General features: G+C 38.1%; 1 protein-coding gene and 1 non-coding gene across 2 annotated transcripts; both read right to left on the bottom strand.

The window, feature by feature from the left end:
• Window positions 1-6,495: 6,495 nt before the first annotated feature.
• DAW1 (dynein assembly factor with WD repeats 1) lies at window positions 6,496-41,550 on the bottom strand. The gene is made up of 12 exons (XM_063076478.1): window positions 41,483-41,550; window positions 32,572-32,716; window positions 27,866-27,924; window positions 25,513-25,635; window positions 21,441-21,540; window positions 19,067-19,174; window positions 17,215-17,321; window positions 16,226-16,328; window positions 15,285-15,399; window positions 11,000-11,076; window positions 9,053-9,215; window positions 6,496-6,530 (listed from the first exon to the last, which is right to left on the bottom strand). Exons 1-12 carry the CDS (start codon window positions 41,548-41,550, stop codon window positions 6,496-6,498), a joined length of 1,203 nt encoding a protein of 400 aa, XP_062932548.1.
• On the bottom strand, window positions 39,667-39,783 carry LOC134365756 (small nucleolar RNA SNORA25). The gene has a single exon (XR_010022167.1). It is a non-coding gene; the product is annotated as a small nucleolar RNA SNORA25 (small nucleolar RNA).
• Window positions 41,551-65,824: the final 24,274 nt, after the last annotated feature.

Raw genomic sequence — 65,824 nt, 5'->3', positions numbered from 1 at the left:
CTCTTTATACTCTTCGTTTGTAGTTGTAAGAAAAGAAGCAAGAACTTACCTGCTGAAAGATAAACACTGCCACCTGCTGAGATAAGAGAACAAACGAAAGTGTGCTAGCTTATACACTTCATCACACAGAAACACTTTCTAGTTTCCATTTGTGAGAGCATTAAAAAGTATGTTCTTTGTTGTTCAGTAACGTACTTGGGCATCTGACCCATGGTAGCAATGACCTGATTAAGATCCCACGGTCCCAAGAAAATAGTAACAAAGGCAACTTTGTTCAAAGCGATGCACCCAGCATTTCCCAAAAGATAAAACAAATAGCAGTTCCCACCTTCATGGTATTTACATCTTCCTTTTCTGGAATTCCCATCTCTTGCCTCCCCACGAATAGTCGTAAACCTATTTATAAGCTTCTAGGTAATACAACCTGAAACTTCAAACACACAGGAATTTAGGACTAGAAATAAACTAATGGTTCTGCCCTGATGAGCATAATTTGGGGAGTTCCCCCCACAACTTTATTACTTCCCCTCCATATTCTAAGTTAATATCCAATCTGGGAATTTCTTATAAAAACCAAAGTGTTCCAGAAGGAGAAAAAAGTGGAGGTGGGTAGTAGAAAGGGGTAAAAAATTCTAAGTTCTGCCAAATCCTAAATGTGTTATCAGCTCTAAGTTAGAGCTTTAATAATTCCTACTTCATGCCTCTTATTAAATTAACTGATTTATGCATAAGTCTTGTAAACAGTAAAATGTGCACATTTTGGAGTTTTTCTCTGTTTATTTTAGAAAGAAATAACCTGATAGGGCAGAAAGAAGCTAGGGTAATTAACTAGGAGATTGTTTCAGTTTGTAGTGCCAGGGTGATAATGAGATTATAGATTGCAGATTACAATGGCAGTAAGACTGGATAGCTAGGATTTATTTTTAATTGAGGAAAGTGATTATGATTTGGTGGATAAAGTAAAGGAAAAAAGTGAATAATGATTCATTGCTAGCACTGCTAAGACGCATCAAATGGAAGGAATAGGGTTAGGGTAGTAAGCAGTTCTCTTTTGGGCTTGAGATTAAAACAGGTGGCAAATAAAAGAGAGCTGTGTCGTCAACCTTGTAAATAAGAAGGGAATGCAGGAGGACAGAAGCCAGCATGCTAAGGATGGCCCAGTGGAAAGCCAGTGAACCCTGGGCCCTTGAGTCGTCATGCCCCTGGACAACCACAACTGTGACTGACATTCTTTTAACCATGTATTCTGTTACTTGCTGCCAAAACCATCCTAACCAGGGCAACAGAGAATTTGAATTAAGCAAAACATAAAGTAGTCTTCGTAAGATAACTAAAGTGATTGCAGATATTTTGAGTCAGTTTAAAATTCTTTGTGTTTGAGAAGGAATATGTCTACAAATACCTTAATAGTATTTTTTTTAACCTTGAATTTGGGGGACTCAAAATGATAAATTGTTTTAGAGGAACAGGAGTAGTAGAAGATAGAAGACAATAAATTCACTTGTAATTTAAATTAAAAGGTGATTTTTAATTAGCAACATAAGACATACATGCATAAAAAGCATTGCTAACTCCTGAGCTATTACAGCGTCAAAGTCAAATAAAAAGCATTCATTTTTAACTTTAAAATGGAAATTATGCTAAATCATGTGCTACTACAGTGTCAATGTCAAATAAAAATATAAAAAATCTCAAAACAAAATGTTTGATTTTGGAAAACACAATTGCAATTCAGAGCATACACACAAACCAGGGTGGTCTTTCTTTGATATGCCCAAAGAACAAAGAGAAGGTTAGGGTTTTATTAGGAGGAAAAAAAATAAATATATATATATACATAAAATGTATTATTCTGAAAGAAAACTCATTGACACTAGCAAAGTTTGGGGGAGTCAGCCAGCTCTGATTGATGAGTTACAGCAGTAGGCAAAACCAGTCTTAGGAGTCACAGAATTTTGTTTCAGCAGCTACTAGGAAAAACAGGTCCTAGAGTTATGGCAGGAGATTTTGACAGCTGCTTGCTATATAATCCCGGGGCAGGTGCTTTGTGCTCCGAGTGCTTTTTTTTTTTCTCCCTGGACTCTCAACTTCAATTCAGTTGGGTCTGACAAGATAACTCTAATTCACATAATCAGTTTTTACAACAGACTTAGATATAAGTTGTTAGAAAAGATATTTCATTTTTATAAGGATGATCCACTTTCATAAAATTTTATAAAAAATCTAAATATATGAAGAAGATGGATTAGATCATAATCATCTACACTGATGATTTCCGCACTTCTTGGCTCCTCTGTTCAACAGAGAAAAAGGACAATTACTCCAGGAACCTTAAATTTTAATTTGATTAATTAAAAATTTGATTGACACAATTCTCCCCCTAAGATGTCTGTAATACATTAAAGTGAGTTATACCTCAATTATGATTTCTGAGAAAATAATACTGGGTTCTTTCCTGAAACGTGTTTATATAAGATGACTACTAAGTTACTGATCATAAAAATATTTATTTAAAAGTAAATAACTATCCTAATACTTATAAGCAAATAACACTTATTGTCATAAGTAAATATTTATTACGTGCCAAGTATTCCTAATTCTCAACAAGAGAACTATTACCACTTTTCAAATGAGGAAACTGTGACAAAGAACGGTGAGGTAACTTGTCCAATGATTAAGAGTTGGAATCACAATACATATCCAAGTAATCTGACTCCAGACTCCACACATGCTTTATTACAACCCGACACTGCCATTTACTCCAAATAAAAACAAAGTGGGTATTTTATCACTTGTCTTATGATCCTAAGTATTTAAACATTTATTTTTAAGTGGCTTAGGATATCTGGAAATCTTCATAAATATCCTATTAAGATCCTTAGTACATAAAAACTAGGGGAAAAAGCCATTTTCTGGCCAAGGCCTTCTTAACACCTAAGTTGGTCAATAGGACATAAATCTCCATTACTATACACTAGCTGACTCTTTTGAATGATGTAACAAAAATAATATGATCACCTTCCCTAAAGCCATCAAAGAGTTAGATCAGCAAGAATTGGTGTCTGCTGCTTCTTTCAAGTTTTAAAAGTAGCCACAATGAGGAAAGGATAGTGTTCGATAAATGAAGAAAATGGGAAATGGGAAAACTGAATATTCACGTGCAAAAAAATGAAATGGTATCCTTCCCATACATAAGACTCAAGATGGATGGAAGATTAAGCATAAGACCTGAAACTAAAACTCCTTGTAGAAAACAGGGCAAAAGCTCCATAACATTGGTCTTCTCGGTGATTTGATGAATAGGACCCCAAAAGCACAGTCAGCAAAAGCAGAAATAAAAATATGAGACTACTTCAAACTAAAAAGTTTCTGACAGCAAAGGAAATAATCAATAGAAAGAAAAGGCAACCCACAGAATGAGAGAAAATATTTGCAAACCGTGTATCAGGAAAGCGGTTAATATTTACCAGAAGGAACTCATACCTCGATAGCAAAAACAAACAAACAAACAAAAAACCCACTTAAACAAACAAGCAAAGGATCTAAATAGACATTTTCACAGAAGAAATACAAATGGCAAACAAGTATATTAAAAGGTGCTCAACATTGCTAATGATCAGGGAAATGCAAATTAAAACCGCAATGAGATATCACCCCACACCTGTTAAGATGGTTATTATCAAAAAGTCAAAAGATAACAAGTGTTGGCAAGGATGTGGTGGTAATACAAGAATACTTCAAAAAATCCATGTAAAAATAGAATTAAAAGATAACACGCATCTTTCCACGAACTTTTCGAAGTACCCTTATATAAGGTGGAAGAGCCGTTATAGAAAATAGTGTGGAAGTTCCTCAAAGAGTTAAAAATAGAACTGTCATATGACCTAGAAATCCTATCTCCATGTATATATATAACCAAAGAAAATGAAATCACTACCTTGAAGAGATACCTGCATTCTAATGTTCATTGTAGCATTATCCACAATAGCCAAGATATGAAAACAATGTGATATATATGTATGTATATCACCTTTTTTTAATCCATATGTTCATTGATGGACACTTAGGTTGTTTCCATATCTCAGTTATTGTGAATAATGCTGCCATGAACGTGGGAGTTCAGACATGCAGATATATAGATATGTATATAATGAAATACTATTCAGTCTTGAAAAATAAAATCCTGTCATTTGTGACAACACAGATGAACCTGAAGGGTATTATGCTAAGTGAAATAGGCCAAAGAAAGACAAATACTGCATGATCTCACTTACGTGTGGACTCTAAAGCAGTCACACACAGAGAGTAGAGTGGTTACCAAGAGTCAGGAGGTGGGGGAATTGGGGAGATGTTGGTCAAAGAGCACGAACTTGCAGTTATAAGACAAATAAGTTCTGGAGACCTAATGTACAGTGTGGTGACTACAGATAATAATGTATATGTGAAATTTGCTAAGAGAGTAGATCTTAAGTGTTCTCTCCACAGGGCAGGGTGTGGGGGGTAACTATGCGAGGTGACAGATATATTAATTCCTTTGTGCCTTTGTGAAAATCATTTCCTAACATAAAGCTATATCAGAATATTACATTGTACACCTTGAATATATACAATTTCTATTTGTCAATTATACCTAAAGCTAAAAGTAATAATGATAATAATAATAATAATAATAATAATAATAATAATAATAATAATAATAATAATAATAATAATAATAATAATGGAATTTAAGTGACTTGCTTTTAAAAAAAAGTAGCCAAATATTGGCCCAGTTTTCTCTAATCCAAGCTCTTCTTGGCTTCACTGTCTCAGAACTGCATCCTTCCAACAGCCACGCCAAAGTTTTTATTTTGCTTTGTGTTTAAATTTTTCCTTCTTGAGGGTAAATATCCAAAGATGATCTATGAGGTAATCCTCACTTCAATCCATCTTACAGATAGTTCTGATACTTTCTCCCGTAATTAACTCATTTTTTGCTTAAGAACATAGTACAACGGAGCCACAATCCCTGGGTTCTAAAGCCAACTCCAACACTTAATATCTGGATCCTCTTAGTAAATTACTTAACTTCTCTGTGACTCACCTTTCTCCTTTGTTAAATCAGGGCTTTTACCTACTTTGTAAAGCTACTTTGTAGCAGTTGCTAAAAGGATTAAATGAGATGACCTACATAAAGTGGTTGGGCACTGTCTGGCACATAGTAAACACTCGATCATACTGGCTACTGCTTGTACTATGAAGAAAATGAGTTCTAGAATAAATTCTAGAGATCTGCTGTACAACACAGTATCTATAGTTAACAATGCAGGATTGTGCACTTTAAAATATGTTAAGAGAATAGAGCTCAGATTAAGTATTCTTACCACACACACACACACACACACACACACACACACACCCACACACACACACACACGGTACTCAGGACGGTGTTTAATCCTTTGCTCTCATGCTTCAATTTTTTTCACCCAGATTTTTTTAATTGGCTATGAATATTCATGAGATACAAAGCTGACTGTCACCCCTCATGCCTGTGATGTGGGGGCCAAATTCATACTGGCTGTATACCCATAACCACAAATTGCATTTGTACCCTGTGTCCCCCACCCAATTATCCCCAACCTCCCTCCCCCTCCCCCATTCCCCCCACTCCACTTTGTAGCCCATAGAATGTTCTCTCCCTCTGCAAGTCCAACACACTACTGTGGTCTTTCTTTCCTTCCTTCTTTCTCTCTTAGCTCCCACATCCAGAATTTTTTTTTTTTTAACATTTGATTTTTCTTTTTTCCTTTTGTTTTTTATTGAAACATAGCTGATTATACATATCTGTGGGGTACATGGTTGAATATCAATACCTGTGTGCAACATGTGATGCTCAAAGCAGGCTAATTAGTACATTCAACATTACACAATGTAATTGTTTTTCTCCACCCAGATTTTTAAATTCAGTACTCTGAATTCCTATTCTGTTCAACTTTTCCTTAGAGATAAACTTGCCTACATCTTTTTCAACCCACTATCAATCCAGAATGTATTTGCTATTAAATTAAATTCATTTTATTTTCCAATATCATGCTAAAAAAATACATCATAAATACACACGTACAATTCACAAAGAATTTTCTCCAGCAACTTTAGTCAACAGATACATAACAATAACTTCAAAGTAGAATCTAGGAGACACATTGTTAAATCACTCTGGTTTCATTTATCAGTATCATAATGTTGTTAAAAACTAAAACACAACCTAAATAACTAGTGGCATTTGCCAACCATTCTGTTTCCTGTCATCCCCATCAAATAATATCAAGAAACTATAGAACTTCATCAGTTTTAATGGTCATATCTGTGAAGTTAAAAACAGAGTGTATAAACAGTTGACCTGTAGAAAAAGAAAAAGTACATGAAATATCAAAATAGCTGAATACTCTTTTTGAAGCTCAAGTTCTTGATCACAATTGCTAGCAAGTTTGCTTGCCCATGGGCTTCCATCAGTCAACGCCATATCCTACAGGTATTATCCTTGCTGCCTAATAAAACAAATTTCACAGTTATTTTTTTTTTCTTTATTTTATTCACTTTACTCTCTCTTTTTACAAGTTGACATTTTGTGGGTCGCTGGTAGTTAGCAATGTACTCAATGCGCTAGACTCTCAGCACTTAGCTGCAGGACCCTTGAGAAGCTCAGGCATTTTTGAAGTAGTGTCTTTTGGGGGGTTTGGTTGTTGTTATTGCTGTCGTTTATTATACCAGCCAGTCTTAAATTGAGCACGTTCACATCCTGTCACACAAGCAAGATTCATGGCATCTTAGATTGGAGAAGACCACTGGGGAACTCAACCACTTCAGCTACCCCCTCTACACTCCCTCCTCGAACATCCCCACCAAGTAGAGACATGGTGGATTTAAATACCTCCAGGTATGGGTGATAGGCTTACGAGGAGGCAGGACATTCCATTGTGGAACATTTGAAAACGTGAACAGGTTTTTCTTATCAGCACTGGAGACTGCAGTTTCCCTCACTTTCGGGGACTAGGCACATAACATCAATATTTGTCAATTTACCATTTTAAAAATAAAAAGTTTTTTTTAAAAAAGTATGAGGACTATAGAAATTGGTAAAGCCTGTAAAAACTGCACATCCCACAAAAAGACACCTCACATTTTTAAAAATGCAAAGAGAATACTGGATACTTTTCTGCAAATCTGTGATTCTAAACCCAACCTCAGGCAGCCCACTAAAAAATGCATGCAGTTAATCACACTGGGATGCACCCAGAAGGTAGGGCAGGCAGATTCAACTGATGTGATTGTTCTGCTGGGGGTGTCAGAAGTGACATCCCATCATAATAAGCTCTGCCATCCATCGAGCCAGGATTTGGCACTTTGCAGCTTTGGGATTTACTAAATAGATCAATAATATCTCAAAAGACCTCAGGAATTTACGTGCATAATAAGCTCTGTCATCCATTGAGCCAGTATTTAGCACTTTGGTGATTGGGATACACTAAATAAATCAATAATATGTTAAAAGAGCTCAGGAATTTAAGTGCCAGAACTTAAATGAGACACAGATGCCTAATATTTCTTCTCTAAACTCTCCAGGGTCTTCTGTGAAAACTGGTTGAAGAAAGAGGTATTGCCTAGCCTGGGCCTCACGTGAAACACATGGACTGGGAAAGGCTGGCCCTGGACCTACCAGCCCGGCCCCCTTCTTCCTCATTGACAGCGGCTCCCTGTAGCAGCGTCCTGTGCCTCCATCACAAGCTCCCCCTACCCCCCGCATCATGGGAAAGGATTTGATAACAAGTTCATGATAAAACATGTGGCTTATTAGGGTAGTATTTCAGGAGTACCTACGTTTTAGTGACCACTCGAAGATTATGAGCCCAAAGAAAATAAGCTGTAATTTTAGAACTTATACATAATTAAGTAGAAAGGGGATGATTTTTAGGGAAAAAGGAGAAATGATTCTCACCACCCCTGAAGTTATATGACAAGGAAACCATCCTACCAACCAATACATAAAGCCAACCTTGAGTGTGCAATATTTAACTTACTGGACCAGTGTAGCAATTTTTAAATTTACTCAAAACGATGAGAATCACTGGGAATGAGGCAGATGAGGTCTGCTGTGCCTGCTTGGGGCACCCCTACCCACACTACCGCAGACCCCCACTCCCTGCCAAGGCCTCCCCCAGAGGCGCCTCACTGACATTAGACCATATTCTTGTCATTTTTTTTCCCTTTTCCACCATCTAAATTAATTTGTTCTTAATCTAGTTCATATAAAATGTTGCTAATATGATTAATTCACAATAAATAGCGAATGGTGGGAAAAATGCTCAATATATGTTCTTCCCCCCCAAATACTAGTACTTTAGCAGGCAGGAAATATCTGAAAGGAGACATCTAAAAATAAAACAACTTATTGGTTAGAGCAAGGCCTTGTAACACCAAGGTCAAGAGTTCAGTTCCCTATACCGGCCAGCCACTAAAATAAAAATAAAAATATTTGGGCTCAGCTGGTTAGAATATGGCCTTATAACACCAAAGTCAAGGGTTCAGCTCCCCTTACCAGCCAGCTACTGGGCTGCTGGGGGGTGGGGGGGGGGACAACTTAGCTCAAAGAATAAACCTCTAGTAGGCTATAAAACCAACTATGGAGAACTGTAGTCCTGGCTTGTTTTGGTTATAAATTCTTACAGACATCAAGTGAATGTTAACTATCAAGTAATATTATTATCAAGTGAGTATTAACCATTGGATCAAGGGACGAAACGTGGGAAAATGTAATAGCTAGTAAGGCAGACTACCAAATTGTTACCTTTCCTCGAGCAACAAAAACTCAAAATTCATGAAGACTTACATGCAGTGGCAGAGGCCACTACTGTGGGTCCTCATGCAACTAAAATTAAATGGTGGAAATAGAATGACATCCCAACAAAAGCCAGGAACCCCGGAAAAGGGCTTCTTTTTAGTCTTCAGCTTAGAAATTCTAATCGCCAATTCACAAGGAAACCCAAGTGTGCGGTATCTATGTCTCCCATACCTGTAATGACTATGTTGCCTTTATAGTTGAAAGCACATGAAAAGATTTCATCAGTGTGACCTTCAAGGACCTGGAGGCACTGGCCAGTCTGAGCATCCCAGATTCTAGCTGTTTTGTCAGAACTACCAGTCAGAAGACGGTTCCCTTGGGGGTTGAAAGAAATCTGCAAAAGAGAAAGAAAAAAAGAAAAATGATCACAGGTTTGTGTAATGGTCTCCAATATATTTTTCATCCACGAAAGGCAAGTTACTAAGCACCTATTACCTTCCCAGCCTGGTATTTATACACAGAACAAGTTTTTTTCATGATGGAAAAAATATTGCAGGGATCAATACATGAAAATTAAAATCTAGATGGAAAAAGTTTAATTGCCTATCCCGTCACCATTCTAAGGATAAAGACCAAAGCACCCTTATAATTTGAGTATTCCCCACCCAGCTTCTTTCCAAAGACTCGTAATACCCTTACCCTTGTGTGGAATGTAAACACAAGTCAGCCTCCTTCCTATCCAAATCCCAGTGTCATCTTTGTGATTGAGATCACAGAGATCCCCCTTCAATCCGTAACATGGAATCAGTGAACATCAGGGCCTACGAGAGAGGACTTTCTCCTCTACTGCTACCCAACATACAGCACCTTCCATAAGTATGATTGAGTGTCTGCCATGTGCAGGCGTTGTCAGTTATATCTAAGCAGCAGCCAAAGGACCCGTTAGTCCCCCCTTCCTTTGGGTGCCATGCTTACATCCCTCTCCAATCATCAGAAGACAACAATTTGAGCCACCTCATCCCTGAATGAAGGTTGCAGGAAGGCAGGGTCATGTCTAATTGTCCTCGCTGTGTCACCAGTACCTGCACAATGCCTAGCACAGTGGGAGCTCTCAAAAAATGTTTACTGAATGAATAAATGAATAAATAAATACCTTAGCTTTGCACTCCCTAAAAAGGCCATTACCAGATGGCAGTCAAATAAGTAATATATTCACCTAGCAAGCGTAAAATGTAATGAGACAGAGTTTGAGAACTCTTTATATTTACACATTCACAAAAACAGATGTGTACTTGCTAAGGGAACACACCAGACGTGCCAATAGCTACCTAGACAGACACTCAGAAACATGGCCCGGGTTCCCTCCTCAGCCTGCCTCCCAGCCTATGAAGGGGACGTGGGCTGCACTATCGCAAAGACCAGCACCGACTGCCAGAGGGCAACGGCCACCAGCAGCAGGTTCAGAGGCAGGAGGGGCGAGAGTACAGCACGGGGTGGTTTGGGGTCTAGATGGAGCCTTCAGAGAGCTGAAATCATCAAGTGGGTATTTTACAAGGAAAGAGTAAATCTAGTATCAGACACAAGACCAAGGAATTGTGCTGAGCTTGGGGGTGAGAGCCACCAAATCCTAGCCCACTCTGGGAATTTCTGATGACACATCTAAAGCTGACAGGGTGGCCCTGCTCTGAGAATAAGCTTTTGGGAGGAGTTTGTATATAATCTTAAGATACGGCTTTAAAGTTTCAAAATGAATGATTTTATATTCTAAGTGTTAAATATTTCCAGGAAATACTTCCTCGATCACATCTAATTCACAGAACGCTTGATACTTGCTGCAAGCATTTTTTTTTTTTTGCATAATATAAACTTGCATGTTTACTATAACCAGGAAAAGCACTTTATAAGTACCTGAAATTGCTGTCTTAAGTATTTTCAACTAAGTAAGTCTTTTGCTGATGGTTGAGAAGAATGCTGTTTTATACTTTTTAAAAGGTTTTAGAAATCATTATGCTGAGTTTGAGGATGCATTTAAAAATAGTCATAGTCTTTAGGTAACTGATAAAGAATGAGATAATTAAATAAACCTTAATACCTCCATTCCAACAGATCAATTTATACTAAGCATACTGTTTATTTTTTGGAAGTAAATAAACTGCTCCAAATGAGAAAGCAACTCACCTTTGAAATTTCACCTTCATGGCCTTCCAGTTTGGTAATGCATTTTCTTGTGACTGCACTGAAAACTCTTGCTGTTCCTTTTTGAGAGGGGTGGAGATATACATAAATTTATCTGAAATATAGAACTTTGGACCAAAAACCTTGAGTTATCCCAATATCCCTCTGACACACAGGCTCTGTGCTAAATTTGTTTCCTTGCCTGTGGTGACAGCCAGACACTTACTACTCTAAGTGCAAGCTGGTATCACCACAGAAGATGGTGAAAAGGTGTTCCTCTCTGGCCCTGAGCTTATTAGAAGAAATAACAGGTTCTAAAATAGAGAAGGGGGTGAAGAACAGGAATCAGAAGAAAAAATGGTTTTAAAGGTAAAAAGAGAATCAAAGCAAGTTTCAAGAAGCAGGAGATAAAGTAAGCAGCAAGATCAACATGCTACATCAGGTATGAGTCTGAGTTTAGGGGAGGTGCACAGGCCTTTCTAAGAAGAAGCATCAGCCACTACTCAGTGAGCAGACAACGGGCTCTAAGAACCCCTTTTCCACGGAAAGAGCTAACAGAATGTTTTGTTCCCTGCTGTGTTCTCAGCGCCCAGAAGTGCCAGATGCATAGTAGACACTCAATAAATACAGGTAGATGAACAGATTGAATGGATGGATAGATGGATGGATTGAATGGATGGATGGATGAAGTACTATATACTTGTCCTTAGAATTAAGAAATGGAGGAGTTAAATAAGCATACGAACATCAGTAATAAAATTTTTGTCAGGTGAAAAGTTACAATTTACCTGGCCAGATAAAGGATGCTTTCTTATCTCAAATTATAGCATTACGTAGAGGTAAAATATAGCAAGAGTAGGGAATTTAGGTACTTGATTTGCATCAAGAAAAAAGCAAAATATCTTAATAAAGTTTTTACCTTCCTGAAAATGTCCACTTTAGGAGGAAGTAGATAAAATGATTTTTTAAAATTGCTATTTTAGAATTAATGAGATTTTAAAAACATCATTTTCTGTTTCGTTGGACATTTCAAGTCTCAAAAATGACAAACTTGTTTTGAGAGTTTGTTAGTAATACTGCATATTCCAATACTCTAAATTTTACAAAACCATATTTTTAAACTTAAAAAACACAGAAGTAATATGGCCTGTAATTCTATATATTTTTTTAAAAGGTAGAAATAGAAATAAGAAAATCAAAAAAAGAAAAAAAAGTCAACCTTGAGAATAATTCCCATGAAGAAGAAAAAGGGGATGCACACATATGTAAAGAAAAAGGGGATGCACACATATGTAAAGAAAAAGGGGATGCACACATATGTAAAGAAAAAGGGGATGCACACATATGTAAAGAAAAAGGGGATGCACACATATGTAAAGAAAAAGGGGATGCACACATATGTAAAGAAAAAGATGCAGCTGCATGGGTAACTAACCATTGGGTGAGATCCAAATTTTAAAAAGGAAATTAGGAGCAAAGACCTGAGATAAATAAAAATGATTGCCCTAAACATCAAGACTTCTTAGGAAGCACAGAATGAGAGGAGATTTATAAAACATGCCAAAACAAAAACAAATTTTTAAGTAATGTTATATCAGACAAGGGAAGAATAGAATCACTGTCAGGGAAAATAGCAGAAGTAGAGAAAACAAAACTAGGAGAACTTGTATTTTATTCTCAGCCATCCCCCAGCATCCTGACCCTCCAACCCTCTTTCTCCCCCTGTACCACTCCAACTTCTAACATTCTATACAATTGAACATTCTATATAAAATACGTGTGTGGTATTATTTATTTTCTGCCTCTCCCTCCATAACATAACTCCACAAGGGCAGTGATTTCTATCTTTTCTGTTCACCGAACATGTTCCTAAAGCAATCCCAGGCATAAAGTAGTTACTTCAATACATATTGTGGAGTAAATTCTTCCCGTCAATGCGAATGATATTTCAAACATAAAGGGTGAATTAATTACAATTAAGGGATGATTTTTTTTAAAGCTAATATCCGTGAGAAGACAAAGTAAATAGTTACTTTAAAAACTAAAGTTCTGCAGGCTCAGGGTGTTTAAATTCTAGGATATGAAAACAACTTGCATGTATGACCATCTTTGAAAAGTCCTTGTGAGTAGGACAACAAGCTTGCAAACGTAATTTTGAAAAGGGAGATGACGATGAAATGAAGACTGTGTAATTAAAATAAGCCACCAGCAAAATTCTACAACTGATTATAACACAAAGGATATGTGACTTCTTAACAGTATGTTAGTCACAAGGAGCAAATGCAGGAAAACTGGGAACAAACCATGCCTGGAAAAAACATTCCATTTTGCTGGAACTTCTTAAGTAGCTATCAAGGAGTTTATGCACACATGATATAATCACGTGTGGTCAGCAGGGGAATCAGACTGACATATGTAGCATCATACATGCTTGTCAGAGACATGACTTAGACATAATGTAGGCTCATCATACATGGATTTCTAGGAAATGATTCAGACATGGAACAGTATCATACATGGTGATAAAGAACTGGATAAAGATATGGTACAGCATCATACATGATTATAAAGGGGATGACAAAGACAGTGTAAATTAAAACACATTAGTCAGGTATATAACAGACACAATATAGCATCATACGTGGTCATCAGAGGAATAATATAGGTATAGTGTAGCATCAAGTGTGTTCTTCATACTTTGTTATCAAGGTGATGACTCATAGGACAGTATCACATGTGATGACATAAACTTAGTGTAGCATCATGTAGGCTTGCCAAGATGATGCAGACTTACTATAGTACCACATGGTTATCAAGGGCATGCCGTAGACATAACGTAATGTCAAATAGGGAGCTGTCAAGGAGACAATGTAGAAATTGTGCAGTCACATATGTTTGTCAAGAATGTGACGCAAACATAGGGTAGCACCATACATACTTGTCAGGGAAATAGCACAGACATAATGAATCATCATATGTGGCTGTCAAAGAGATGACACATAGTATAACATCATATATGGTTGTCACGGGGATGACCCATTGTTTGGTATCATAAAAAGTTGTCCAGAATATGATGTACCCATAGTATAACAATACATACAAATGTCAGTGAGTTAATACACACTATATATAGCATTGCATGTGACTTTCAATGAGATGAAACAGACACAGGGTAGCATCGTACATATTTGTCAAGATAACTCACAGTCTTGCATCGCACATGTTTATCAAGGATATGATGCTGATATAGCATACATCATATGTGACAGCCAGAGATGATGCAGATACAATGTGTCATACGTGATTTTTAAGATGATGATGCAAGCATAGTAAATTATCACACATGGTCACCAACAAGATGATACAGCAGTGTCGTGTCTACTTGGTCATCGAAAAATGATGCATACAAACCTAGTATTGTCCTTGTTGATCAGGAGATGGCATTGACATAGTATAGTACAATGTGTTGTCATAAAAGAGATAACATAGACATTGCAGTGTCACTAGTATCCATCAAGGATGTGATGTAGATACAGTCTAGCATCAAACATAGTTTTAAAGGAGGAGATGAAAACATAGTGTAGCATAATACATGACTTTCAAGGAGATGATGTATATGCAATGTAGAATAATATATGGTCCTTGGGGGATGAGACAGACACAATATAATGTCACGCATGGTCAACCAGGAGATGATATTATATACAGATATAATGTAGTACCACATGTGGCCTTCATGGAATTGAGGCACCTGGTATAGCACCAAATATGGTTATCAATACGAAACACAGACATAATGTAGAATCATGAGTAGTAATCAAAAAGACGATGTATAGCATAGCATCATATAAGTTTATTACAAAGTTTAGCAGACATAGTGGAGCAGCACATGTGGTTATAAAGGAGATGGAACAGGTTTATTATCACACCACCAATGGTGGTCAAGTTGACAAGGCCAACGTAGTGTACCAACATACATGACTGTCAGTGAGATGGCCCAGAATACAGCATCTTAGGCAGTTACAAGGAGATGATGGATACTTGGTATATATGTATACCTGGATATGAAGGACGTGACATAGATATTGTATAGCATCACACGTGGCTATCAAGAATATGACAGAATGGACATATGGTAGCAACACACATGGTCACCGTGGAGATGAGACATATATAGTTTCCATCAAAGCTGGTCATCAGGGAGATAACCCATAGTGTAGAAACATGCATGTTTATTAAGCAAAGCATAAATCCTTCCATAAATTAAACATATGGACAGATTACCCACCATCAGCTGAAGCAGTTGCAATAAGCTTTCCAGCATAATCAAAGCAGCTGTCCAGTATTTCATCATCATGGCCTGTTAAGGTTGCTACACATTTTCCATTTGTAGCATCCCACAGCTGCAATTTTAAAACAATCAGACAAACAAGAACATAAACAAAATAAAAAGACTGTAATTTCTAGCCTGAAGTGTGAAGTTGGCCATGGTTTTCACAACATGCTTACAGCTGATTAAATAACTGTGCCAGAATAACTTGTGTAATTCTCACGTGTTCAGTTAGCTTTGCCTTGCTTCGCGACCAGAGACCACAGCCAACCGTCTAGCAAGGCACACTTGGGTCACAGAGAGGACCAAAGTAAGACATTTAGAATCTGCCACTACATTAAGAAAAAAAAAAAAAAAAAAAAACCTCAAAGTGTATGTTTTGCTGATTGGAGTTGAAGCGTCCTCTTTTTATAGAAAGGACATCCAATAATAAGGAGCTTCATGTAAAACTACAGCCCCAGAAAATAAAAAGTACGTTATAAGATTATAAAACATTTGATATAAAATCAAATAATAATCAAATAATGATTCATAGTATAAGCTCTTAGTCACTATTTTTTAAAGTGCAGAAATTAGGGGCAGGAAACACTGTCTTTGTGGCTTCTTGAGGATGACTCTAACAGAAGATTAATAAACAGGGCAGTAAACAAGAATAGTAAGCCTTTTCAAATAAGATCTTTAATACATTTGAAGCAGTTAAAATTGTTTCACTACCTCACAATTTCTTCAAACTTGGGAATTCTAAAAAGTGAAATTAAAAAATATTACCAGTTGTTATTTATAAATGAATATCTTAATTTTATATCACCTTTGAAATCTGTTAACGTTGCAATGAATATCTATCTGGCACAGTAAAGAGTACAGACACCATGTAAAGCAAAGGTATTTCTGGAGCTCACCATGCAGGTTTTGTCCATTGAGCCGGTTAATATGAGAGAGCAATCCCAATTGAATAAGGCACTGCTGATCTCAGCACAATGACCGATTAAGGTATACACCTTCCTGCAAAACGGAAATCATTAAAACTGCTGAAGGGTATCTTACTGCAGTATATGCACACAAATAATGAGGTCAAGCCCATCTGTGTAAGCTAGTCTACGTTTGGTTTTTACAAAATACTATCTGTGATAACAAAACAAATGGCTCTACTGCAGCTCAAAAGGAGAGTAGTGCTTTCATTTCAACAAAAATAGACTTAAATTTTAAAGATAACGTTGCCTAAAGCAACACATCAGAAAGGAATTGGAAGCAAACAGTAAAGGCAGTCTGAAGTGCTGGACGTATTCTTACACCAGATGAGGGGACCCTGGTTGTTCTGAGACCACACGTCAGATGGCGGAAAGACCCTCTCTCCTCTCTCACTTCTTGTTGCATACCTCTTGGTCGGTACCCCTGATAATTAGCCCCTCTATCAAAATGCAGACAAATCCAAGAGTGGAGTTTTCCAACACAAAATATGCTAATTTAGTTAACTTCTTAGCAATGGAACCAAAAATCATGAGGAAGAAAATTGAAGTTCTTGGACTAAATTAATTTGGGAAATTAACTACGAGTTTTATTTATTCATGATACTCATGCCTACCATAATGACAAGCCATTGAAATCTGATTATACAGTACATGAAATAAATAATAGCTATACCGTAAGGCTACTGCTAACATTTTCCCTTCATGTTGCTAGGTGGCATTATTTGCTCTGAATTATATGAAAGCACACATTTTGTAAATCAGAAAGATCATTAAAGAATAAATTCATTTATTTTTTCAATGTGCCCATTCCTGTGGAATCCAAAGCATAGTTAATAAATATGATTAAACTAATAAATACGAGTATCTACTTAACCACCTGATCCAGGTTAAAAAAAAAAATCTTAAGAGTTAAGAATTACCTTCCAGTATCAGCATCCCATACTGCAACTGTATGATCAAAAGACCCTGTAATGATTCTGTCTCCTGAGGAGTTAAATGACAAGGAGATGATTTCAGCGGAATGTCCCTAGAAAAAAAAGCAGATACTGCCACACACGCCTGTAGATAAAACAATTCTGTAAGTGTGCAATATTATAGTCTAAAAGGAAATGCTAGCAAAAGCAAAGCTATATAGAAAGAAAGAGGTCAGTGATTGGCTGGGGTGGGATTGGGGAGTGACCACAAATGGGCATGAGGTTTCTTTTTGGGGTGATAAAAATGTTCTAAAACTAGATTTTGGTGGTGGCTGCACAGTTCTGTAAGTCTGCTACAAATCACTGACTTACATTAAACCAAGTTCATTTAAACTCAGTAAAGCTGGTTTTATTTATTTATTTTTTAAAAAAGGAAGGAAGGGAGAGGGCACGTTTCGGGAAATTACAAGGCTTCTTTCACGTTGTCTTGGAAACACTAAACATTTTGAGCTGTGTACTTCATGAGCTAAATAACAGGTGATGCACACACACAAAAAAAATAGTGTATGAAGTTAATAAATTTAAAAAGGAAAAGTTTAAGATAATTTGACGTGAAATAGATTAAGAATGGAATTATTAATAGTAACAAGCCTTTGGCCTGACTTTCACCTGGTTACAGTCTAGGGCTGAGAAACCGAACTGTACAAGACAACAGGAAGAAACTCTTCCCTGCAGCAGATTCTGCATCTCAGATAAGAGGATCCTGCTTGGAGTATATCCCTCATTTTCCTAATGATTTTAGTAAAATAACATAATTATATTTTTACATAATATAATTTTAAAAGTTCATTTACAAGTTGATTTTCTGGTTGATTCCAAATGAAAAAAGTGAAATATCATTGAACGTTAGAATTCCAAACACACAAAACAAATGTACTCTCTGGCAGCAGACAGGCGTGCAGAGCAGGACTCATTCCATCGCATGCTCTTAGGCACAGGCAGCAAAAGGAATAATTTCAGTTGCAACTGCAGGCATTCACAGGGTTCCTGCCTCCACATCTGCCTGAAAGAAGTAATGAAAAAGGGGAACCCCCCACAAAATGATAACTGAGATCAGGTGTATACTCATATCAATAACGCCAGGTACTCAGATTTAAGAAAGAAAGTCCCTTGGCATCATTTTAAAATTGGGACTTCTTTCTTTTTCTCTTTTTTCAAGTCCATTTTTTACCTTTCTTAGAAAAATCTTTCTTAGGAAGAGGATCCTGGTCTTTTGTAAATTAATTTATAATTTTAAAAGGACAAGAAGACTGGATTCCCTATCCAGATGTTCCCTCTGATTACAACAGAATCACCCTATTTTCGCTGTGGTAAATTGGGCTGGGGTGGGATGAAGTAGAGGGTGCCAGTTCCCTTGAAGGTGCTGGACATGTGCTGGTGGTGACAGAGCATACACCTCTGTGGGTGGTGTCCCCTTGTCATTTCAGATTTTGTAATACAGGAGGGTTCTAAGACCGGCAGGTAAAAGAGAAAATGTGGACAGTCATCCCTTGGAAGAATCTTCTGGCAGAGTTCTCCAGTTCTGCACCTTCCAAAAAGTGCTGGCCTCCACCTACAATCCTTTTAGTCACGTATGTGATAATGGGTTCTAAGCCAAGGTCTGTGTGTTTTATGGACTAAAGTCAGTCGAAATAAAAAGCTCATCTGGCTTCCCCAGCACTTCCACCCAAGTCTTTTGGAATAGCCAGCAAACCAGTCGGAACACGTGTGCACTACAGTTTGAAAACCAAGAGCTCAGAGAACTCTTCAAATTTAGAACTTATTTTCTAACAAATGAAAGAGAACATCATTAACGTACTGTTAAGGTGAACACCTCCTCTCCGTTCTGGATGTCCCACAGTTTGGCCGTTGTGTCCATACTTCCAGTAGCCACCAATGTGCTTTGAGGGTTAAATGACAAGCATACCTAAATGAGATGAAATGGAAGAAATTTTGGAAACAGAGCTTAAATTGTTAATAATATATGGAAAAGCTTCAGGTTGCAATGACCTTAGCAGATTCTTTGTACAGGTACACAGCAAAACACCAGATGCAAGTAACCCACTCTCCCCAAGTTGAATCTTAAAAAGAGGCTATTTGTTCTTCTGTGTCATCCAGCTCAGGATCTGAGGGGCACTAGCTCCCTTTGTGATTTCCAGACCACAGAGGAAAAAGAACAGAAGCAAAACCCATCTCCTCTGAGACTCATGCTAGCTGGCTGTCATCTTCCTGTCACTGTTATCACAGGTCCTTTCAATCATACCCCTCACTCATCAAGGACTTTGACCACTGGCTCATAGTCTCAGTTCCATGTCCTAGGTGGCCTTCATGCGGGCCATTCATCCAGCCCCCTCGGACCCATGCCCCTAGATTTCTCTTTAATAATCACTCCCATGGCCACACCCTGGACCTTGACACCACCTTCTCTGGAAAACACACCACCGATTCACCAGTCGCTGGTTACAGCTTCCCAATACTTTCGGCTCTCCCTCTTACTTACCCCTGCCTCCTTCAGGATGTCTTCCACCTCTCAGAGACCACTGCCTTTTCTCCTGACCCACCTTCCCCAGTCAACAGACACCCTGGAACCATCACTCCTGCCAGCTTCCTCCCCACTCTTAGTCCCTATCTTTCAACTGCACCCTCCACACAAACTCCTAACGTTAACTTTTATCAAGTCGGGACCTTATGCTGTCATCTGCCCTCCTCGCCTCGTCACTCAGCCAGGGTAGCTTGAGAAAACAGCACAGACGACTCCTGGACCTGCTCCTTCGTGGCTCTGTCCTCCACTGAGTCCGCAGCGCTGTTTCCCACTTTGTTTAACACGCCGCTGGCTCAATACATCCTCCCATCCCGACTCTTGCCCCTACTCCATCCTCACCCCTCCTCAGCAGGTGACCCTGCCTCCTGCCACTTCCCTGAGAAAACACCTATCAGGCAGGAACTTCCTCAGAGGCACAGGGGTCCCTTCAGCCGTCCTAAAGGCCCCTTCCCTGCACTCCTCGGGAGACACGTCCACTAACTTCTCCTTCCCTCTAGACTAGATGCTTCCCAGTGGCCTGTGAGTGGCCTGTAAACGTGCTGAGTTTCTCTTGCATGAAAACAAATCCTCCCTTGACTCTATGTACCCCTCTTAACTTCTTATTTTCCCCCCTTTACACCCAAACTCCTTGGGGAAACTGTGTACTATCACTTTTTGCCCATCTCCTACTCTTCACCTCGGGACCCACTCGGGCTGAACGTCCAATGCAGGAGCTTTGGCCAGTCACCCTACTGAGCCTCCCTGACATTTGCTGGGTTGACGCCTTCGTTCTGGATAGAGTCTTCCTTCTTGACAGCTTGGGCAGCTCTCTGCTTGTGGTCTCTTCTTGTTTGGGGTGTTTTAGTTTTTTTTTTTTTTTCTTTTGTTTCAGTTGAAGGTCTCTCTTCACCATCTTCCCAAGATCCTATCAGTCCCTTCTTCATACTCTACCTTTTTGGTGGGGGACAATTTCAATTGTTCAGTGGTTTCTCTGCCACCCAGATACCAGCGACTCATACATCCGTGTCACCTTCTCAGACCTCGCTTCTCAATAGTGAACGCTATTGAGAGTATCAGACCATTCATGCAAATTTGAATTCTAATGATATCCAGAAAATATTCAGCCTAAATATTTCACATGATATTTAAAAAGTTATTTTATTTTATTTTATTTTTTTTTTTTTAAAGATGACCGGTAAGGGGATCTTAACCCTTGACTTGGTGTTGTCAGCACCACGCTCACCCAGTGAGCAAACCAGCCATCCCTATATGGGATCCGAACCCGTGGCCTTGGTGTTATCAGCACCACACTCTCCCGAGTGAGCCACAGGCCGGCCCCTAAAAAGTTATTTTAAAAGCTATTTTAAGAACTTCATTGACCCTAATTGAGTTAGTCCTTTAAAAACAAGTCCATGAAAAAGAAAAAGTAACATTGAATATTGTATTTATATATTTATTATGTTGCATGTTTACTAGTCAATGCATGATACAGTTCTTTGACAGTATCTGCAAGGTATAAAAACTAGAGGAGTTTTTAAGTTATATCAACACCACCATGTAAAATTTATACAGACTAAAAATACTGGGGTAGAAATTGAAAATTAATTATGAAGGTAGAACCTAAAAAGAAAAAGCAACATAAAATATATAATAAGTTGTTAAATACACTTACTATTTCTGCTGTGTGGCCTCTAAAGGTATGGTAACATTTTCCTGTTTCTACACTCCACAGTTTACAAGTCTTATCAAAGGATCCAGTGGCAATTTTGTCACTAAGATTTAAGAAAAAAAATGTAGATTTTAAAAACAAATTTAGCTACATTATATGATACACTGAACTAAGACAAGAGACATTAATACATGAATCTGTATCTGCTTACCAATGTACTTCACTTTCAAAACTACAAGCAATCCTATATTTATGTCAGTGGATAAAAAAATCAAGGTCTAATTTTTGAATGATATCAACTTATTTAATTATGAAGATTTTACATTGAAGGCATAAATATATTTGAGATTACAACAATTTTAAAAATTAGCATAACAAATATGGCAAAAGATTTTATTCAGAAAATTACTAACAAATAAAATCAATAATACATACTGTGAGGTGAATAAACATAGAAAAATGCTATTAATAGGTATACAGAAAGGGACAATATTGAATTTAAAAGAAAAAAATGAAAAAAGATAAATCCAATTAACCATATGACTAATTAAAGTTTTGAGAAGTTGGACAGTGAGTGTCTCTTGGAAAAATATTACTCCAGTTGTAAGAGGTTTAGACAGGAGATATGATAAAGACTTCAGTCATTTTCAAACAACAGGCTTCCTATGTTGACTGTGGAGCGGGGCTACTGTCAACACACAATGGCTAAGAGCAGATTATCCTGTTTGGCCTTTGATCTTGGAAATAAAGATCTTTCAGTTCTTCTTTTACCACTGACCCACATCTGTCCCTTAGAGCAACTCATCAAAATGTTCACCAAATTGGGTCATCATTTACAGTGTAAGCTCATTGTTCAAACTTGTAAGAGATCTAAAGATTCAAAATACATGCTCTAAAGGAAATTATAAGTGACTGGCACAGTTGCAGAATTTATATTTATCAAGAGTAACATGGAAGGTTGCTTCTCTCTTTTGTTTCCAGGACACCCCCATAGTATTTCCGTGGTCTCTCATATTCAAGAAAAGCAAAGCCCTTTCTGTTGACACTCCAGGGACAGCGTGTCCTAGAGAACACCCACCCACCACCCAAAGCTTCCCAACCCTCAAGGCTGGTTTGCCTCTTAGAGTCTCTGAACTGACTTTCTCCTTTGGCATCCGGTCTAGGGCATTTTTCATCAGCTGCTGACATACTTCAACTTCTGCTCAAGATAAGCTCAAAGTCCTGTGACTTCTTTATCGGTTCCTTCAGTCTATTTTTTTATCCTTCCCAGCCCTTAAACATAACAGTCTCCAGTTGCTGTTGTTTCTTGACCAACTTCTGTCCCATCACAGTTCTTTATATCCATATGACACCACACTATAGAGGGTATTATCAATGTCAATTATTTTTAGAATTACTCTGTTGAATCAAAGCCTACTTGTGACATAATGCATAAAACAGGTAAACACAAACTGAAATTTTTTTTCTGTGTGTCTGTCTATCTCTCTCTCTCTCTCTCTCTCTCACACACACACACACACACACACACACACACACACACACACATTCCTTCTTATTCTTTAGTGGCTGTCTTGAACTCACTCTGCTGAAACCCAATGCCCCCAAGAGCAATGAAAAACACTGCTTTAGTGTATATAGAAATCATCAGATTGAGATAACTAATTGGACAAGGTTTTTTTTTTTTTCATCAGGAGATCTTGATGGAATCCAACAGAAGGGCCAAAAAGTATTCCTCACCTCTCCACCCCCAGAAAATTTTGTTCTCAGACAGACATCCAAAAGTATCATGTCTGTTGAGTAGATTATTAAAAGATATATTATATTACAGAGAATATCCTTTAAATAGCATTGCAATGAAAGTAGGAATTATAAGTATAACTGTGTCATTTATAATTGCAATGAAATCTTTGTCTTCCACAAGTTGGTATAATAAGCTATTATAAAAATTGTCATTTTCTATAATGTAAAAATGCATAGATCAAAGTTAAATTTTTGGTGTAATTGGAGTATTTTGTCATTTTAATGTACCAATTAAGTTTCATTGTGCCATCACGATTAATGTGTTTTGAAAGGGTATTACATTTTAAAAAGGTATAATGACTTTAACAACCTAGATAACAAGTTTTTAAAAATTGTTACGGTGGTGTACAATTTCTAGTCTAAGTTCATTGAATTTTTGTACAATTCCTCTACGCCTTCTGCTACTATCTCAGATAAAGTTTTCGTTGTCTCATTAGTACATTATTGTACCTGCCTCCTAAGGAAATTCCTTGCCTGCTGTTTCTTCCCACCTCCCAAACCTCTGACACCTTTTTCTCTGCCAGAACGATCCTTCTAAAACAGCACTTTTGCTGTCTGGTTAGCTCATCTGGTCGGAGCATGGTGCAAACACAAAGCTCTGGGCTTCAGATCCCCATACCAGCCAGCCACCAAAAAACTTAATTAAAAAATAAAATAAAATAGCACTTTTATTGTTTTACTCCTTTCTTCACAAATCCTTGATAGCAACTCAGTCCTAAAGAACAGTTTGAACTCCACAGAACGCTCCGTCCTCACCCACTTCTGTTTTTCAACATGAGATGTTCACAAGAAAAGGAAGAAAGAAATGTTCGTGAGAGAGACTGGCCATTGGCTGTGCCTGAAGAATCCCCACTTTAAAATGGGGACCTGCTGAAGTCCCTTTGCCCACGGTGTCTTCTCCATTCTTCCCTGCCCTTCCGTCCTTGTTTATTGAACAAGCTTCATTAATGGAAAAAGTCATTTAAAGTGGGCAATCATGAAAAAAGGACACATGTGTCTAAAAACATTTAGTCAAATATACATAAAAATATACATTCACTTGCCAGTCTTTTGACAATAAGCCAGGGCTTTTTCTTTCACTATAGGTCAACTAATTAGGCTTCATCATCTGTTTTACAGAAATTATATTCAACCTCCCCAATTTCTAGCTTTCCTTAAACTGAAATGGGAATTTAAAGAACTTACACATGCTTGCAGAAAAACTGAGTGCAGAGGTTTTTTAGATTTTTACAATGTCTTTTCTAATTTAACATTGATTTTGCCCACGACTTCATTCAGCCACATTTTTTCAAAGATTTACCTTATCTATGAGAGTACTTCAAAAAGTTTGTGGAAAAATGGAATTAAAATGTAATTAAAAGAGGCAAGGAAATGAGTTAGGAGGCAGGTACAATAATACACTCAGGAGACTGAAAATTTCATCTGGGATGGTAGCAGAAGGAATAGAGGGATTTTATTTTAAAAATAGATGCATCTAGAGTAAAAATAAACTTCCATAAACTTTTTGAAGTATCCTTGCATATTTTCATAGAAAACATCAGCTTTCTTTTCACACTTATATTTCATTAGTTTGTATAATATGTAATTAAATCACATATTAAATTACATAGTTATAATTGTACAACCAACGGAAGCAGATTTATGAACAAATAGAACTAACTCTTGGTAAACTTAGAAGCCAACATGTGGGAAGAGAAGTTGAGCATACCAGTGGTAGCCTAGTTGCTACAAACACTCACGGTGCCATGGGTATCAGTAGCGTGTTATGTCGAAGGGTACAGAACATCAGTTAATCTATTGACTCAGTTAAAATATTGGTTTATTGGTTTCAAAATGCTTCTATTCTACTTGTTACTGTTATTTAGCATGTTACCATGTGCATTCTTTCCCTACCTGGCAAGATTGTAAATTAACTTCTAAACAAGGTGAAACACAGCATCTACGAGTGTTGTGTTTTCCAGAGGTCACAGTCCAGTGCTATAAACATCAGTAGAAACTGCCTAGCCAGGAGCTCCTAAGGGCTGAGGGCCAGCCTTGCCTGAGGGCAAACTCCATCTCTCCCTTTATTACTGTGTGCACTTTGCATTCTTTACATGAGGACAGTGATACCTATCCCATAGGCTCTTTTAATAACTGAAGGAGGTATTACAAGCCTTGCAAAGCACATACCAGGCACTCAATAAATGTTAGTCCTCTGTCTTTTCCTCTTCTCCTCCAATGGATGGAGAGATGTATAAATGAATTAATGAAAAAATAAGAGAATAAGTGTACAGACCCATAAGGATTGTTGAATGCTATGGCATAAACCACATTCCTGTGGCCCTCCAGGGTGTGCAGCTCCTCTCCAGACGCAGTGTCCCAGAGCTTGCACGTCCGATCATAGCTTCCTGTGATAAAGCTAGCAGCACAAGAATATAAACATCTCGCAGGGTGAGAATGGCAGACTGTTAATAAAGACTTCATTTTCTACCTGCAGGATAATACCTCCATTTATTTTGCTTTTTACAGTGAAAATTTTGTATGCAGGGCAAAGAGTTAAATGGAAAACAGTATCTAAATCCTCTGTCTTAGACACTTACCAAATTTTATCTCAACCCCCAAAAAAGGAGTCATTAAATAATATAAAGAGTAATCCTGCTAATAATGGTTACATTCCTATAATACATAATTATGTAATTAAACAATGTATATAATAATCAGTAACATTTTTAGAAACTCTAATACATCTCAGTAAAGAGCATCATTCTCCCAGCTGTTCAGACCATCAAACATTAGCATCGTCCTTCATTCCTCTTTTCTCCTCACACCCTGCAACAATCTATCAGTGAATTCTGTTAGGGCAGCCTCAAAACACATCCATAACATGGCCAGTTCTCACCAGTTCCATTACCTCCATCTTTTGCCTAAACACATTAAACCATCTTCTAGTGGTTTTTAGCACAAACGTGTTCCTTAAAAGCCTGTTTTTCTCACAGAAATTAGAGGGGTTTTTTTAACCTTCCTCAAATAGCTTCTTAACAATTTACAGGAAAATTCAAACTTCTGCTCAGTGTCCATAAGGCCAGCAGTTCCTGGCTATCTCTAGGGCTTCAGATTCTCCCCAAGACACACCCTGGTCCACCACATTCACCCCCTTGCTAGTCTCTGAAGCACCGGCTGGTTTCTTTCATGCATGCGAGTGCTCCTGCCCCACTGACTTACCACCGTCATCCCCAGGACCCAGGACAATGACAGGCACATGAGTATGTTCAATAAGTATTTTCTGTTTAATAAACAAATTAGCAGATTCTTTCACATGACTATGCTACTACAGAAATAATTACTATTAATATTCACATCTAATATTCTAATGTAAAAGAGCAGCATCCTCATCATTCCCTATGTATTCAATCAGAAAAGAGCTTTTCTTTTTAAAACACCTCTGGAGTAGAAACATTACTTCAAAAGTATACCAAAAAGTTATTTCTCCAACACAGAAAAAAAAAATATCTGCAAAATGGAAAAGCCAACCTGAGTGTCAAATGGTAATGTTAAAAGGGGAAACAAATTCTGATGCCAAAACCGAGTTAAACAAGAAAGTGGACAAGACAGTGTATCTTTAATGTTTTTCTGGACATTTTTCTTCTAGCCTCTTCTTCCATGGCCTTCCTCTACCCTTGGATAGGTGTAGACTTATATTTGCAGCTATATACATATGTACTACAGACATTGCTATGGGTGGCATTGTGTCCACCTAAAAAAATCATATTTTGAAATCCTAAGCACTCAGGACCTCTGAATGTGATTTTATTTGGAAAAAGGCCATTGCAAATGTAATTAGTTAAGGTGAGGTCATACTGGAATCAAACGCGACTGGTGTCCTTATATGGGGAAATCTGGACACAGGCATACACACAGGAAGAACGTCACGTGAAGATGAAGGTAGAGATCAGAATGGTGCTTCCACACACCAAAATTGCCAACAAACCACCAGAAGCTAGCAGAGGGGTGTGGAACAGATTCTTCCTCACAGCCCTCTTCAGGCACCAACCCTGCTGACACCCTGACCTCAGACTTCTAGCTTCCAGCACTGTGAGACAATGACTTTCTATGGTTTAAGCCACTTGGCTTGTGGTACTTTATTATGACGGCCCTAGCAAACTAATACAGACATGTTTATGTTTCTCCCTCATCAGATTCCAAGGTGATCAAAAGCCATGCACTAAACACAGGCTTGAAGGTTCTATTGGTCATACACCCCAAGACACCACGCTAGATGAAAATACCTGCTTGGAGTCGACTGATCACAATCAGCCATGACACTGCCCTATCTGACTGCTCGCACTACCAAGGCAAATATGAAACCACCCTCCCTCCACCCATTTCTGCATCAAGTTATTCAGCAGCTACAACATTTGCTGAGATCCATTATGCCTCCCACCCACAATGGCACAAGTATGATTTTTTTAAAAAAACAGATTAGAACAGTGGGAGAAAGGACTTATATTTCTCCCCTATATTCAGTAGGATACTGAAATCAGAGAAACACACAGTATATACTTAACTAACTGGAATCTTTGACAAATAAACATTTAAAAAAATGTTCATCCCTTGATTGCTAAAAATGAGAAATAAAAAGAGAATCTTACCATGAGCCAGATTTGTTAAGTGCAACATTAGTCAATGGCAATATATGTGCTCTGAGAACCTTCAAAGAAAGAAAACACTGTTTATTTTAGACTCAAAGCAAATTAAGTTTAATTTCATTAATTTTAATTTAAAACCAGTAAAGACATTCAATGTCCTCTTAATTATATGTAATAAATAAACAATACCTAATAGCCAAACAAATGAGAAAAAATACATTGTACTTTCCGTTATTAAGACAAATAATACACTTGGTAGTTAACAAATAATTACAAAGAAAATTATTGGCTCTGTGTTTTCCATCAAATTACCTTTAAGAAAAATTATGGCTATTTAATAAGATACCAAATAGCTCTTATTTGTAACATTTTTTTACATATTGCATATGTCTTTGTACATATGTACTCACAATGTATATAGAAAATATACTAAATATGTTTTACAAAGGAACATGGGAAGACTAGAGGTGCCCAGGGTGCTGTCCTCCTCAGAAAAAGACCAGACAAGCCCACTGTACCACCGCCACAGTCACTGGCACCATTGTCTTGTCCCATAACCATTGCCTGTTATCCCGCAGAGCAGTTTGTCCCACTACCCACCACAGCCTCCAGCAGCTGCCCATGCTGCACAAGCCACTCTGCCACCTCCACAGCCACCCACACTGCATGGGTCCTGTCATAGCCACTGCCCACTCGACTGCACTGACACAAGAAGAGCCACAGTCAGAGCTGCCAGAAAGACGTGAGCAAGCGCAGACCCGTTACCCAGTGGCCCAACCCACAGGGGGAGATACATTGCTCCACAGTCGCACTCCTGGGGGTGGGAGCTAAGCATGTGGCCCAGGGAGAGACACACGCACAGCCCTCAGAGAGTACAGAAACACAGGATAGCCAAATAGAGTACGGGAGAAAATTTCCAGCCACCCCCACTATATTAGTCCATTTCTGTTGCTTATAACAAAATACTTGGAACTAGATAACTTAGAAAGAAAATGAAATTTATCGGCTATAGTTTCAGAAGCTGAGAAAGTCCAAAGTCCAGGAACACATGTGATGAAGTCCATGGTGGTGGCAGCAGTGACCCAGGGGTCTTACATGGCAGAAAATGACAGAACAGAGAAAGAGACAGTTCTTCGTGCACTCTCCTTTTAAAGCCCTCAGAACTATGGCCCTGACCACCATTATTAATCCACACACTATAGCATGGTCCTACAATCTAATCACCTCTTCAAGGCACCACCTTTCAATTACCATAATAGGATTTCCCACTCTCAACAGTTACAGTGGAAATTAAACTTCTAATGCATGGACTTTGGGAGACACAATTCAATCTATCCACAGCAACCACCCCATCTCCCAACAGGGGGAAGAAAGGACCTAGGAGGAACCTCTGCCCATAGAAAAGAGAAAAGAGAAAAACCCCACCCAGGGTCACCCATTCAAACCGAGGAGCTTGCGTATATACCAGTGCACCTATCAGAGTCACAGGGCACTATAGAAGGAAACTATCACAAAACAATAAAGCTATATATGACAAACCCACCACCAAAATCATCCTGAATGGGAAAAAGCTGAAAGCTTTTCCTTTAAGAACAGAAACAAGACAAGGATGCCCACTCTCACCACTCTCATTTAACATAGTACCAGAAGTATTATGCAGAGGAATTAGGGAAGAGAAAGAAATAAAGAGCATCCAACTTGGAAAATACAAAGTCGAATTGTTCCGTTAGCAGATGACATAATCCTATTTATAGAAAAACCTAAACACTCTACCAAAAACTCTTTGAGCTGATAAACAAATTCAGTAAAGTTGTAGGATACAAAATCAACATACAAAAATCAGTAGTGTTTTTATACTCCAACAATGAACTAGCAGAAAAAGAAATCAAGACAGCAAGGCCATTTACAGTAGTCATCAAAAAAATAAAATATCTAGTAATTAATTTAACCAAGAAGGCGAAAGATCTATACAATGAGAACTGAAAATCACTGCTGAAAGAAGTTAAAGAGGACACAAAAAGATGGAAGGACATTCCATGCTCATGAGTTGGAAGAATTAACATTGTGAAAATATCCATACTACTCAAAGTGATCTACAGATACATTGCAATCCTCATTAAAACACCAATGATATTTTTCAGAGAAATAGCAAAAAACAAATCCTAACAACAGCCCCTGAATAGCCCAAGCTATCCTGAGCAAAAGAAAAAATAAATAAGCTGGAGGCATTATACTACCTGACTTCAAATTGTGCTATAAAGCTATAGTAACCATAACAGCATGGTACTGGTGTAAAATAGACACATGGACCAATAGAACAGAATAGAGAACTCAGAAATCAACCCATATACTTACAGCCAAATGATCTTTAACAAAGGCACCAAGAACAAACTTTGGGGAAAAGACTGCCTCTTCAATAAATGGTGCTGGGAAAACTGGACATCCTTGTTAGAAGAATGAAACTAGACCAGTACCTCCCACCATATACCAAAGTCAATTCAAAATGGATTAAAGTCTTAACTATAAGACCTGAAATGATAAAACTGCCAGAAGGAAACATAGGAGAAACACTTCAGGATGTAGGACTGGGCAAAGACTTTATGAATAAGACCTCAAAGCATAGGCAACAAAAGATAAACAAATAGGGTGATATCAAACTAAAAATCTCTGCACAGCAAAGGAAATAATCAACAGAGTGAAAAGACAGCCTACAGAAAGGGAAAAATATTTGCAAACTATGCATCTAACAAGGGATTAATATTCAGAATATACAAGGAACTCAAACAACAGTGATAAAACAAGTAACACGGATAAAAAACGGGCAAAGAAGCTTAATAGATATTTTTAAAAGGAAGATATACAAATGGCCAATGGAAACATGAAAAAATACTCCACATCACTCAGCATTAGGGAAATGCAAATCAAAACCACATTGAGATATCATCTCACCCCAGTTAGGCTGGCTATAATCAAAAAGACAGAGAATGTAACAAATGCTGGCAAATATGTGGAGAAATGGGAACCCTCCTGCACTGTTGGTGGAACTGCAAATTACTACAGTCATTATGAAAAACAGTGTGGAGTTTTCTCAAAGAACTACAGATAGATCTGCCATATGATCCAGCAATCCTACTGCTGGGTATATACCCAAAGGAATATCATCATGTCAAAGGGACACCTGAACTCCTTTTCCCACCCCAGCTCTATTTACAATAACTAAGAGTTGGAATAAACCTAAATGTCCATTGGAAAATGTGGTATATGTACATACTGGCATACTACTGTGCCACAAAAAAAGAATGAAATTCACAGCAACATGGATGAGCCTGGAGAAAATTATGTTAAGTGAAATAAGCCAGGTACAGAAAGAGAGATACTGCATGCTCTCGTTCCTTAAGTGGGAGCTAAAAAATAAACAAGCAAATAAAAAAGAAAGAAAGATACATCAATCACAATAATATGTTGAACTTTCAAACAGAGAAAACCGAACTATAGTTACTAGAGGTTGGAAAGGGGAGACAGTGAGAAATTGGTAAAGGATCACAAAAAACGATTATGTTTTATAGTGATGAATATACTGCTTATCCTGATTTGATCATCACATATTGTACACAGATATTGATATTCAACACTGTATCCTACAAATATGCATAATCAGTTGTGAAATATATGTTTTATTATCTCCATTAACAGTGAAAAATACACAGAGAGAGATTTTTACAATGTATTATTACTTTTGGAATCCTAAATCTCCTTTAGAGTCAGGATGTTTTATTTATTTTTCAATCCTACATTTTCTAGCACATAGTGGTTGCTTAATGAATATCTATTGAACAAATATACATAAATTGAATACTCTATTAAGAGACCGATTGGCTAGGTTATGTCTGCTGCCAACATTTAATTATTAATAGAATCTGCTTTCGTTATCAAAAATACTCTGGAGTATAAATTATAAGGTCACACCAGTTACACAGCTCATAATTGCAGTCAAACACTGCCACCTGCTGGATAAGGAGATATTCCAAGAATAATCTCATCCTCTGGAAACGAATGGGTGACTACCAGAGAGTGCCTCGATATTTCATATCAAATAAAATATGCAAGTACATAAATAATAATTATACTTTATTATCATCATGATATTTAAGTAATTAAAAAGTAGTGTAATTTAAAGCAATTGTAGAATATTAAATATTTCTCAATAGTAGAGAAAATATAAAAGCTGTTCTTGAAGTCCTGACTATATTCGCTACATTTTTTATTAAAATTATATAAGCTATATAAATAAATAATTTACTGAAGTATACTTTAGTTCACATGGAAGCAGAAAATATAAAATGTTGATATGCTGTGAAACACAACTTCTTAATATTACCCTAACTAGAAAAAAATTTAATTACTCAATTTAAAACTACCTCAATGATAATTCTTTAAATTTATCATTATAAAAGGGACTCAAACTTATTTTATTTAACTTTCAAAAATAAATGTTTTGAATTTCACTCAATCATTTACCAAACAATTATTAAGACTTAGTCTTTAAAAATACATGTGAGGCACTGAAATAAACTGCTGACAAGCACTTTTCTTGGAAAATATATTTTTAAGATACGAAAAAATATTTTTAGGGAAAGAGAAATTAATTGATAAAACATCAATTATTTCACTGAAATTCTTCTATCTAGTATTTATAAAACATGCATTACCTTAAAAAGATAGAATTGGTGGTTGCTGTACTGTCCAAGTTTCTCTTGTAATCTCTGTATTAAAAGTTTGATTTGCTCAGTACGTGAAGCCGTGATTAGAGGTTCTGCTTTCTGGATTTCTTCTACTAATGCACTGACATCAGTACTGAAATTCACCCCCCAAAAAATGTTACTTTTTTTTTCATGTCAGAAAGTGCATAAACGTTCATTACATGAAGAATTGCATCGGTTTATGAAGCATAATATTTACAAGATATCAAAAACACTATCATCTTTCCCAAGAGTCTCGGAAAAAAAGATCACACGAATCAGTAAAGAGCATGGTGGCATGGGAGACAGAAGCTTGGATTTTCTGGAACGCATTCTTCCATAACCGAGACTTCTATCTTGGAAGGTGTGCCAAGATTCTGATATGCCCATTTAGTGCTATGGTTTGAATGTTTGTGTCCCCTCCAAAATTTGTGTCAAAACTTAATTGCTAATGTAACAGTATTAAGAGATGGGGCCTACCCGAAGTGATTAAATTATGGGGTGCACATTCTATTTGTCTACTATTGCTCCCAACGTGCTGCAAGAAAAATACTGTAACCACTTCCCAAGGGAAACATCCCTTCCAGTATTCCAGACGCTCTCTCCTTTCTAGATTTTGTAGATGCAAACATCTTTAGAATGTGGTATCATAGATCTGACACCAACTTGTCTTTTTAGTTTCTATATTAATAAGAATTTTATTTTATTTTATTTTATTTTATTTTTGTTTTGGCCACAAAACCAGTTTTAGTACATTTTAAAAGACTAAGATCATACAAAATATGTTCTCTGACCACAATAACAGAAGGAAATTTAGAAAATTCACAAATGTGTGGAAGTTAAACAACACGCTCCTAAATAAACAAAGGGGAAAAAGAAAAATCACAGGGAAATGAGAGAGTACTTTGAAATAAAAATCAAAACACGACATGTCAAAATTTACAGGATGCAGAGCTCATGCCGTGCCTGAAGGAAAATTTATAGTTGTAAACACCTATATTAAAAATAAGAAAAATTTCAAATCAGTAATGTAAACTTCTACTTTAAGAAAAAGAGCAAACTAAACCAAAAGTTTAAACCATAAATAGGAAATAGCAAAGATTACAGCAGAATTATATGAAACAGGGAATTAAAAAACAATAGAGAAAATCAACAAAACCAAAAGTTGATTCTTTAAAGAGATCAATAGCATCTGCTAACCTTCATCTAGACCTACCAAGAAAAAAAGAGAGAAGACCGAAATTGCTACAATCAGAAATAAAGCAAAGATACTATTAATATTACATCAACATCGTGGGTTTTCGTGCTGGTAAGATTTAGTTTTGTTTGCATTTTTGTTCTACCAGTGGGTCTTTTTTCTTTCTTGTGCATTTGTGGTAGTGATTACTGTTTTTCAGATTCCAGATTCAGGACTTCCTTGAGGATTTCTTGTAGAGCTGAACTCCCACAGCTTTTGGTTGTCTGAAAAATACAGTATTTCTTGCTCATTTCTGAAGGATAGCCTTGCCGGGTATAGTACTCTTGGCTGGCGGGGTTTTTTTCTTTTAGTATTTTGAATATATCTTTCCATTTTCTTATGGTCTGTAGCGTTTCTTTTGAGAAGTCTGCTGTTAGTCTGATAGGGGCTCCCTTATAGGCGACTTGATGCTTTTCTCTCTCTTGCTTCTTTTAAAATTCTCTCTTTGTCTTTGAGCTTCGCCAGTTTGACTGTAATGTGTTTTGGAGAGGATATTTTTGGGTTTAATCGGTTTGGGGATCTTTGAGCCTCCTGGATCTGAAGGTCTGTGTCTCTCCCTATACCTGGGAAGTTTTCAATTACCATGCTGTTGAATAGGTTTTTCATGTCTTTTCCTTTCTCCTCCCCTCCTGGACACCCATGATTCAAATATTTGCATGCTTAAGGTATTTTTTAAAATTCATTTGTCCTTTTCGTTGTTGTTGTTGTATTAGGCCATTTCTGTTGCTTATAACAAAATACCTGAAACTGGGTGATTTATAAAGAAAATGAAATTTATTCCTTACAGTTTCTGAGCCTGGGAAGTTCAAAGTCCAAGGAACACATCTGGTGGTGGTCACATTGCAAGGGGTCTCTCACTGCAAGATGGTGGAAGCAGAGGGAGCAGAGGGAGAGACAAACAAACTCTCCTCTTAAAGCCCTCAGAACCACGCCCCTGACCCCATTTTTAATCCATTCACTAAGGCATGGTCCTATAATCCAATCACCTCTTCAAGGCTCCACCTTTCAATTACCATAATGGATTTCCCACCCTCTTAACCATCACAGTGGGGACTAAGTTTCTAATACATGAAACACAATTCAAGCTTCAGTGAGTTTGGGGGGAACACAATTCAATCCACTACATTCATCCACCTGGGTTATTTTGAAAAGACTGTCTTCAAGATCAGAAATTCTTTCTTCTGCTTGTTCTAGCCTGTTGCTTAAGCTCTCAGTTGTGCTTTTTATTTTGCTGAGTGAATCTTTCAGTTCCATGAGTTCTGCTACATTCTTTTTTAAGGTATTAATCTCTTTGTAAATTTCCCCCTTCATATCCTGGAGTTTTTTTTTTTTTTTCTCATCTCATTATGTTATCTACCTGAGTCTTCTTGTATCTCAATGAGTTTCCTTAAGATTGTTGTTTGGAATTCCTTTTCAGTCATTTCAAGGGTCTCCTATTCTGTAAGGTGTGGTATTTGAGAATTACTGTATTCTTTTGGTGGTGACATATTTTCTTGGATTTTTGTATTTCTAGTATCTCTACATTGATGTCTGGTCATTTGGTAGAGCCATTGCTTATTCTATTACTCTGGAGTGGGCTTTGAGGATAGAGGTGTCCTCTTTTTTTCCAGTCTCTGCTGGTGACTCTCCTTGTGTCAATGCAGTCAAGTGTCTGGTGGGCTGCCTGCATGGTAGTTGTGGCTACTGCTGTGGCATCTGCTGCTTTTGCAGCAACCATAGCTGTGGCAGTGGCTATGGGGGGACACCCACATGGAAGTGGTGTTTTCAGTGTGCTTCTTGCCTACTTCCAGGCAGGGGATGCTGCCCTCAACCCCCCTGCCTTAAGATCCCAGGTGTGCTGTCTCGCCTGTTCCTGGGCAGAGGGGCTGCCCTTGGCTCCTGCTTAGAACCCTGGGCGTGCTCTCTTGCCTGCTTCTGGGCAGAACCCAACTTATCTTCTGCTAGGTAGCATAAATAGAATATTGATGCACATATATAATAAGGGAGATTGTATTCCTATTAATTAAAGGAAGGAAAAGGAAGAAAATCTAAATAATGTAAAGGCCAACCAAAGTCTGGACCAGGAATTATAGACTGAATCAAAGTACTAAATATAAGTGCTAGTATGAGCAAGAAGTTTGAGAATCTGAACATAACACGTGAATCCACAACAGGTGTTCAATAAACATTGATTATTCCTGATTGAACACTATTCATTCAAAACAGAAAAATAAAATTTTCTTTACACGTTGCTTCTAACTGTGTTTTCACACAAAATATAAAAAAGATCTATAAATGTGTCTCCTAAGATTTTCTCATAATTAGCCATGGAGCACAGAACAAAATCAGGCTTGGGTGAATTGAACATCTTCCCACCCAAGCATGGAGAGCTAAATTTTGGCAAGATATAGGGACAATATATCTATGGTTTGGGAAACCATTTCTTTTGTTTTCCAAACTGGAACACTTTTGAGGTAAAAGGAAATAGTATTAATAAGGACTGCTGGATAACAGGCGTGATGGGATCACCTCGGGCAAACCAGACATCATATGGTCATCCTGTCTATGACCTGACAAACTGAAGACAGCAGTGATTTAAATCCTAACATGCAGTGATTGGTTTCTTGTTATGTAATCCATTGTCACTTGGACAATTATAGACACAGTACTTCAGAGTTTGTCAACACAAAATGAAAAAGAAAAATTTTAATTTGAACAAATTCCTGAAGTCTACCATAACATTTTTGTTAATGTGTAATCAGAATTGGGTTCTAATAAATTTCTCTTTCTGTAAGCCAGTCATTCATTTCATTACCTTATTCTGTTACTAATTTTACAATTTCTTATCAGTTCTTATTTTCTTAACCTCACAGTAGCTCTAGAAACTACTGATCATTCACTATCTTTCAAACTACTGTATTTCCCCTGTTTTCCAATACCAAATTCCTACCCCTGCTCTGCGCTGGTTTCTCTCTTTCTTCCCTGCACCCCACTATGGCCTATTCTTCTTCCATCTGTTCCTTCTTTTCTCACATTTTATGCACCCCCTGGGAGGTCTCACTGGCTCTTCTGGCTTTACCTGCCATCGACTTACAGCTGACTCTTAAACCTTCACCTCCTGTCCAGACCTCAATTTTTTCCCGAGCTTCAAACCTGTATAACTGACTGCTATTGGACTTCTCCACTTAAATGTTTCCCAAGAACCCCCAAGAGCTGGACAAAATTCAATATGTTCAAATCTGTATTCATCATGTCAACAATGCCCCCAATCTACTTCTCCTTCAGTGTTTCCTGTCTCGATAAATGGCACCACCATTAAAACAGAAAAAAAAAAAAGAATCAAGAGGGTGTAACCCTGTTGAATGGAATTAGTTGCCCTTATAAATGGGCTTGATGAGGGAGTTTCTCCCTTTTGCTCTTCTGCCTTCCACCACGTGAGGACACAGCCTCAAGGCACCGACTTGGAAGCAGAGAGCAGCCCTCACCAGACACCGAATCTGCCTGCAACTTGATTTTGGACTTCCAGCCTCTAGAACAGTGAGAAACAAATTTTTATTCTTTATAAATTACCCAGTCTCAGGTATTTTTGTTACAGCAGCACAAAAAGGACTAAGACAGCTAGGAAGGTCAAGTGAATACTGGTTCTGAACATGGGCTCTTTTTCTTTATCTTCCTGTTTCTTTTAAATGAACATGTACTAAGTGTGTCTAGTACTCTACTTTTTTACTTTACATATGTTCTCTTATTTAATCCTGTACTAACTGCTAATGTAATGCTTCTATCAATTATTTTAGAGATGAAAAAACTGAGACTCAGAAAGGTTAGGTTTAAAACATTTAGAGAGAAAACGCTTAATCATATATTTAAAGAATGATAATAATTACTATTTCTTATGGACTATAACATTTCCTTGAAAGAGAACTGGTCTAAAAAAAAAGTATGGATCAGTTCAAGTTTTCCCTAGTATTCAAATAATCCATAGAAATTCTGGTAAATTTTGCTAGTTCAGAATAATATTCATTCAGGTAAAAAAAGTACTAATATCTATATGCTACAAAGCATTTGAAATAGAGTCATTTGCAAATCATGTCATAAAGATGTCTGGAAGATGCACTGTGTGGGTCCCCTCTCAAGAAAGGACTCACAGCCCTGCTGCAAGGAAGGAGTGAGAGAGCTGGCTGGCAGCCTCTGGCTGTAGCTCCTTCAGGACCCACGTCAGCACTTGAGGCCAGGGCAGGCTCTTCTCAGGCAGCCTCAGCCCACGGCTGAGTGAAGAGGCAGTGCAGGAACCTGGCCATTTCTGCCACATGAGCAGAACTCTAACTGGCAAGCTTTGCTCTGGAGCTCTCGGGTTGGCAGACATTCTGTTGTCCAGTCTACATCATTGTGGTCAGATGGCACCTCCTGCTGATCCTGCTTCGTGCCCTGGACTGTCACAAGTGTCACTTCCCAATAAACTTTTCACCCGACCACCTCTGTCTCAGCATCTGCTTTCCAAAAACACGGCTCCCCGATAAGTAACCCCCTCTTCACCTCATTAATAAATATCCCATGAGCTCCAGTTTAGCACCAGGCACTGAGCTGAAAGCCTGTGCATTCAATTAACATTTATTGAGAACCATTACAGGTTAGGAGCTGGGAGCGTAAAAGATATTGTCCCAACTCTCTAGAAATGCAATCTGCTAGACTAGGAGTGAGTGTTTTGATTTTGTTTCTTTTGTTTATTTATTTATTTATTTTTGAGAAATGAGTTTTAAGCTTGACTTCAATCTCCCATAACAAAGTCTGTCAAAGAAAATGAACAATAGTTACATATTAAACAAGTTACACAATATATATAAAGATTATTATACCCTAAAAGAACTATGTAAAGCTAATGTTTAATTAAAGTATTTACATCAATGGTGCTTTGTAGACTGCTTAATAGTCTTTTCTTTTCTTTTTTTAATTTTTTTATTTTTGTTTCTTTAAAAGATCAACTAAATTTGCAAAACTTTATATAGACGGACCAAGAAAAAAAGAAAGAAGACAGAAATTACTAAAACTCGGAAATAAAGCAGGTGCATGGTAGCAGTTGCTTCTTCTATTACACTGGAGCAGGCTTTGAGGAGAGAGACGTTCTCTTCTTTTTCCAGTCTCCGCTGGCGACTCTCCTTGTGTCACTGCAGTCGGGTGTCTGGCAGGCCACCTGCACAGTAGCTGTGGCTACTGTTGTGGTTTTGAGCCACTTTTGGGGCAGATGTGACAGTGGCAGTGGCTGTAGTGGGCCACCTACAAGCAAGTGGTGTTTTGGCATGCTCCTTGCCTGTTTTTTGGACAGGGATGCTGCCCTTAGCTCCTGCCTACCACCCTGGGTGTGCTCTGTTTCTTGCCTGCATCCGGTCAGAGGAGGCTGGACCTCAGCTCCTGCCTTAGGACCCCAGGCATGTTCTCAGAGTGAATAATTTGAATGAAAATGAATCAGGGACCATTCTTAATGATGACTTTGATAAACTCTGGGATAATCAGTTGTCAAAAGAGTTATACTTGCATAAGAATTAAAAGGATAATAATGACTATTGGAAAAGTTTTCAGCAACTGACATGAATCCAAACAGATTTCCTAATAATATACAAATTAACCAGATACTTAATCCAGACACCCCTACCCTGTAGCATTCTAACTTAATTTTTTGGTTCAATAACTCTAGTATATTACCTATAATGCAAGCATTTTTATAGCCACAAAAGTTCAGATTCTTGTACAGAACTAGAAATAAGATCCATATCTTTTGGAGTTTTTTTTTTTAACTTTGAGACATTTATTTACTTTCCTATATCACCAAACTGTCATGATTATCAGTGACTACATCTTATAGCTCCTCAAGAAAATATAGCACTATGGAGTGACTATGACATCCTATGGAAAACTTCAAAGCATTAAGAGCTCCTGGATTTATAACCCACGAGCCCTTTTTGAAATGACCTAAGGATCCATACTTTTTGAATATAAAATCTATGTTTTTGCTGAATGTTATACAGAAGCCACTCTTTCATATAGAGGTTTATCTGTACTACTCAAATGATGTTCTATTTTGTACAAGTTGTTTCTTAAACTAAACAATAAGCCCATTGAGGGTAGGGATTGTAGTTAATATCTTTACAGCCTCTTATAGAATCTAACCAAGAGCTTTGCATGTTGGAGGTGCACATACATAATTGCTGACTAAATAAATGTCTATAAAACAACTTTCTGCATGCTGACATAATCATACAAATCAGTAACATATTTCATTTACAAAAATAGTAAGTTTGGCTTGATCTTAGGTATCATTGTCCCTGAAAATAGATTAAACAAGTATTTTTGTAGATGAAATTCAATGACACTATCTGTGCCACCATTTAATCTTTGATTTTAATAAACACCTTAAAAATTCTGAGTGCCTTCTCAGTGCCAGGCTCCTGGAATAAAACTTGAACCCTTCTGAGACCACCATCTTCTAAGCAAGGCCCTGTCCTCACCCTAAGACAAGTGTCCCCTACAACACCAAACCCTTCAAGTGGAAGAAGTTCCAGGATGAAAACAGCTCCTCTCTTACCAGCTGTGATGCCATTTGGTCTCATTTGTAAACCAGAGAGTAGCCCAGCTACCTATGTGACAAGTTACTTTGCTGACAGTCTCAGGCCACAACTTCAAAACACAGTACTTTTATTCTATTTTTTTTAAAATTTTTATCCATTGAGAATATCTTCAATTTATCTGAATTTGGACTTCCACCAGTACAAGGGCACTTCAAAAAGTTCATGGAAAAATAGAATTGAAAGCTGATACTAATCTTTCCATGAAGTAACCTCATATAATCACTACTCTGACTTTGTCTCTTGAAGTAAAGTTTTGCAAGAGATTTTCTAAGTGTAATAGATTCTGGGCATTTCACCAGGGATTTCCTGGCTCACACTATGCTTCAGAGATAGGGATTAGGTCTCCCACCTCTGCCCCATGACAATTAATGAGGAGGAATATGTCATCCCTATGAAGTATTTATTTACTAAGAAAATACCAGGCTCAGTAATATTCTTAAAACGCGATAATCAATACTCCATAAAAATATTAGGGTCACCAAAAAAAAAAAGAGACTGAGAAACAATCACAGCCAAGAGGAGCCTAAGGAGATGTGATGAGTAAATGCCGTGTGGGATCCAGGATGGAATCTTGAAGCAGAAGAAGGGGATTAGGGAAAAACTAAGAAAAAGTGAATAAAGTACAGACTTTCGATAACAGTAATGTACCATTAGTGGATCATTAATTGTGACCAATGTACCATACTGATGTGAGATGTGAATAACAGGAAAAACTGGGTTGGCGCATGTGGGAACTTTGCCTTCACAACTTTTCTAAAACGATTCTAAACTAAAAAGTTTACTAAAAAGAAAAAACAGGCCTCTTTAGATAGAAAAAAAAAAAACAGCAATGATAATTCCTTTTCCATCTCCTCCTCATTCAGCAAAATCCTCAAGAACAACCCACTGAAACAAACAAGAAATAACACACTACAGAAGAACAAATTTTTTAAAAATAATGTATTATCTGTAGTTTATGCATGTCATCCACAAATCACCCTATGTCAAAGTTTTCCAATAAAAAATTTGGATATTAAATACATTTTGCATTGTATAGCTAACTTACCTGGGACCAAGATCAAGCAAATCTATGGATCTGGTCTTTAATTCTCCACTTTTTTCATATTCCAACATAATTCCTATAAAAATAAACAAATATGTTATAAAACACTTATGATGACTGCCTATGCCAAAAGTTAATCTACTTTGCCATAATTTTTTTCAGTTTTATTTTTAAATTTTTTAAGTTTTCAACAAAAAATATGAAGTGATATCTGGTTCCAAAACACAATTGAGTGGACTCACTTTTCCTGGTCCTTCCCTGTAAATAAATACAGCTAAATCCCCTTGAAATTATTTGATAGACAATAACAAAATAATTGAAGTTAAGTAGGAAAAGGTGGACTGGCTAGAGGCCTTGGGGCTTGAGGAATGACAGCATGGTGAGATCCCTGGATTTTCTTTTTATCTACCATATACCTCCAAACTGAGACCAGAGGGCCCTGCAGCCTGGAACCACCAAATGCATAGACGAAAAAGCAAAATATAAAAAAGCTTGCCCCTGTGATCAAAAGACCGAAAAAAGAGAACTAGTACAAAGAATTAATGGGGAGCCCTAAATCCTACCCCACAACTGGGGCCCCTGCTGGCAATTTGAAGCCGTGGGCTGTCCCAGTCCCCACGGCACATGCTGGGCCCCAGCAAGCATTCTGATCTGCCTGCAGCAGCATCAACAAAGTCCTAGGACCTCCCAGACTTCACTCCGCAAGCAGGCACCAAAGCACCATCAGAACATCTGTGTCTCGCCGCCTTCCAACCAGTGGCATAACAAGGCCCAGTGACAGCAGGCATACCAGGAGAGTACCTTCTGCCCCCAACAGACGGCACCAGCAGAGATTGAGAAGGAGCTTTAGCAGCACCAGAGAACAAAGCTGACCAGAATAATACTGCAAGGGCTAAGAAAACTCAACTGTCATTGGAACTAAAACCCACAAAAGTAGACCAGAGCCTGTATGCTAAATCTAAACAGATTTAGCCAAATTAGAAGATTTAGATAGAATCAAGAATTGCCCAAGAGAATAATCAAAATGTCCAGGATATAATATAACATCACCCATTATAGCAATGATAAGAAAAAGACAATCAATAAACATCAATACCAAGATGAATCTGAAGGTGGAATTATCTGAAAAGCATTTTAGTGGAGATGTCATAAAAATGCTTCAGCATTTACAAATTCATTTGAAACAAATGAGAAATAGAAAATCCCAGAAAATAAAGTTATTAAAATGAACTAAATGGAAATTATAGAACTGAAAAATACAATAACCAAAATATAAATCTTGCTAAGTGGGCTCAGTAGTAGAGTAGGGATGACAGAGGAAAGAATCAGTGAACGTGAAGATAGATCAATAGAATATACTCAATCTGAACAACAGAGAAATAAACTGGAAAAAAACAAAACTTAGAGCTAACTCTTGGCCACTTTACTGTACTACTTCTATGGATATGGACCAGCAGATCTCAAAAGTTTTGCCTTCAGAACCACCATACACTCTTAAAAATTATTGAGGATTCCAAAGAGCTTTTGTTTCATAATATTTTCCGTATTACAAATTAAAATTGAGAAATTTTTGAAATATTTAAGTTGATTTAAAATAACAATAATTCATAGCATGTTAACACAAATAGCATAGTTTTGTAAAAATAACTATATTTTCTCTTCCCCCCAAATAGTAAGAAGAGTAACAGTGTTTTACACTTCTGCAAATCTCTTTAATATGTGGCTTAATTTAAAGATGGCAGGTTTCCTATCTCTGTTTCTGCATTCAAGCTGTTGCTCTACGTTGTTCTGGATAAAGTATAAGAAAAAAATCTGATCATTCTGAAGTTGAAAGATGAAGAAGTATTTTAATAGCCTTTTTAGATAAATATTCTTTGATATATTAAAACTCAATAAATGGTAATATCTTAAGTGTTGGTTGTAATGTAGAGTATGAAACCATATCAGTGAACTCTTTTATACACTGTTACATTAAAATCCATTGACCTATCTCATGCTTTGGTCTATCCATACAGGATTCACGTGTGATCATGCATTTGAAAAATATCAGTTTATTTTATGCATACCTTCTAAATATTGGCATATTTCATCATATAATATCAAAAAATTAAAATGTATTACTATCACTACCAATATTTATCATGAGAAAACTCTTATTGTTAGTAAACAGTCAAGCTCATGGTGGTAAATAAAAGTTTTCTAAAATTATATCTTTTACTTGAAAGCTCAAATTTATCATTGGCAAAAAATGCTGATGGTTTTGTTTGAAAGTTGCAGGCTCATCTTGTTCATTTTCAAGAAAATGTCTGCCAAAAGAGGTTAGTTCATCTCAAAACTCCAATATAACCACACAAGTGTTTTCCTGAATATAACTGCATAGCAGCCGTATGATATTAGTACAGTACTTCCTCCATCATCACCCAGAATATTCAAAATACACGTACTCTTATGTCAATATTTCACTACGTTAATAATTTTTACTACTTCATCAAGGACATTCTTAAGAGGAACTGGGTCAGTGGTTTTCTCCCTACCACAAATGTGTGCCAATGAAGAGTACAGTGACCACTGTTAAGAGTTTGGCGTCATGGCCTTCATTTATAGTAGAACACTGGCAGTTTCCCCTTCCATTGCTTTTGCACCATTAGTGCAAATGTCAAAACAGTGAAAAAGGCAAAATCAGCTTATGGTTATTATGAAAATAGGTTTGACCTCGAGGCCCTGCAGAAAGAGTCTGAGAGTTCCCAGGGTCCCCTACACCTTAAGAATCACTGCTATGCTATAGACCATAATTTGATATATGATATGATTCCAGTAGTATTTCAGATCATGGGAAAATAAGAAATGCTATCAAAACATAATGTTTACTTTTCGAAAGCACTAAACCATTGAGAGAGAATGTGGCAGAGTCAAAAAGCAGGTATATGGCATCAGACAGATCCAAGTTTGATTTCCAGCTCAGCCCCTTATTTATGTCATGCTACTAGCAAAGTAATCTCTTTTTATCTCAGTTTTCCCATCCATGGATAACACCTACAGTTTTCTGATTAAGATTAAATAAAATGTATATAAGGCACCTGACATAAAGAAGGTCTCACTGAATACTGCTTATTATCTAGCTATTAATAAAATGCTACCTTGTGACATATCCTACATGGTCACCTTGTATTACTTAAGTTACCTTTATGCCTTCTCTCCCCAGTGAGACTATAACATCTTTGAGAGAAGAAACTATATCATATATTTCTTATATTCCCAGGACGACCCTCCTCAGGTGAGTCATGATGATTTGTGCACAGCAGGCACACTGTTTGGCTAGGTTCAGGTACAAGCAACATGGTCAAACAGACGAGACTTACACCTTCCCCTCCCTGGCTCCCATTTCTCCCTCATTGGTGGCTGCCCTTCCCTGGTGTCTTCATGATCTTTTGAAATGTTCAAACAATGCTTGTTGGATACATGAACTAACTGGTAGATAATTGGATGAGTGTTCCCAGATTGCTTAATGCAACTGACTCTCGGTCTTTGTAGCACCCAGCCTTTCAGAAATAATCAACACCATGACCAATTCCCTCCTTCCTCAAATATATCCTCGCTAGGCTTTTTATGAAATCTCTTCTTCTTTCCCTTTTACCAATCACTTTGTTATTTTTCACTCTTCTTTACTGGTTCTTGCTCTTCTTCCTGACCTTTAAACACTGGTTGACTTTAGGGCTCAGGTATAGGTATTCTCTTATCACTTTACATTCTTTCCTTATACAAATTCACTCAGACCTATGATTATCATTAACATCACTATGCCAGCTGCTAATTGTGCAGACCCCCTCTGAGTTCCAGACATGCAGATGCCTTCCTTGCACCTCAAACAAGGTTGGAATCTTCTCTTTCTGTTCTGTTTCTCCTCCAGAGTTTACTTCTCAGTGTCAGACATCAGTGCTCACTCAACTGCACAGCCACAATCTCTTGGAAGGAATCCATCTCAACACAGTCTTGCTGCACTAATATGGTGCAACCTAAGAAAGGTAATCCAAGCAGCTGTTGTGTAATGAAGTGTAAGATTTTAGGACAGAAATATCATTCAAAATGCCTTTGATAACTTGAGAAACTTCCCAGAACACTACAATGCAGCAGGCAAACTGTAATTAAGAAGATGGTGTGGCACAGTTTTATTTTGTTTCCTTTCCCCAAGTAGTTCTTTCTTATGAAAGACTTGAAAACAAACTCTAGTCTCAGAGCAAATCTAAAAAGAAAAAAGAAAGGATCTGTGAAGAGCCAACCACTGCAAATTCTATTCTTATTTCCTTAGAGTGAAAAAAAAGCTACTTGTGCTACATTAAACTTTTCAGCAAAATATGACATACAGCATTGTTAAAATCTTTTTTAAAACCTATTTATGTGCCACATGTTCTACAAAGAATTTAAGGGACTTACAAAGACAAATACAAAAATCTGAGACTGGAAGTAGATAAGAAATAAATACATTGACAAGTGAAGACACAATTAATGAAAAGACCACATTTACAATTATAAAAGAAATCACCAAATACTTAAATATAAAATTAACAAGAAATGTGCAAGACCTAGCTTACTATTAGATATTAAAGAATATTGTGATAAATGACAAGACACATGTCTGGATAGAAAACTCATCATTATAAGATATCAAATTAATCTATAGAGGTAATGTAATTAAAATGATTTTATTTTTGGAATGTGAAAACTTACTCTACCAGAAATTATAATGAACTATAAAACAATAAAGTATAGTTCTGATACAAAATTAAATCAGTATAATAAAATATCTATGCAAAGAAATTTCAAAATAAGGACCTGGAGGGGGGTGCCAGCAGCAACCATGGCAGGCCCCACCAAGGTGAGCTGAGGAGACCCACACAGCACAGGCGGCCCCTCCTGCCTTGGAACTGGAAGGAAGCACCAGCAGCCATGGCAGGCTCTGCCCAGGCCAGCTGAGAGCTGCATGGTGCTGGGAGACTATTCCATGGCCACAGATTGTGGAACAGTACCCAAGGTATATAATAGAGCTGCTACCACACTTACTATGAAGCATGGACAATTCACCACCACAGTAGCAGCTAGGGCCACTCTACAGATAACCTACTGCTCACTCGACCACACTGAAATAGGACAAGTCACCAGTAAAGCCTGCAAATAGAGGAAGAAATCTTTATCCTCATAGCCAACCTCAGGGTAATAGAAGAAGCAAGCTCTCTACCAAATGACCAAATATCAATGAAAAAATACTAGAACTACAAATAAACAAGAAAATATGACACCACCAAAGGAATGCGGTAATACCCAAATTTCAGACTCCATGGAACAGGAAATCATTGAACTATCTAAAAAAGAATTCTGAGCAATGATCTTAAGAAAACTAGAAGAAATAAAAGAAGACTCAGTTAGAGAACACAATAAAACAAACAAACAAAAATCCAGAATATGAAAAAGGAAATTTACAAAAAGATTAATACCTTAAAGAAGAGAGTAGCAGAACTCCTAGAAACAAAAGATTCACTCAATGAAATAAAAAACACAACAGAGAGCTTGAATGGCAGGGTAGAGCAAGCAGAAAAAAGGATTTCAGGTCTCGAAGATGGTCTTTTTGAAATGACCCAGGCAGATAACAAAAAGGAAAAAAGAATTAAAAATAATGAGGAAAATCTAAGAGAGATAGCAGAAAACTTCAAGCACTCTCACATCTTAATTTTGGGTATTCCAGAAGGGGAGGAGAAAGGAAAAGTTACTAGAAACCTATTCAAGGAAATAGTAACAGAAAACTTCCCAGGTATAGAGAGAGATACAGACATTCAGATCCAGGAAACTCACAGGTCCCCAAAAAGATTCAATCCAAAAAAAAATCCTCCTAAAGACACATTATAGTTAAATTTGCAAAGCTCAAAGACAAAGAGAGAATTCTAAAAGGAGCAAGAGAAAAGTATCAAGTCACCTACAGGGGAGACCCCATCAGACTAACAGCAGACTTCTCAACCAAAACCCTACAAGCCAGAAGAAAGTGGAATGATATATTCAAAATACCAAAAGAAAAATATTGCCAGCCAAGAGTTCTTTACCCAGCAAGGCTCTCCTTCAGAAATGAGGGAGAAATAGTGTATTTCCCAAACAAACAAAAGTTGTGGGAGTTCACCACCACACAACCAGCACTGCAAGATATTCTCAAGGGAGTCATTCATCTAGAATCTGAATAATGATGACCACTACCACAATACGCAAGAAACACCAAAACCCACCATTAAAACAAAAATGCCAGCAAGAAAGAGAAAGAAGCTAAATTGTGCCACCTCAAATATCCAACTAACACTGAAAAAGAGAAATAAAAGGGGAAGTAATGATCAAAAGATATTTAAATCATCTAAACAAAAATCAGCTAAATGACAGGAATTAAACAATGGTTGTCAATAACTACCCTAAATGTGAATGGATTAATCTCCCCATTCAAAAGACACAGACTGAATGATTGGATTAAAAAGCTAGACCCAAGTATGTGTTGTCTTCAAGAGACCCACCTCATCTGTAGAGATACACACAGACTAAAAGTGAAGAGATGGAAAAAGATATACTATGCAAATGGAAACCAAAAACAAGCAGGAGTAGCTATTCTTATATCTAATTAAATAGACTTTAAGCCAAAAAACATAAAAAGAGACAAAGAAGGCCACCATGTAATGATAAAAGGATCAATCCAGCTAGAAGACATAGCAATCATAAATATATATGCACCCAGTACTGGAGTACCCAGATATATAAAGCAAACACTCTTAGACATAAAGAAAGAAATAGGCCCTAATACGTTAATAGTCGGTGATATGAACACACCTCTCTCAATATGGGACAGATCTTCCAGGCAACAAATCAACAAAGAGACACAAGACTTAATCTACATCTTAGACCAACTGGACCTGGCAGATATATACAGAACATTTCACCCAACTACTAAAGAATATGCTTATTTCACATCAGCTCATGGAACATTCTCCATGATAGACCACATATCGGGTCACAAATCCAGTCTCAGCAAATTTTTAAAAACTGAAATCATTTCCAGTATCTTTTCAGACCACAATTGACTAAAACTGGAAATTAATAACAAACAAAATGTTGGAAACTATGCAAATACATAGAAACTAAACAATAGACTCCTGAATGACCTATGGGTCCAAGAAGAAATTAAACAGGAAATCAAAAAATTTTTTGAAACTAATGAAAATAAAGATACATCAAACCAAAACCTGTGGGATACTGCAAAAGCAGTACTAAGAGAAAACGTTATTGCAATAAATGCTTAAATCAAAAGAATGGAAAGACTTCAAACAAATGACCTAACAATATGCTTCAAAGAACTTGAAAAACAACAACAATCCAAACCTAAAGGTAGTAGATGGAAAGAAATAATTAAGATCAGAGCAGAATTAAATGAAATAGAGACCCAAAAAATAATAGAAAAGATCAATGAGACAAAAAGTTGGTTTTTGTGAGGATAAAATAGACAAACCATTAGCTAGGTTAACAAAAAGAAGAAGAGAGAAGACCCAAATAACAAAAAACAGAAATGAAAGGGAGAGATTACAACCGATAACAAAGAAATACAAAAAATCACTAGAGACTATTATAAACAACTGTATGACAACAAATATGAAAATCTGAAAGATATGGATAAGTTTCTAGACACATACAAACTACCTAAACTGAACCAAGAAGAGATAGAAAACCTGAACAGACCAATAACAAGAAACAAGACTGAAGCGGTAATCAGCAATCTTCAAACAAAGAAAAGTCCAGCCCCAGATTGCTTCACAGTTGAATTCTATCAATCATTTAAAGAGGAGTTAGTACCAATTCTCCTGAAACTATTCCAAACAATTGAAACAGAAGCTACTCTCCTAAATTCATTCTATGAGGCCAACATAATTCTGATACCAAAACCAGATAATGACACAACAAAAATAGAAAATTACAGGCCAATATCCCTGATGAACATACATGCAAAAATCCTCAACAAAGTATTAGCAATCACAATACAGCAACACATTAAAAAAATTATACAACATGATCAAGTGAGATTCATCCCAGGGATGGTTCAACATATGAAAGTCAATAACTGTGATACATCACATTGACAAACTCAGGATGAAGACCATATGATTATCTCAATAGATGCTTAAAAAGCATTTGACAAAATTCAACATCCCTTCATGATAAAGACTCTCAATAAATTAAGTATATAAGAAAAGTATCTCAACACAGTAAAAAGCCATCTATGACAAGCCCCACTGCCAGTGTCATTCTGAATGGGGAAAAACTGAGGGCTTTTCCTTTAAGAACAGGAACAAGACAAGGATGTCCACTCTCGCCACTTCTATTTAACATAGTACTGGAGACACTAGCCAGAGAAATCAGGCAAGAGAAAGAAATAATGAGAATCCAGATTGGAAAAGATGCAGTCAAACTGTCTCTATTTGCAGATGACATAATACTGTATATAGAAAAACCTAAAGACTATCAAAAAACTACTAGAGCTGCTTAATAATTGCAGCAACATTGCAGGATACATAATAAATGCACCCAAATCAGTTGCATTTATATACTCAAATAATGAGCTAACAGAAAGAGAAATAAAGAAAGTAAGCCCATTTACAATTGTCGTGAAAAACATAAAATACCTAGGAATCAATTTAACTAAGGAGGTGAAAGATCTCTACAATGAGAATTACAAACCACTACTGAAAGAAATTAAAGAAGATATGAAAAGATGGAAAGATATTCCATGCTCTTCAATTGGAAGAATCAACGTTATGAAAATATCTATACTACCCAAAGCAATCTACAGATTCAATGCAATTCCCATCAAAATACCAATGACATTCTGTGCAGAAATGGAAAAAACAATCTTAACTTTTATATGTAGTAACAAAAGACCCCGAATAGCCAAAGCAATCCTGAGCAAAAAAATAAATCCAGAGGCATAACACTGCCTGACTTCAAATTATACTACAAAGCTATTATAACCAAAACAGCATGGTACTGGAATAAAAATAGATACTCAGACCAGTGGAGCAGAATTGAGAACACAGAAATCACCCCTCAGGCTTATAGCCATTTGATATTGGACAAAGGCAACAAAAAATCTACACTGGGGAAAAGACTGCCTCTTCAGTAAGTGGTGCTGGGAAAATTGGATATCCATATGCAGAAGAATGAAACTAGATAGACACCTTTCACCATATACTAAAACCAACTCAAAATGGATTAAAGACTTAATTATAAGACCTGAAACTGTAAAATTACTAAGGGAAAATATAGGTGAAACCCTTCAGGAACTAGGTCTGGGCACAGACTTAATGAACATGAGCCCAAAAGCACAAGCAACAAAAGAAAAAATAAACAAATGGGACTGTATCAACCTAAAAAGCTTCTACACAGCAAAGGAAACAATCAACAGAGTAAAACAACAACCTACAGAGTGGGAAAAAATTTTTGCTAACTATGCATCTGACAAGGGATTAATATTCATAATATACAAGGAACTCAGGCAATTACACAGTAAAGAAATAAATAACCCAATTAAAAAATGGACAAAGGAGCTGGATAGACATTTTTCAAAGGAAGACATACAAATGGCCAACAGGTACATGAAAAAATGTTCAACATCACTAGTCATCAGGGAAATGCAAATTAAAACCACATTGAGATACCTCCTCACCCCAGTTAGACTGGCTATAATCAAAAGGATGGTGAATAACAAATGCTGGCAAGTATGTGGAAAGAAGGGAACACTCCTGCACTGTAAGTTACTGGGACTGTAAGTTAGTACAACCACTATGGAAAACAGTATGGGTTTTCTCAAACTACAGATAGATCCTCCGTACGATCCAGCAATCCCACTTCCAGGTATATACCCAGAGCAATGGAAATCATTATGTCGAAGAGACACCTGCACTCCCGTGTTCATCACAGCTCTGTTTACAATAGCTAAGACATGGAACCAACCTAAATGTCCATCGATGGATGACTGGATAAGGAAACTGTGCTATATATACACCATGGAATACTACTCTGCCATAAAAAAGAATGAAATACTCCCATTTGCAACAACATGGATGAACCTGGAGAAACTTATGTTGAGTGAAATAAACAAAGCTCAAAGGGATAAATATTGCATCTACTCATTCATGTGGGAACTGAGAGAGAAAGAAGGAAGGCAAGAAAGACCACAGTGGTGCATTGGACTTGCAGAAGGAGAGAACATACCTTGGGATACAAAGTGGAGTCGAGGGGAAATGGGGGGGGAGCGAGGTTGGGGATAATTGGGTTGGGGACAGAGGGTACAATAACAATTTGTGATAATGGGCATGCTGCCAGTATGGATCTGGCCTTCACATTTGGGGCACGAGGGGTGACAATCAGCTTTGTATCTCATGAATACTCATAATCAATTATAAAATAAAAATAAGTTTAAAAAAGAAATTTCAAAACAAGGTGAAGGCAATATGTGAAATTAATGGGAAAAGAATGCATTGTTCAATAAATAATAATATAATAATCAGTTGGATTTTTGGAAAAAATTAATAAAATAGATTTTCACCACACGCAATGTACAAATACATACTTGAGGTTAATTGGAGATTTTAATATTGAAAATACAATATAAAATAGTCTAAGCAATTGAATATATTTGTATCTTCCTGTCTGCAAACAGCTTTTTAATCATGATGTGAAACTCAACAGCTAAAAAAGAAAAATTGACATATTTGTCTAAAATGAAATTTAAGCTTCTGCATAGTGAAAGACACCACAAAATTAAAAGCAAATGATAATCAACAAAAAAGTTTCAACTATAAACATAAAGCTTAAAGAACCCAATATAAAGACCTCTAAAAATTACTTTAAAAATGAAAAATGGACAAAAGCATGAACAGTCAATTTGCAAACAAAGATGGACAATTATAATAAATACACCAAAATAAAAATGTTCCAACTTCATTAATAAGAAAAATATAAAATAAAATAACAGATATAATTTTACTCATTAGTTTAGCAAAGATTACAAATACTGATAATCCTTGCTGTTGGTTGATTGAATTATGTCCCCCAAATTTCATATATTGATTTCCATTGTACCTATTGAGGGTGGAAACTCCTGTGATGAAAATTGAAAGGTGGAGCCTTGAAGAGGTGATTGGATTGTAGGACTGTGCATTAGTGCATGGATTAAAAATGGTGGTCATAGGCATGGTTCTGAGAGCTTTAAAAGAAGAGAGAGAAGAGTTTGTCTCTCTTGCTCTCTGCTTCCACCATCTTGCAATGTGAGACCTTTGGGTCCCTATCACCACCCCCTGATGTGTTCCTTGGACTTTAGATTTCCCAGCCTCAGAAACTGTAAGCAACAAATTCTGTTTTCTTTCTAAATTACCCAGTTCCAGGTATTTTGTTATAAGCAACAGAAACGGACTAATACAATCCTCAACATTAGCAAGCTTGAAGAAACAGACATTCTCACATACTGCTGGTGAACATGTTATGCTAGGAGGCTTCTTTCCAGGGGTCATCACACCTTCCGAGGGATAAGGGTGTTCTTAGCTATTCTTTGATGTCTATTTCATGATTTGGCTTTGAGTAAATATTTTATAATCAAAAAAGTAAGAGAAAAATAAGAAAATGGAGAAAAAGGGGAAAAAAGATAAGGATCAACATTATTAGAATATAAAGTCTTGAAGATCAAGACCCCCACAAGGTTATCCGAAAACTACTTTGAAACATACAAAGTCTATATCAATGCCAGAAGTCATTATCAAGAATGGTTTCTTTCCTGTTAGGTAATTTTAGGGTTTTTGCATTACATATAAGGGAACTCACTATGTAGCATTTATTATTGAGGAAATAAATATTCAAGGTAATAAATTACATAAACAATAAATAGTATAATAATCTGTAACTCAGAGAAAGGTGGGAAAGAATCAACACTTGACAGCCCACACAGCCTAATCTAATATCCTAAGGAAATGCATCTAAAATTTTTTAGCAAACAAATTAACAAAAGTCTGCTTTCTCTATTTGCTGCTATCTTGTTTCTAATAAAATGAAAGATGTTCAAAGTCTCTAAACCAACTACTAAACATTAGTTGGGTTGCTGTACAAATGGATCTTGAAAATAAGATGCAAAATCTGAAACGTACGTTTGACTGCTTCACTATGACAAAATATCAAGGCAGTACATTCATCCTTCCTGTGATTACTGAGCTCCATTATGAGCAGAAGGCTGTGACATGTGCTGTGAAGAATAACAGAAAATAGACAAAGATACTGCCACAAATGCATGTTTTTCTTCAGTGATTGTTTTAGACTCGTGTATCATAGTAATCTTAATCTTCCTTTGATCGTGAACTGTTACACAATAGATATAATTCCCAGAAAACTTAAGGAAAAGCCTCTGTCCCCAAAATTCTTCAGTATATTAAAAGTCTAAAGTATTCTTTACTCAGATCATATTCAATTAATAGAAATCTTTAAAGTGCTCAGAGTATTAACCAGTTTAATTAATGTTTATTTAGTTTCTTCTGGTGAAAGAACTGGAGACTTTACACAATAAATAAAAAACAAAGATTGTCATAACTGAGTCAATTGAAAAGCACGCAGTCAACACCTACTCTTCACAAAACGAAGAGTTTATGAATTAATGACTGTGATCGAGATTAAAAGGGAATGTCCTATGTTTGGTTAGCCATATTGCGGCTTTGTACATTTAATACTCAGGAATTTAGATAGAGGGATAATTCGATGGATGCCAGCAAGAGAATGTTCCTGACCTATATGTTATTCACAAAAGGTGGGAGGATTTAGAGGCGAAAAAAATTGCTGCATACACAGAAAGGATAAAGGTATCATGCGAATGATTCAGTGGTGAGTGATTTTTTCCTATTTGATAATGTTATTGAAACACCCACCTGCTCTTCAGTAGTACATTGGAACTTGTATATAATATGGCTCACCAAAGATTGGAATTCAGAAATTAAATGTCTAAACATGCTAAGTAATATGAGCTCATTATAAGAAAATCATTAAGGCAGTCAGTAGTCACAAACATGAGTCTAAAGCCTTACTTAAATCTAAGACAGCAATTAGAACTCCAGACTTTAAAGCTGGAACAAACATCAAAGATCACTTTTCTGGCTCTTTCACATTTCAGGAAGAGTTCTAGGCATTCTATTAAACACACATCATCTTATTAAACTCGTTTATTCAGCAATATGTGAGTGCCAGCTCTCACTAGAGGCTCTGCTCTAGAGGCTAGAGATTTAGTAGTAAACAAAATAGACAAAGTCCCTGCCTTCACAGAACTTTTATTCTGGTGAGGAACACTAAGTGAGATAAATGAGTGAAATTATGGTGTGTTAGTTTGAGATTGTCCTAAGGAGAAAAGACAAATCAGTGAAGGGGATTCGAAAATGACTTGGGAAGATGGAAATTCCAGAAAAGGAGGTCATCTGAGGTTTCACTTTACACGCTTTTGAGGAAGGAGTTAAAAAACGTGGGGGCACTAGCTATGCAAATATCCAAGAAAAGATTATTCCAGGCAGAAAGAAGAGCAACTACAGAGACCAAGGTGGAGACATATATGGCCGGTCCAAGGAACACCGAAAAGAGCAGAGTTGCTGGAGGGAGAGGTGGGAAGTGGTGAGGTCAGAGAAGTAAAAGGGGCCGACTGTGGATTTTATTCTAAGCATGATGGGAAACTGTTTGAGATCTTTAATTCAGATCCCACTGGCTGCTAGTGGCAGACAGATTGTAGGGGATGAAAGTGAAAACCAGGAATCCAGTTGACAAGCCCCTGAAGTAGCCCAGCAAGAGGTGATGGTGGCTGGAACAGAGGGCTGGACTAGGTAGGAAGCTGGAAGGGATGTTGGGTCAAGAAATTTATGCCATGAAAAGAAAGATAATCTGATGGATTCACAGAATATTTGGAAGTAGAGCCGACAGAATTTGTTGATGGAATGGATAATAAGAGCATGCAGAGAGGGGCAGTGAGTGATCACAAGAGAGAAATAAAGGATGACCACTGAGGTTTCTGCCAGAAAAACTGTATGGGTGGAGATGCCATTTACTGACAGGGCACAGTCTGAGGAAGCAACAGGACTAGGATGGTATTGAAGAGAAGGAATCATGAGATCTCTGACTATTAGACGTCTCGGTGGGGATGCTGACTAAGCAGTTGGATGTGTTGCTGGGAAAAGTGAGACATTCAGCCTTAAATTCTCCAAGTTCCAATAAGGCTATCTCATAAAGTTTTCCAATAAAGCTTTTTTTCCAATGAAGTTCCTCATAAAGCTTTCTTCGATCAAACTGGTCCAAAGTGATGTTACCCTCTTTTGAAACCTTTATGGTATTTGTTATCCAAACTTTTCACTGAGCAAGCGTTATTTGGTCACCTGTTGCTTTGCAACAAGTTTTTCAGACTTCTTGCTTTATATCCTTCTATTTTTCATATGAGTTCTGAATTAAACACTAAGAGTTCTACTCCTGTTTCTGTCCCTAACAAGCTTAGTGATCAGTTGTCTTCACTTGTCTGTAAAGGTGACCGTGTCCTCACCAAAAAAAAAAAACAAGAGGAATAGGTAAGGATATACTACCATAAAACCACAGCATTTTATGGGTTTATTTTATAATTTCTTAGCTCACTGGAGGTAAGCACTACCAACTTTTTAAAATCTATGCCATGGAGCAACAAAGCATTTAGGCCCTAGATAAATGTGTCGACTGACTGGCATATACACAATGGAATATAGTCACTAACGCAAGATGATTTATTGAGTATGCATTTTTCATTTCATACTCCACACACATTGACTTGATCATTCCTGTGCATTTATAATAAAAAGCAATGCGGTCCTCACTATTGCCTTTCCTTCCAGAAAGCAATATCCCAAGACATCATCAACCTCCAGCCCCAACCTGCCTCATTTCTAAGTAACCTGAAAGCATTGTCTCTCAGCAGTTGGAAAGTCTGAAGACTTCCTAAAAGAGTCATTTAAACAGTTTTGAGGAACAGAGTTCAGCATCCGAAGGAGCAGGCGCCCGGCTTCCCGTCCCGTAGAGTCACCGCTCAGGCCCTGCCGCCCCTCTGGTCCCTGCCCTGCACCCTCCTCCGCCCCAGAACCTCCCGATCTGGGAGTCCAGGGCCCCACGTGGGAGCAGAGGGGGCCCGGCCCGTACCTGGCGGGTAATACCTAAGCAGGAGGCTCCTGAGCTTCATTGTCTCGCTCTCTGATCCCCCGCGGACGGGCTTCGTAGCCATGGAAACGGCCAAACATTCGCGGGCAGCCGAGGCGCATGCGCGGGCGACCATGGGCGACAGGGGGCCCCGGCGCCGCGCAGGGGGGCGCTGTCACGGTGCCGGGGTGTGCAGCGGCCAGGGCGCCTAGCGTCCTCACTAAGAGGGACCTCTCAGAAGGGGCAGGGGGGAAATCCCGCTTCCGGTTATCATTCCAAGCCTGTCCCCATGCCCTGGCCCTGTCCCTACAAAAGAAAAATGACATCAACGTCACAGCCTCCATTTCCTGATGCCGAGCCCTACACTGTGCCGAGCGGTCTATCACCTGTACTCAGATAGTTCAAACAGAGGGATGAGCTGCGTTCCACGATTGCCACCACCATCTCAAGGATGAGAGAACTGAGAATAAGAGACAGTGGAGACTCAAGTCGCAGTCTAAGGAGTGGGCAGGCAGGGATGTCGGGGGCCTGTGCCAGGAAACCCACACCTGTGCTTGCAGCCTGGTTTAAGACTTGTGAGGCCCTAACACATCTTGTCATACGTCTGGCCATCGTGGGTTCCTTGCCTGACAAGTTTCCATCAGGAGGCCTGGGACGAGGAAGCGCCTGCTAGCCAGCTTGTCAATTCCTTCCAGGAATTTGGCCTACATTGGAATTTCCCAAACCCAAGTAATTTCTATGTTATCTTCACAATTATGGGCCACATCGACTTACACCTTCATTATCTCCATACCTAAAAGTTTTATTTTTCTTAGAATTTCTCTAACTTGACTCATTTATCTTACTTCACTTTTAAAAATGATTTTAAAGGAAAACTGTTGTTACTGCTGTAAATGAAAATGTCTTGTAATTTTCAATAAAGAGCTGGTGACTTATAAAAATAGATGTAATTTTTGAAAAAAGCAATTTCGTTGCTATATTCTATGGCCTGCCAAAGACTATGTGTTAGCAACTATTTGAGATTTTTCAGGACAGGCTAGCACAGGACATTGCTGCTAAGTAATAAGCCTAATACAAATGTGCAACACATAAAAAACATCTTATTTCACTAGCAGTAAGCACCCCACACTTGGGAAACAGGAAACCATTTGAAATCTAAAGTCCCTTCCAGCTCAAACTTCCTCCTAGTCTTTAAGACACTCTGAAAGGGTTTAAGTAAGGAGGGAAAAGAAGTTCATTTTACGGAAATGAGGGAGTCTTTGGTAGATCTTGTTGATCTGTGTTATTGCTTATGCTCATGCCAGTTAAAATGTGGCCTTTGGAAAAATAGTGACTTTACAGTGGAGAAATCTGGTGGACACCATCCTCACCACGTGATTCAAATTAACATCACCAATACTGAGACAGACTGACATCCCGTACCTGCTATTACAATGCACTGAAGAGGACACAGAAATTCTCTGGAATTCCTGCCCAAAATGCATTACTTGACTCTAGTCATAAGGAACATCAGAGCAAAACAAATTGAGGAAATTGTACAAAATAACTGGCAAAGTCAAGGGAAAAAAGAAAAGGAAAATAAAAAAAGACAGACTGAAGAATCACTGCAGATTAAAGACAAAAGAGATAAAACAAATAAGTGCACTAAGTGATCTTGGTTCCTGGACCAGGAAAATAATTAATTATAAAGAACATCATTGGGACAATGGATGAAATCTGAGTAGGGATTGTGGTTTCGATAATAGTATTATCTCAATGTGAAGTGTCTTGATTTTGATCATTGTTCTGTGGTTATGTGAGAGAATGCCCTTGTTCTTAGGAAAATCACACTGATTTGGGGGGAGATACGGAGGCAAGATATCTGTAATCATCTCTCAAATGGTTTTGAAAAAATATGTATGTAAGTACAGATATGTGTGTGTGTGTTTGGATAAGTAGATCGATAAAGAATGATGAAGCCAGTTGAGCAAAATGTTGAATCTAGGTGAAGGGTTCCTGTACGGAAGTTTCTTATATGATTCCTGCAACTTCTCCATTAAGTTTGAAATTACTACACAATACAAAGTTACAAAATAAAAAGTAACCTTTTTTTCCTACAGGCCAAGCCAGACTTCAGAATGTTCCAGGATCTGGATGACACTTGGCAGAAGTATTTGGCTCCACTTTTGTTTTGTTAAGAGAGCCTTAATTTCGCTCCCTGCTTCACCCCAATCTCATCTCCCTCCTCCTCTCACTATGGGACAAACAGCTTCCACCATTCTTGCCTGCCTTTCTTTCCAGGGGTTTCTGTCCTAATTGGCCCTTTTCTTTGCCTTAGTGCCTTGAACCAAACTTATACGGGTTGTCCTTTTGCTGCTTAAAAAACAATCCCAGCTCTACTGTTGACAGTTTCTCCCTTGACTCAGAGTTTATGCCAAGTTCTCCCATATAAGTGGTCAAAGAGTATCCTGAGGGGTGGCCACCTGTCCATCATATCCAGAGCCCTCTTTGCCAGCTCTGAAGCACAGACCCTTGGAGGTGAGGTCCAGGCTTCCCAGGGCTCATGCCCACCAGGGGTTGGCAGCCTTCTCTTTGGTCTTTGCTTGAGAGCCCTTTATCTGGCATGTCCAAGCTCTGTGACCTCCATTCACAGTTCCCAAAGTCCTAACAGTTTCTTCCAAGGATCTGGCACCTCTTATGCAAATAGGGCACCTAGTGTCCTAACTTGATAACCCAGCATCCTCGTCAAGTACCCAACTTAAGTTCTCCTATTCCCCTTTCCAGGAAGACAATAGAGTTATATGCAAATAAAATGATGATCCAAAGAGGAGCAAGTAAAGTTCATGAGTGCAAGTAAATTTCTCTTTAGGCCTTGGCTTAAATTGAGGTTAAAGCTGTGCTTGATTGATTCACTGTTTACTCATTCCGAGATCTGCTGCATGATTCTCTCAATCTGAGTAAGGGACTGTTTCACTCTAAGTCAACCCCAGTGCAGAGCCACTAGTTATAAATGATGTACAGAAATCTGCAAAAGCAAAACTCCTGCATTGCCCAGGTAATAGGTGCTCGTCCCAGTGTGTGGCCGGCCTTTGTGTGACTTTCTCACAGAGCTACTTTAGAGACCCTCCTAAAAGTTTCATAGTACTTTTAATCAAATAATGGCATTCTGTGTAGCTTTGACCATTGACTCACTAGATCAACAACTGACATTCATAAAAACCTTGCACATACAAATGTAACATTCGACTCTGGATTTCTTTCCTGCACTGACTGTGTCCCCCGCAAATTCATATGTTGAAATCCTAACCTCCAGTGTAGTGGTATTAAGAGGTGGGTCTTTGGAAGGTGATTAGGTCATCAGGGTGGAGCCCTCATGAATGGGATTAGTGCCCTTCTAAAGACCCTGGAGAGCTCTCTAGCAGCCCCCTTTCTTCTGTGTGAGGATAGGAGAAATTGGCAGACTGCAATCCAGAAGGGGGCCCTCACCAGAACCCGACCACGCTGGCACTCTCATCTTAGACTTCCAGCCTTCGGAACTACAAGAAATAAATTTCTGTTGTCTGTGAGCCACCTGGTCTCTGGTACTTTGCTATAGCAGCCCAAACTAAGACGTTAACTACTAGGACCTACCTTGAACAACCAGAACCGAAATTAGTAGCATTAATTTCACTCCCCCAAACCAATTCAATCTAGTCAGTGAAGTCACTGTGGGTTTCAGTTTTCACAGTGGGATCCTGGGACCAGCAGCATCAGCATCAGCATCGCCTGGGGACTCCCTAGAAATGTACATTCCTGCTTCCCTCTACCCCCCTCCCCCCAGACATACTGAATCAGAAACGCTGATGGTGAGACCCAACAATCAATGTTTAAACATGCTTTCCTGGTGATTCTGTGGAATGAGGAAGCTTGAGAACCATTTCCCTAGCCCAGCAGGTTACACCGGCTTAGCCAGAGCACAGTGAGTAAAATTGGGCCTCATCCCCACGGTCAGGCCTCTTGTAGGTTCTGGATCCTCTGATTCTCAGGGACCTTGAACTCGTTGCTCACCCACGTCCTCAAATGTGAATGACACTCAGAAACAATGTGGGAAGAAACTGGGATCTGCTAGGTTTCAGATGCTCCTGTGGACATCAGACTGAGAGAAGGATAAAGTGCCCTGGAAGGTGGAAGTTGGGACACGGTGGTCTCTAAAAGGGAGAGAGTAAGAAAGGGAGAGAAGAAGAGGAGGAGGAAGGACCCAGATTCAGCACAGAGGCTGGGCAGGGGCGGGGCGGAAGAGCTTCCAGCTATAGCTGGGTAGGTGGAGTCCATGTGGCCCAGCCCCTCCCGTAGAAAGTCACGGCATCGATGAGAGGACCATGTCACTGGTATTTGGGGCCCTTGTTGAGAGCAGTAGATAAAACAGGGAGGCACAGGAAAGAGAAAGACAGAAGGAGATTTGGATGCTCAGAGGTAGGAGAGGCCAGCTGTGCACAGGGGTGAAGGTGTCCTCATGGCAGACCCCAGAGCAGAGGGACTGCCACAAGGCTGGCACACTGATGACACGTCACTTTCTACCCTCTTCCCATGCCTGCCTCCACTCCCACCACAGGACTCAAAGCATCTGATCTTACCTGGGACTCAAAAACTGACGAGGCCAGGGGCCACTAATAGAATCATTCGGTAAATATGAGTATGTATTGAGGACCTAGTTGTGCCACTCATGTTACGACTATGAAGATCTAATTCTGAGTAGTATAGGAATCAGTCATAGAATCAGATTCCAGGTGAGAATGAAATGATAGTGTGTCAGGAGAGGGCATGCCTCTAGGTGTGACCAAATTTACCTTCACTGATCCGTTAATACTGCGACATGCAGGTTGTACTAGCACAGCTGGTTAACAACAGCTTTGCAACCTGTCATTCATTTGAGCAGAATGCCTGACCTGAACCTTGGCTCCACCACCTACCCAGCAAGGGATCTCAGGCATGGTTCATAACTTCCCTGGGCTTCAGTTTCCTCACTGGAAAACTGGAAATGATCACAGTATCTAATTCATAGAGTTATTGTTGTTATAAGTCTGTCTCATTTGGAAATGCACTGTAAGTATTCAGGAGGGTGGGTGTCAATAATAAGCATTATTACCCTAGGTTGGTTTGTTTCAAACTGGGAAAAGCACATATGCATATTGTTTCCATTTCAATTGATAAACTAGGTCAACAGTTACTCCAATAATTATCTACAATTTGCAGTCTTTTGTGTGATACTTGACAAGTGTGCCTTACTAATATGTTAATTAGTATCAGTATAATAATACAAATACTAAAACTAGTTTACATTCCTTAGAACATAACTGCTTTCTCTGTAGATCCACATAGATTTTGTCTTCTTAAAAGAATGGCCTCTGAAGATTTAAAAAGAGAAAAGCGTTCCATAACTTAAGTTACAGGTAGTCCAGAGAAAAGGGGCAAAGGTGTAGAAGGCCCAAGAATGTTTGGAACATGAACAAGATGACCTGGGGTGGGCGTGATGCTGCTTTCGGTGCCCAGCACACTATAGGTCCTTGATTAATGAGTGATGCTTCAGAACTTGGAAGACCCATTTGAAAGAAGAAATAGCTGATTACGTTCAGGACTAGAGGGCAGGGCTCAGAGAACCAGATACATAGAAGCAGTTGTCAGTTCAATATAAAGAATTTGGTGCCACTTTGTCCAGTGATGGACAAGGCTGTCTCCAAAAGTATAGCAGCCCCTCCCCTTATCCTTGGCGGACACATTCCAAGACCTCCAGTAGGTACCTGAAGACTAGGATAGGATCAAATTCTAAATATACTACGTTTTCTCCTATACATACATACCTATGATAAAGTGTAACATAAATTAACACAGTGAGAGATAAACAGCAATAGCTAATAATAAAATAGAACAACAACTATAACAATATATTCTAATAAAAGTTATGTGAATGTGGCCTTTGTCTGTCTCTGTCTCTTTCTGTCAAGATACCGTAATATTTTCAGACCACGATTGACCACTGGTCACTGAAACCACAGAAAGTGAAACCACAGGAATGGGGGACTATTTTGCTGAGAACTTTCCAGCACTGGAAGTGTTCTAGATGAGGCAGTTTGACGGGATGCCAGGATTATGACAGAACACAGCACTAAATCAGCTGAGAAGCAGAACTAGATAAAATTTCCCTTTCGATCCTGTGATTCCATGATTTTGTGCTGTCTGTGTGTCTTGTCTGTGTGATTTCACAAGACGATAAATGTGGAAAGGTAAAAAGCAGTGGGTTGTTAATCAGAAGACAGAAGTTCCATTCCTGGCTGTCTCATCAGTGACATTTAGGCAAATCATTTATCCTTCTAACCCTTAGTTACTCAACTGCAAATGATTTTCTTTCATTCCATTCAGCCTTCGCATACCATGACTTGCTTATTCCTGCTCCCGGCTTTTATTCTTGTCCCTCCTGCCACCTGATAAGCCTCCCACGTGAGCTGTCCTAAAGCCTCACCAGGCTAGAATCACCTTGTCCACATGCTCAATTTGATTTCATACGACAGTATGTGGTGGGCGTGGATCCCACAGCACAGACACCGGAATGCCCCTGCCATGCAGTGCCTGCCTGGAGCCCATGCAGATGACCACATCTGGCCACGCTTAGGTAAACCCAAGTGACCTGAGTGGTTCCTCAGCCACTTCCTGTTGAAAACTTCATTACATTCAGAGTTGTTTGCTTTTCTTCCACCCACAAGGTTCATGTTAAACTCCTGAGGGATCTAATACAAAAGCCACTTATTAGGGACTGGAGAAAAGGCCTTACCTTCTCAGCCTGGCAATCCTCAGTCCTATGCTCCCACTTGTTATTAAAACTTCTCGCTCGGCTTGTCAGATCAGGATGCCCCTTACGACCCTGATGCTGCAATTTACTGAGATGTCACTGTGTCTTGCTTCAGATCCCAGCTGGATGTCTACTGTGTCCCATATCTACAGTCTCTTCCTCTCAGCCAGGGGACCTTTAAAGGACTCCAGCTCTTGTTAACAACTTCCATGCCCCACGGCAGAGTCTGGCAAACTTTCAAATATCTAAACTCACCAGTTTGACTAGGAGAAGTTGGGGGGGGTCTCTCCAGCCCGCACCGGGCTGTCAAGTCTACTCAGTTCCCACCCAGCAGTACCTGAAAGCTCCTTTGTGAGTATCACCTCAGGGAAGCTTGGCATCATGCTTTCTTATTGGACCTCAAAGTTCCAAAGAAGTTCTCTCCCGCCCACCTACATCCAACTGTGATGAACTGTCTCCCTCCTTCCTCTCTCTACCCAGCTAAGTGAGTCATTTTTAAATATGCTGGTAGTAGTGGTGCTGGTGGTGAAGGATTAGTTGGAATGGGTTCACTGGTGCTTTCTGCTCTGCCTTAGAAAAAGGCCCTTGCTAGGCTTGAGAATTACATACAGGCAGGTGAGCACATCCAGCCATGCTTTATACAGCACCACCACCAGTGCAAGACATATGAAAAAGGCATCACTTCTGAGTTGGAGGGTGTCCTCTCATACCTCCAGGGCCTCCAGGCCCAAGCTAGTGGAGGCATTTCCACAGCTAGGAGGATCAAGCTAAGCAAGGACCAGCCTTTGCCCCCTCAACCTCCCTGCAGGGCTCTGGGAGCTGCCCAGGCTGCCCCATGGCTGCTGCGGCCCTCTGTTAGTGCCCAGGGGCTGCTGGTCCTCACGAGTCTTCCCAAGACTGATCCTGCTTACATAAAAGCCTGTACCCCTCTTCGCCTCCTCATTTGGCTCATACTCTACTATAGCATATTTGCTTGCAAGTTGCTTTTCAATGGAGAAGTGGGGGAAAGACAAAGTAATGTATGATGGTGTTAGACCTGCCCAGAGTAAAACTTCTGAGGTTGTTGATAAGCATGTCCTCTCTAGGGAGGCTTTATGGTCTAGGAAAGACATGAATATGAGTCAGAGGAGTTTGAAGTTTGAATGCCAGTTCTGCCACATATTAGCAGAGTCACTTTGAGAACCTTACTTTCCTCAACTTAAAATGGGGGTAATAATACTACCTGCTTCATGGGACTATTGTCTAGATTAAATGATGTTAATATATACAATGCACTGTATGCCCAATTCTTAGGTACCTAAAGTTTTTTTTGACATTATCATATTACAATTATGATTTATCTCTGGAATACATATTACATGCATAATATATCTAACCATCTACTCAAAATACCTCTTTGAGGGGTTTTTGCAGTCTTGTCAGGGTTATTTATCTGCTAAACAGCTCGCTGGCAGTAGGGGGCAGCAGCGCACACATGTTATGTATGAACAGAAACGCTTCTTTCCCTTGAAAGACCAGAGCCTGGGTCAGACCAAGGGTAAAGTACTGAGCAGAGTAAACTTCTTTTTCTTGGGTCCCGAAACCTATCTTTGAGGGTAATTTTCTAAATATACCAAAACAATATATAAGACAGATTTGGGTGGTTTTGTTTGTTTGTTTGTTTGTTTTTCTCTTTATAACTTTTTATTTATTTGTTGAGATTTTTGTCATTTGAAGGTGTCCCTCTCTTTAATTTGGAAGAATATTCAACATCAGTGACTAGATTTGTTATTTTCTACGGCATCTACCTCCCCTTATGTGTTACTGCTGTATTCTTAGCCATAATTTAATATATTTAGAAAAAAAAAAAATCCAGTTTTTGAATATATATATAATTAAATAGTGAGAATTATACTTGACATGGCTACAAAAAAATCAAAACTTTTGGTTAGAATAGCCCGGCTAATAACATACAAATATGCTAGTAAGGGTAATAATAATAATAATAATTAACATTTATTGGCACGCTTACCTGTCTAGACACCAGGTTAAGTGTACTACACAAATTATTACCTGATTTAATCTTCACAAATCTCTGTGAAGTAAGGATCATTGTCCACATTTTATACATGAGAAACTGAGTCAATAAGAGGATAAGTTAGCTTAGGCTTCCTCCTCCACTTATGACTTTTTTTTTTCATAGTTCTTTTATTTAGCCAACTTTATTGCTTGCCTCTTAGTCTAAATTTTTTATTTTAAAAAAACTAAAATTCTATTTTCTTCCATCTTTCTTTTTAAGAATGTTACCTTTTCACCATGAATGA

This window comes from Cynocephalus volans, chromosome 1 (genome assembly GCF_027409185.1).
Source record: "Cynocephalus volans isolate mCynVol1 chromosome 1, mCynVol1.pri, whole genome shotgun sequence".
Classification (NCBI taxonomy): Eukaryota; Metazoa; Chordata; class Mammalia; order Dermoptera; family Cynocephalidae; genus Cynocephalus; species Cynocephalus volans.
Note: the sequence above shows the minus strand (reverse complement) of the source record. Positions and strands in the feature narration are given on the sequence as shown.

Excerpts from the sequence above, each read along its gene's own strand:
- DAW1 (XM_063076478.1), bottom strand. The coding sequence starts at position 41,550 with ATGTTGGAATATGAAAAAAGTGGAGAATTAAAGACCAGATCCATAGAT. Across the intron at positions 19,175-21,440 it reads GAGGCCACACAGCAGAAATA|GTATGCTTGTCATTTAACCC; the intron begins GTAAGTGTATTT and ends CATCTCATTTAG. Across the intron at positions 6,531-9,052 it reads AGGCAACATAGTCATTACAG|GCAGCAAGGATAATACCTGT; the intron begins GTATGGGAGACA and ends TTGTTTTATTAG.